Genomic DNA, 62,649 nt, shown 5'->3' with positions numbered 1-62,649 from the left:
TCAATGATTCTTGGCTAGTAGTTTATTTTTTCACATCGGAACGATAAGAATAAATTTCATTTGATCTTCTCCTCCCCAATCCATATGTCTCCTTACTCTTTCCATTCGGGCTCTTCTTATTCACAATTTCATATTTTTCAATTAATTATATTAGATTCATAGCATGTTACATATTAGAGAATAAATTCAACCACATATGTTGTTTATGTGTGTCTCTCTATAAGTTAAATAAGAATACTTTCCGTGATTCATTAGATGATGATCAATTAATCAGTAAATTATAATTCACTACCCTCAACTATAAATTAATCTGTAAATTATATTACAATCCATGAACCAAAGAGAGGAAGAACTAGAAGCAAGCTTGAACTTAAAGTCTGGTTTGATATAAGAATACTCTTCCAAACATATGAAGCATTAGGGCTAGGAGTAACTGACCCGAAGGAGTCTACTTCTACTTTCAGATACTTAGATTTTATAATTTGGACCTACAACTTTTGTTTATCCTTTACAAAGGTTTGAAATCAACTTTTTGAAGGGCATTATTCAATTACATATCTCAAATATCAAAGACGTCCAAGTTTTTAGGGGAGTCACCTTATTCCTGACAATAACATGAATTCCATCATAGTTATTCGATGATCAAATAAAATATCGAACAACTCTATTAACACTATGACAAATACTCGGCGGAATCGAATCAAATTTGCATGGGAAAACCGGAAAATTTGTTAGAAGTTTCCAAGATTGATTTCCATGAATCTTAGGATTGATGTGATCTACCACACTCAACAACAAATATATTCATTATATTTTATAGTGTTTAGAATAATTAATTACTTGTTCATGTGTCTAAACATGAACGATTAAGGATCTTGGAAATTACTTAGTGACAACTCAGCCGGGGTAAAAACAAAATAAAGAATATCCCCACCTGGCTTCTTTTATCCTATTAAAAGTTGCACTGGACAGAGTAATTCATATGAAATTTTTTAGTCTAGTTTTCGGTAAACAAATAAGAATCCATTAACAATCTTGAGATTGGTTTTAAATCCTCCTAAGACCTTTTTTTTATTGAAAACGTTCGAGAGTCAATCTATGTTTTAGGAGGAACGATATGAAGAAGTATTTAAAAAGTAACAACAAAGTGATCAAATAAAAAGAGGAATCAAATAAAAATTTGCAAACAATAATCACCTGCACATTCATAATTGTTCTGTTCTTTGTGAGATATTTTATGAACTAACATTAATCATTTAATTAGAATGTGTAATCTTTAAAGAGATTAATTTCTATGCACCGACGGTGTAAATAAGTTTTACACCATCATTCTCATCTTTAAATTATTAATAAGTTGTATTATTTATTTATGCTCAATGAGAAGTTTATGGTCTCATGTGATAAGTTATAAACTTGCATCATCATATGCAGTTAAGCTAGTCATTCTATCAAAAAACGAGTAGTTTTCTCACACGTTTGTTCAAGAAAACAAATGGATTTATTCTTTTTTAGTATCAGGTATTCAGGTATAAAATTATTATGATTCAATTATATGTGTAGAGATTATTAAACATGCTATAATTTTGTATTTATAGATCAGTTTTATTATAATTATATTCTATTTCCATCATCAAAATGCCTTCAACGACTTTGGTAGCTGATGGCCTGATGTATTTTTTTTTTCTGGGTTTGGTTTGTTCATGTTTCGTGGGATATGGTTGCAAGGAGGTTTGCACGGTGGAGTTCGGTGGTTGATGTAGATGATGTTGATGCTCAACGTACAAGAGTCTACAGTTTCGGTTTGGGGTTGAGAAGAGGGATATGGTATGATGAAGTTATTGTGCTAAGGGTTGCCAGAGGTGGTGTGATGGTGGCACCAGTGTCGGGTGGTGGTGGGGAAGTAGTTTGACAAAATGACTTCGTCGCAAATAACAAAGCATTTAAATATTGTAGGAAGAGACACTTTGCTAGGTGTGAGGTATGAACTATGAAGTAGGAAGATAAGTGCGAGTAGAGTTCGTGCATGAGGTTACCCATCCTACAATATTCACATTATGCTATCACCTTTTAATTTTTTTTATTACCTTAATTGCTTTTTTTTTTCAATTTAAAGTGAAGTGATTTATTTTTTTGTAAAGATTTTAACTTAAATTATTTATTTTCATTCATGCAGAAAAATGAGAATCTAAGGCTATCACAGATGACATGCCACGATAAAAATTAACATTATTTTAGTAAATTTAACATAATAAATATATTTAAAGTAGCTTATAACTTATGATTAAAGGATGACAATTTTCACTCGACAAAGAAAATCGCATGATGAAGAGGGATATGGTATGATGAAGTTATTGTGCTAATCGCATGATGAAGAGGGTTGAGAAGAGGGATATGGTATGATGAAGTTATTGTGCTAAGGGTTGCCAGAGGTGGTGTGATGGTGGCACCAGTGTCGGGTGGTGGTGGGGAAGTAGTTTGACAAAATGACTTCGTCGCAAATAACAAAGCATTTAAATATTGTAGGAAGAGACACTTTGCTAGGTGTGAGGTATGAACTATGAAGTAGGAAGATAAGTGCGAGTAGAGTTCGTGCATGAGGTTACCCATCCTACAATATTCACATTATGCTATCACCTTAAATTTTTTTATTTCCTTAATTGCTTTTTTTTTTTAATTTAAAGTGAAGTGATTTATTTTTTTGTAAAGATTTTAACTTAAATTATTTATTTTCATTCATGCAGAAAAATGAGAATCTAAGGCTATCACATATGACATGCCACGATAAAAATTAACACTATTTTAGTAAATTTAACGTAATAAATATATTTAAAGTAGCTTATAACTTATGATTAAAGGATGACAATTTTCACTTGACAAAGAAAATCGCAACGGGAGTTGCTCTATTTGAAGCTTCGATCTCAGGAAAATTTTCCAAGTAAAGATAGAGATGAATCAAGAAAAAAGGTCAACTCCAATGTCCACCTTCGGTAGAGCATCAGAGTTACATGTTCGTATCCACCTCCATTATCCACAAGATCGTCATATATGAGAAAAGAGAGACTATTTCACAGAGAAACAATTTAGTCGAGCAACCCTGCTACCTTGCCTTCTCAGGTTCGAATGTCTCTCAACGAACAATTTCATCTATAAACTTCTTTTCTTTGGTCAAAGGAACATAGATTGATATTCAAAGATTGCCCAACGACACTTACAACAGTGAAACTCACATCAATGAGACTAAAATCCCAAGCATTGATTTTGCAATGCATAACCAAATAAACAATTAAGGACAAAAGCATGCTCACTCATGCTGATACAATAATCAACCAACAAAGAAAAATCATACAAGCACCATGAATCTCAAAAACCAATGAAACAACTAGAATTTTCCAAGCAGTAGCGAATCTTTCCATTTTAAACAACCGCTTCATTTTGCAATCCATGCGACTCTACCGAAGTTGCAATCCAAAAGGCCTTCAAGGACTTAAACATGACATAGTCTCATACCTAACATATTGCATGCTTTCCCTCCTCTAGAACAAACCACCACCCCCCACCCTAATTTTTTTTTCCAATGAGCCTCACCCTGAATTTCTAGGCATTGAAAAAAACAATAATAGGATCCAAACGCATAAGAAAGCCCAAATATATATTTTTCTTACCATAAAAACATTTTCCTTTTCCAATTTCAGTCCCTTTTTCCCCTTTATTGCTCACCTCTGTGTGTTTGAGAGCTCGCTCGGTCACCGTCGTCTTCTTCATCCTTCTCGATTTTCCTCTTCCCTCCACCGAACCGTTTCAAGGGTTTCGCTTCCTCATCGCTATCCAAGGTACTCTCCTTTTCTTCTCTCAATCTCCTTCCCTGATCTCATACCTTTGTCTCCTCCAACCGCCGATGCCGCTGCGGTGTTGCTTTAGCAGTCAAAAATTAGGATCTTGTGAACTGGGTTGCTGCGTTTTTCTGGTTTCGTCGAATTGAATTGGGGCAAATCTGGGAATGTTTTATGTTTCGGGACACATTAGGTTTAGGTTTTTGGGAATTTTGTATTTGATTGCTGTTTACTGTGATTACGTTGGAATTGGTTTGTTGAAATTTGTTTAATTAGGGTTTATGATCATTTGATTGCAGATTTTGGGGTTGAAATTTAGTTTGCTGGAATGTCTATGAGTGAGCGCAAGACTATTGACCTAGAACAAGGATGGGACTTTATGCAAAAGGGAATTACAAAGCTGAAGAACATTCTAGAAGGGTTGCCCGAGCCGCAGTTCAGCTCCGAGGACTACATGATGCTCTATACGTATGTATCTAAGATATGTTTTGCTTTTCAGATAAAATTTATTTTTTCCTGATTTGATTGTGTTTCATTTTCGTAACTGTTTTTCCTAACGTTAATCGGATTGCTGCAGGACCATATATAATATGTGCACTCAAAAGCCTCCTCATGACTATTCGCAACAGCTGTATGACAATTATAGGGAATCATTTGAAAAGTACATCATTTCAACAGTGAGTAATGCTATTATTTGGATATGATATGAATGATTATCTGATTGAGTAAATTTGTTTTTTTTATGCCTCGTTTAGTGTATATTGGTTGGCTACTTTCCTACTAGTGTAAGACTTGATTAAACTCCTAGTAGCATACTTATTCTTGAGTCTATAGCATTGCTATTGACATAGGTCGAATAGGAACAATATTATCGGTTTATGATCACGTCCAATGCCATGATACCGGTGATGCATCTTTTCTTCCTTTTAGGAAAACGTTTATCGTCAATCATGTAACTTTTAGTAGGTAAAGTAGTTTTAAAAGATAAAAAACAGATGAAAACGAGGTAGCTTAATCAATGTTGTTTGGTTCTTGTAATTCCCCTCCCCCCTAAAATCATGTTTTGGAACATTCAATTCCCAACCTTACTAGGTTATATTTTTTCCCTATATATTTTTGAGTAACTAAAGACAAATAGTGAATGCTTTGGAAGTGAAGGATGCAGCACAGCTGCAGCCACAAAAGCAAGCTCATAACATAGTTAGGAAATCAAGTGATAGAAGGTATATGCTTAAGAACAGGTGGTTTGTAGCAGCAGTTGTGGGCTGGATCAGATCCACAGAAGAAAGGTATTAAACCGAGGGGCATAAGCATGAGCATTTTGAACTTGATGATGAAAATAGCTGAATTCAGGAGGATAAACGAACAATAAGAATAGTTTCTTGTACTGTTAGGCTCTATTTGGATGTTTCAGTGAGAATGGATAAAATGGAAAGGAGTTGTTTTCCTTGTGCTTGGAGATCATCAATGAGAGAAGAGAAGGGAAGATAAAGGATCATAGCTGTAAAATTTCAATATATCCAACTTCTTAGAATAACTCAATTAATGGGAAACTAGTAGATGCCATTTTTTTAAAAAATAATAGAAAGTTATTCCTTGTTTAATCCCAATTCGAAGGGGAATAGAAGGTTGAATTTGAAAGGGAACGTTTCTCTCACATTTCCAGTCCATCTTAAAAAATGGAAAAGAATTGAAAGAGAGAGGTTTGGGAAATTGTAATGAGATACTCTGCTAGGTGCAGTTTCCCAAATATATCTAGTACAAAGCATGAGATACAAGCAGAGACAGACCCATGTTCATGGAAAAGGGGGCAGTCACCCCCCTCCCCCCCAAGAGAAAAAAGTTTTTTGATATAATAGTATTCAAATGTTATGTCTGCCCCCCCTAAAAAGTTATATATTACCTTATCCTATTTGCCATTGCTCATTTTACTTAAATGTGTTAAGTTTTCCCCCCTTGCCTTTTTTCTGGTTCCGTCCTGGATGCAAATATATATAGGCCAGACCTGTACTTTCTCAATAATCTATGTCTAACTCATAACCCTAACTCTAAAGACACCCTTCAAGCTTGTGCGTGGATATCAATCATGGCCAATTTGTTACAAATGAAATCATTACGTGCCCAACTTTTGTAAACACATCCGCAAGTTTTCCTAACATAGGAAGTGGATATAAGGTTCTGTTGAATGTTCTCCTAGATGAAGTGACAATCCACCTCAATATGTTTAGTCCTTTCAATAAGTGATACATTACATTAGAGCATTCTTTGTTCACTATCTGGCTAAAGGGAAATACTTCTATCTTGTAAGTATTCCTATTCAGGATATTTTTAGCTTATCTTATGAGCACAATTTAATCAAACATCATACATCTTCAGAACTATAGTTCATAATTTTTTGGACAGAAATAAGCAAATCTAATAATAGTGATAACAAACACAAAATGAGACAGGCTCAGCCTAATAAACCCAAAATCCATAAACCCCTTCATTTTCTTTTCTTTCACACATAAAGAAAAAGAAATTTTAAAATGCTAGCAATCACAGTGGGCTGAGCCGGCAGTAGCTGTGGAAGGTCCCAACCACGTTGGCGTGGCGATATTTGGTTTGGAACTGAATCTTTCCTCTTGAAGGTACTGCTTAGTCACAATTTTCTAGTGGATATAAACAAGGTTAAACCTTCAAAATTGTGATTGATACTGGTCCAAAATGACAAGGTAAACACCTTCTTTATTGCTGCAACTTCCTCTACAGTTTTAGTGAGATACTGAGCAGAGGCCCCATAGGATATAATTTTCTCAATTACTCTTACCCCGTAAGTATTTGAAAGATCTGGACTCTCCTTCCCAGTTTCCATTCTATCTAAAAGTGTCCAGACTTCTGTCATCCCTTCTATTGTTCATATCCCTTTATTTCTCTCTCTCTCTCTCTCTCTCTCTCTCTCTCGAACTAACTGGCTAATTGTGGGATCTCCTAACAAATTGATACTGAATTCAATATGTTCCTGGAAAGGATTCTGCTCTGAAGAGTGGTTTTTATACTAACATTAAGGATTCTCCTAACAAATTATGCTGTGTCAGGTGACTATTTTAATTTCTAGTCATTTTAATCATAGAAATTTTTAAAGTTTGGTTTCAGTTATTTTGATGATCAATGATTATTTCTGTTACTAGTTTTTTTATTTTAACTTTGGTTTACTCAAATTATAATAACTTTTATGGTTCAGGTGTTACCTGCTTTGAGAGAGAAGCATGATGAATTTATGTTAAGAGAACTTGTGCAGAGGTGGGCAAACCATAAAGTTATGGTTAGGTGGCTTTCTCGTTTCTTTCACTATTTGGATCGCTACTTTATTGCCCGGAGATCACTTCCCCCGCTTAATGAAGTGGGGCTGACTTGCTTCCGTGAATTGGTAATCTTACAATGTACCTTCAAAGATGTTATATCATTAGTTTACTAGTGAACCATAGATGATGTTGTCAGTTCTTTTCATTGACTTTGCTTGTTCATGTCAGAAGTCATAAATACAGACTAGTGCTGTTGTGCTACTGCCTACTGTTAACTAGTCAACTTTCATTTATGGCCATTTCATTTTAATGCTGCTTCATGACAATGTACTATATGGGTTTTATCATTTCCAGGTTTACAAGGAACTAAATGGGAAAGTGAGAGATGCAGTAATTTCTCTTGTAAGTTTTTATCCCTTATTATACATGATTTCCAGTGTTTACAAATATAGATTAATTAACCATCCCTTTTGTTAAAATTTTAAAGATTGATCAAGAACGTGAAGGAGAGCAAATTGATCGAGCTCTATTGAAAAATGTATTAGATATTTTTGTTGAAATTGGAATGGGGCAAATGGATCACTATGAGAATGATTTTGAAGCTGCCCTGCTCAAGGACACTTCTGCCTATTATTCTCGAAAGGCTTCAAACTGGATCCTAGAAGATTCTTGTCCTGATTATATGCTCAAGGTATTATTTCTTTGTGGTGATTACTGTAGTTTGGTTTCGTCATTTTCAATATTTATGGTCTCCATGTGATATTGTATCCTTCATTACAGGCTGAGGAGTGCTTAAAACGGGAGAAAGATAGAGTTGGTCATTACTTGCACTCCAGCAGTGAGCCGAAGTTATTAGAGGTTTACTCTTTACTCTTGTTATTGTTCCAGCTAGTTGGTCTTCTGCTCTGTTGAATGGAGTACTTCCTGGAGAACAAAATTGTTATTAACTTTTCTGTTTGCTTTTTGAATTTTTTTCTTTTAGAAAGTTCAACATGAGCTTCTATCTGTGTATGCAAACCAACTCCTTGAAAAAGAGCATTCCGGATGTCATGCATTACTGAGAGATGATAAGGTACTAATTGAACTTGTCCTACTCATTCTGCCCACGTGTATTTAAACCTATACTTCAATTTAAACTTGTTTTCAATGCTTAGGTTGAAGACTTGTCAAGGATGTTCAGACTCTTTTCTAAAATACCTCGAGGCTTGGATCCTGTTTCCAGTATATTTAAGCAGGTTGAGACATCAAACCTTTATTTATGATTATTTCCCCGCTTATGCCAGTTAAAATTGGGGTCTTGTCCTTTTCTTCTTTCATTCTTGATGGCTTATTTATAAGATGTTTTCACTTCCACAACACAGCATGTTACCGATGAAGGTACAGCCTTGGTGAAGTTAGCTGAAGATGCAGCAAGTAACAAGAAGGTATTTTTCCTTTTCAGTTAATCTAAAAGTGACTGGAAAAACGTGTTTTGAGCTGTAGTTGTTTCTTTTGGGCCTTCTCTTTTTTATCTTGCGAATCTTGTATGATGTTTATGTTACCATCATTCGTTTTCTCTTTATCGTAGGGTTGTACATGATTTGAAGTTCCTTTTCCATACAAACTGAAATTTTATTTTATTTTACAAGCAATTTTCCTACTGTTCAAGTTGTAAATGTGCCATACCTTCATAGCAATTAAGATTGGCTAACTTTTCTGTTACCTTTAAATTAAATTGTCTACAGGCAGAGAAAAAGGACATTATTGGTTTGCAGGAGCAGGTATTTCAAAATTTTCCAATGTTGTACTTTAACCGCAACTCATTCATTTGTGAAATCTCAATTTAATCTCTTTCTTCAGGTTTTTGTTCGGAAGGTGATTGAGCTGCATGACAAGTACCTGGCATATGTGAACGATTGTTTCCAAAATCATACTCTTTTCCACAAGGTTATGATCATAAGATGATTTTGAAATTACTATTTTTAATTGATATGTTCTGATAGTCTTGATCCTACAGGCTCTCAAGGAAGCTTTTGAGATCTTTTGCAACAAGGGTGTTGCTGGAAGCTCAAGTGCAGAACTTCTTGCTACTTTCTGTGATAATATTCTTAAGAAAGGAGGAAGTGAAAAATTGAGTGATGAAGCAATTGAAGAAACTCTTGAAAAGGTCTGCAAAGCATCAGTCTAGATGTGCCATACATACTTCTATAACCTTGGTGCTTGTGGTTCTGAAATTTCCTTTGGTCCATTTGCAGGTTGTCAAGTTGCTTGCCTATATTAGCGACAAAGATTTGTTTGCTGAATTTTATAGGTAAACACCATAGAAAAGGAAATATCTTTGATGATTATTAGGTTAGAAATGCTTTCCAAATATGCGATTATGGTAATGCTTCTCAAGGGAGGTGCTTCTTCTTTTTGAAGCAGTTGTTTTAGGTTTTGTGCAATTTCATTGGCATCTGTTCAATAAAAATTGCTGCTATTGCTTCTAAATTAGTTCTAAAAATCAAAGTTGGTTATGTCTATAAAGCATTTTGGTGAGCGCTGATGCATGTACCTGACCCTGCCTAGTGGGAAAAGGGTTGAATGATAATGATGATGATGTCAATGGGCTAAATAGAATATTTAGTTAAAAGGGAATTAATAGAGATAGTGGTGTGGTAAAATGAATTGCAATTATTTTGAAATGTAACTTTGTCTTATAGTATTTGCTTTATCATGTTACTTTTTATCAGCTTATCTTACAAAAAAATCGATTATACAAGGATTATTTGAGATTTTCAGGGACAAAAAGTGGAGATAGACAATGTCTTCCCTATTATACTAATTGATACTAGGGATACCAAACACATCCTCTCTGGTTTTGGCCCTTCGATTTTATTTTCTTATCATGCCTTACTTTTTTTTTGTATTATGCATTTATGCTGCATAAAAACTTTGAATCAATATGCCATAATCAATGATACTGTTTTAGTTCATCAATGAAATGTAGCTTTCTTGTGCCGTGTTTTGAAAATCAAAGTTACCTTTTTACCTAATGTAAGGTTTCAAGTGAAAAGTTACATGTCCTTGCCTGATTCTCTGCAGGAAAAAGCTTGCTCGAAGGCTTCTTTTTGATAAGAGTGCCAACGATGACCATGAGAGAAGTATTTTGACAAAATTGAAGCAACAATGTGGTGGCCAATTTACGTCAAAGATGGAAGGAATGGTCAGTCTTTTGAAATCTTTGTAAATACTCTATTCACCTACTTTATAGAATGACGGAAAAAAATTAATTACTTGCGGCTTCCACCAGGTTACGGATTTGACACTTGCAAAGGAGAACCAAGCAAGCTTTGAGGAATATTTAAGTAATAATGCTCTTGCAGACCCTGGACTTGACTTGACAGTTACAGTTCTGACTACTGGTTTCTGGCCTAGTTACAAATCTTTTGACCTTAATCTTCCTGCAGAAATGGTATGTCTGGATTTTGTTGATATTACCTATCAGAACTTATTTGCAGAGTGTTTGGTAGTATATAAGCTAAATTTAGTTCAGTTTGGTTTATACATGAATCCTTTCTTTTACTTATTTCAGGTTAGATGTGTTGAAGTTTTCAAGGAGTTTTATCAAACAAAAACTAAGCACAGAAAGCTTACTTGGATCTATTCCTTGGGTACCTGCAATATAAGCGGAAAATTTGAACCAAAAACTATGGAGCTGATTGTGACGACTTACCAGGTTATATTCAGCATGCTTCTTAATGTGTAGAAGTGTACCTGTTATGTCTTCACTACCTCTTTTTTTTGTGATGTCCATAGATTTTTGTCTGGATTTTTCTCTACGTATCCAACGTTGTCTCTTCTTTCAACAGGCTTCAGCATTGCTTCTTTTTAATTCCTCAGATAGACTGAGTTATTCGGACATAATGACTCAGTTAAACTTATCTGATGAGGATGTTATTAGACTTCTCCATTCCTTGTCATGTGCCAAGTACAAGATCCTTAACAAGGAACCAAGCACAAAAACAATATCTCCTACTGATTATTTTGAATTTAATTCAAAATTCACAGACAAAATGAGGAGGATCAAGGTAAATTTGTCTTAAAAATCATTTTAAGCTGTTATCTATTTCTATTTGTGTTGGACTGTTGGTATCTTAATCTCTCAATTAAGTGTGCTGACTGATTAGTGGGATGCATAATTCGTCATGCAGATTCCTCTTCCTCCTGTGGATGAGAAGAAAAAAGTAATTGAGGATGTTGACAAAGACAGAAGATATGCTATTGATGCCTCAATTGTGCGTATAATGAAGAGTCGGAAAGTTTTAAGTTACCAACAGTTAGTTATGGAGTGTGTTGAACAGTTAGGTCGCATGTTTAAGGTCAGTACTTCATCCCTCTCTTACATAATTTGTTCCGCCTGCCATTTTTTCAAAGACACTTGACTTTTTCGATGTGGAATTATGTGTATGTACAGCCTGATGTCAAGGCAATTAAGAAGCGTATTGAAGATTTGATCTCTCGAGACTACTTGGAAAGAGACAAAGATAATGCAAATTTGTTCAAGTACTTAGCATGATGTGTGATCTTGATGACTTTGCAAATGAAGTGGTTACTACAGCTGCTGCAAATGGCAAAACCAGAGGATCATATTTGAACATACAAAATATTGGTTCCTCTTGATAATTTCCTTGAAGGGAGGAACTGCAGTGCTTGTAAATTTTGCCTCCTTATGCAGGTATGGGTTACTACTATAGATGTGTGCTCATGTTGGAAATGTAATCAATTCCGTAAGTAGGTCCAGCTCACTGGCAGTCTGGCACCTTCACTTCCTTTCTTTTTGATTGCTGCAGTTCCATCTGATGACTTAGGGTGATGTGATGTCTGTCTGTTAAATTATTTATCCCACCCCATAAAGGAAAATAGGAATTGTGTAACTCTCTAGTTTCAGTGAAATTGTATTTTGATTGTCATCTTATAAACCAAATGAATGGCTGTGTCATTTGAATCCCAGCTTACTTCTGTGGTGCTTTGCTCTCATCATCTTGCAAAGTCGCTACATGAGGAAGTCCTGATGCATATGCTTTTTAAAAAGTTTGGACGTCCGAAAAGGAATCATTATCTTTGTTCTATGATGCTTGAGATGTGTTGTGGGTAGGATTATTGGATTCGTCGCGATTTTGATTCTGTTTTTACCATTCTGTTAATGCTTTATGCAATGCCGAGGGAATGGATCCATGTTTGACATCTCGGGGCATTTGGTAAAGAAGCTGATGAATATGCACAAAAAGTATCCACATATAATAGGTTTATATTCATTAAATCAGTAAGACCAAAGGGTGGGTGTCTAAGTGATTACAGTAGGGGGCGTTTGGTAGAAGAGAACTTTAAACATTTCCGGGTATGTAAGATTGGGAATGTAACATTCTCATGTTTGTTACAAGTTTTAGAAAAATTATTCCTAGGCATCCAATTTACCTTGCTTTCTTCAAACTTTTTTCCCATGTCCAAGAATGGGTATCTTACATTCCCATGAGAATGGAAGTTATTTTCCACTAACTTTTCTTTTTTCCAAATGTTTTTATTTTTAAATATTTTAATTAAATAAAATTTAAAAACATACCCAGGAATTGAATTTGTTAACCTAACACATTTTTTTTATAATGCCCAGACATAGAATTCTTCTTGTAATATTCCTGGGAAACCTCATACCCGGGAATGATTTTTGATAACTTGTAACAAACGCCCCCTAGAAGAAATTATGGGATTTATTGTGTTAAACCGGTTTAGTATATGTAGGGTGTATATATGTATTTATCTCAGCGCAAGACAATTTGAATGTGCTTTATCTCAGCTGATGAATATGCACAAAAAGTATCCACAAGTAATAGGTTTATATTCATTAAATCAGTAAAGACCAAAGGGTAGGTGTCTAAGTGATTACTGTAAAAGAAATTATGGGATTTATTGTGTTAAACTGGTTTAGTATATGTAGGGTGTATATGTATATATCTCAGCGCAAGATAGTTTGAATGTACTTTATTGATCAATTCATATTACTTGTGTCATTGGAGTGAATTTGGCCATGTACATGTTTTCCAATTGAAACTACTTTGTTTTAATTGGAAACATGATACCGGGAATGTTAGTTTCAAATGTTTTTTTTGGGATGTTGTGTTTTTACCATGGTTATAAAAACCGGACCGGCTGGTTCAACCGGTTAGACCGGGAACCGGTAGGGTGTCCGGTCCAAAACATGGAAATAACCGGTGATGTAAAAAACCGGATGAAAACCGGTTAAAATCGGTGGTTTTCCTGTTTGAGCCGGTTCAGCGAAAATGGTGCGTCATTTTTTTTCCCAATCTTTAATCCCCTTGCAGCACATGAACTGCGTTTTGACTTTTTTTATGGGTGTGTTGAGGTAAAAATAAGAGATCTAAGTACACTGGTATGAACCGTGGCCACTGTGTACATATCTCATGGAAGCATGGACTTGATGTGTTTGAGGGGATGATTAAAGAGGAAGGAGAGAAAGAGAGAGAGAAGGAAGCGTGGGACAGGGTGAAGAAGGCTGCGTGGAGATAAGGATTGGAGGTAAGATAGAGAAAAAGAAAAAGTATGATAATATTAGACCATCTACAATGGTTTGTTTAGTTTACCCCCTCTCAAAACCACTTTTTCTCTTCCCAATACTCCACATCATCTTCTCTCTCCAATTCAACAAACTCTTAACAATTACCCACTCCAATGGTTTTCATTCAACACCCTACCCCACCACTTTTTTATTTCATATATTTATTTAATTTTATATTTTTTTATTTATATAAAATTAAAATTATTATTTTAAATTAAATTAAAGTAATAAACACTTAACAATTTATTTTTTTTAAATATAGACAATAATTTTTTTTATTTCCTTAACTTAAAAATGAAAGATAAATAAGATGGTGAGAGAGATAATAACATGGTGAAAAACTTGGTTTTTTTTTCTATGTCCAAATCAAACGAATCAAGTCTCTATTTATAGAAAAAAAAAATCATGAATTTTTGTATAAATTTTTTTTTTGATGAAATAATTGAGTTCAAAAGATAAGGTTAAAAGAAATCCGGCGACCCAATCAGATCATAACACATGGCAGTCCAAGGAAATCCGTCAGATTCTCTCTCCTTATCCCAGGCGCGTCACGCGCCTTGTCCCCGCGTGCAGGCCACGCGCCTGTTGGTGTCCAACCGGAGCGCGCCACGTGGCGTCCGGTAGGTCTCTCAACATTGTTGAGCTTACTCAACATTTCTCCCCTCCCTCTCTCCTCCACATCACCCTCAACATTCTTCAACAACCACTACAAGGTCTAAACAATCCTCAACACAAATTTTCAACAAACATTCAACAACCATTGTAAGTGGTCTTAGGGTTTAGTAGTGGGCTCAAGACTTGTAGCTGAGCCTTTTTTCATATAAGTGTTTTCATTGTTTTTTTTTTCAAGAAAACTAGTGTAACATATTTCGGTGCCCACTAGGGTGGGGAAGTTTCAAAATGGTCCACCGGTGGACCAATGGTCATATTAGTAATTTACAAAATAAGAATATAAAAAAAATTAAATTGTAAAAAAAAAAACCTCTCTCCTCAGTCCTCACCCACCTCAAACACCACCGCACCAACAGCTAACACCAAGCACAGAAACAATGGAACACCAACACAATACTGATTCATATTCCCCGTCATGGCACCAACACAAGTCAAAACCCAAATCCAAAATCCAAATTTCCATGGTTTGCTTGCAATTTCAAACACTTCTTGTACAAGGAAGAAACAATAATACAGTTTAAAACACCAAAGAACAAGAAACAGAGAAGAGAACGGAGCATGGTGGGGGAGGAAAACACGTAATACACAGAACATCAAAACCGACCACCGCGTGCCACCCACCCCTCAAGCCCGCGTCTGGTCCATCTGCGAGCCCACCCAGAACCCCCTCAGAGACCAAAGCGCAGGTCGACAAAACCGCTGCCCCAATCGCCGGCGAGCAAGCCACGCCTGGAACCTCCAAATCCATTGCTGATTCGCACTCCGTGTGAGCAGTATGCCAGCATGGTTGATTCCGTCAAGCTCGTCGCCAAGCGCGATGTCAGCAAGGCGAAGTTCAAGTTCCTCTGTTCTGCTCTTTGAGGTGGCTCGGTTGATCTGTTATGCTATTACCCAATCCCTCCCTCACCCAAAAACCTAACAAAAACACCCAGATTTAAAACTGCAACTGAGGGATATTGTTGAAGGCGTTGTTGTGGTAGGTGAGAAGGGAGAAGATCCGGTGGTGGCGGTGGTTGTGGCGCTGTGGGTCGAAACGACAGTGGCCACGACGTTGGAGATTGCACGGCGGTGGTGGTTCTGGCTTTCTGGGTCTATTGAGAGAGAGACATGGTTTTTTTTTGGTAAGAGAGAGAGACATGGTAGTATTACAATCATACCCCTCTAACACTAATTCAATCCTAGCCACTAAATTTAAGAATATTCCTAGATTCCTTCATCCAACGGTTCTAGGCAATGGTCCACCGGTGGACTATTTTGAAACTTCCTCACCCTAGTGGGCACCACATATTTCTATAACCTTAATATTTTTTGGGTAAGAAAAAATTACCAACTTACCATAATTACATATTCGTAGAAAATGATGAGTAGTTTTAAAGAATTGGGGGAAAGGAAGGGGATTGACCATTAAAAAGTAAAAACAGTGGGTGTTGACCAAAAAATAGAAAACAGTGGGTAAATTAAAGGCTGAAAGTAATGTGTGTGTGTGTGTTTTTTCTTATAAACGTTTTATGACTTTTGAGTATAAAGTTATGAGTATCCTCTTTTTTTATTAAATATTACCTTATACATTTTATATTTATTTTAAAATAATTTTATTTAAATTATAGCGGTAATACTAGTTGGACCACGGTTTGATAACGGTTGAACCAATTAATCATGAACCAGTACCCTCACCGGTTTGATCACCGGTCCGGTTTTAATAACCTTGGTTTTTACTGAGGAGAAAGGTTATGGAAGTGGGTTAGAAGTGCATTTTAATGCAATATTTATCACTTCCTGTACCTGTATTATTTTTTTTACTTTAAACATTAGCTTTCAATTAACTAGCAATGTTTTCTTGAAACTAAGACCTGCATTATGTGGCTATTTGTATCAATTAGAAGTTGGCTCCTCGCTATTATGGACCTTTCAAAATTTTGGAAAAATATGGCGAAGTATCTTACAAAAGAATTCAACTTCCTTTCCATTATTGATAATTGTATTTTTATTTTTTATTGTAAAAGGGCATGAAATATGAAAGACTAGTTCGAAAGCTTGAGATTATATACATGCACAAAACTACTTTATTATATTTGTAGGGTGCTAGACGCTTTATATGGTTGCAGGAGTCCACTTTAATTATAATATATTCATATAGATTTAACGTGTCGTGATTTTGTAAACCCTTACAAAGAAGTTTGACGATGAAAAATGAACTCTACACGAAATTTTATTTGCCCTCAAATTTATTGAGAAGACATACATGATACATAAGAAACACTAAAGAAACACAAAGAGGTGGGGAAGAGATTGAAAAGAACCACTCAATTTTTATAGTGCAAGTGAAAATGGCCAGAAAGCAGTTCAAATCCCATTAGTGTTTGAACTATAACAAATTGCCAAATGAGAATTTGGTGCCAAATTCTAGTGAATGAAGCAAAATATACGGTTGCTTTTGCTTTTGTGCCTGAATAAGAAAAAACTATCACCAAGTGTGTTTGAATATCAGCTGAATGTAACATAAATAAACTTTTATTATAATTCATAAGAAGAGTTTTGTTCACTTTTTATTTTAAAGTAAACGCTAACATTCCCTTACATTTTTTGTCCACAATCTGAATATAGCCTAAATTGATGAACTTGAATATTCCTTGTAGTGCATAACCAATTCACGTTCCAAACGGTTGTACTTTGTCTAAGGTTTCTCATGCTGCAAATCAATGAAATCATTCAATCATTGTTGGCTTATGTGACGCACAAATTTCCTCAATGTTGGACAATGGGACCCCTCCACTTGTATTTGCATAGCTCATCTTCCTCAAACTTGAGGACTCTATGAGACTATGACACTTGTTCAAAAGTAGCACTTTGGCAATCTAGAAGTAAAATACCTTGTGTAAACACTCAGTTATTTTTTAGTGAGGAATTTAACCAACGTGTGGTTAGTTCTAGACATACAATCATGATTTCCTGAGTAATCTTTCAGTTCAAGTTTTGTATATGAGAAAAACTATCATGTATAAAATTTGCCATATCATAATGTAGATGTTTATTGCTCGAACACTTGCATCTGGTGAATATGAATAATACATGTTGTTAGTAAAGAAAAAAAAAATAGTGGGGAACTTAATGTGTGCAGCCATAGGCCCCGCTATTATTTCCATGTTCCTCATACACGGGGAGATGGCTTCAAGTCAAATATGAATGATTTCCTCATGCCAATTAAAGAGGTCAAAAAATTAATAAAAAACTGTGTTGCTTCCACGTTTCAAAGAGTTATATGATCAACAAGTCACTAGGTGATTTCTCATAGTAACAAAGAAATGGGGTTAAATTTTTAGTTGGGAATTGCATGACTATGAACACAGCACTTGGTTTTTGGTTTCTAGGCCTGATTAACTAGGTGCACATTTCTGTTTCATTGTGGTGTTGAGTAAATCTGTCATATTCAAAGACTGTAACATTGAAAATGTTTTTTCTTTCCACTAAGTCAACTGAATTTCCATGTTTTACCCTTCAATGGGCAACGTTTGATGCCTCAAATCACTGATCTACAACACATATTAACTCACCACTCTAATCCTTGATTCATTCTTTGACTGAGCTAAGTTGCCGTCCATCTTTGGCAACTTGAATTACTTGATCTAATTTTTTCTATGTGCCACACCATAGTTGTATTATTAACATAACATGTAAGAAAAACCAAACCAGTTTTGCTTGAAAAAGCTTGTTAAATTATTAGTTAATTGTAGCGCTAAATGTCATTTCAGTTAAGAATCAATGTGAACCATCACAATTCACAACTTGTTCGGTTGGTGCTTCCCTCCTCCAATTAATTAAACATTCATGAATGAGTAATGACTAGTGGGCCACCATTCCCTGTTAAGAACAATAGGACAATCAATGATTTTGTCCCCTAGCCTTCCTCTTTGAATGTGGAGTAGTGACCAGGTAGTAATGTCATTTATTTGGTATACTTTATTCTTTTGTTTTTTTATGTGATCTAAATCATTAATCTCCGCCAATGAACACTACCTGCCACCACTGAGCACCCTCCTCTATCACCGCCTAAAGACATAGTTTACTCCAGACTAAGACTAATAAAGTTTTTTTTTATATGCAGTGTGAAATATATTGAAGAGAAGTACAAGGAGTACTTTAACCCAATACAAGGAGTACTTCAACCCAATACAAGTAGGATTTAGGAAAAGAGAAGGAAAAAGAGATCCAAAGGTAGCAACTATTACAAAGCAATAGCAATGATCCTCCTACTAGTAAAATAGCCCACCACCCACCACCTCCTTCGAGATAGATTAAAGAAATCATGTTTCAATAAAACCTTACCAGGAAAAATTCTATTGAGAAAACCTAGTGAAAGAAAAAGAGCGCATGATTTCAAACACACATTGAGGAACGTTTAACTAAATTATTTATTAAAAAATTATAGCTTTTAGAACTATAATACATTATAGTTTCAAGAGCGTAAATTATCATTTACTAAATTTAAATTTATTCAACTTTAGTCATAATTATTTTTCGTTGTTATGCTTCCACAAGTCATTTTTACTAATATATAGTAAATCAACACATATTTAAGAATATTTTTTTAAATAATGCACACACACATTATAGTTAATAGTAAATACCTTATAGTGACATTTTCTAATTTTGAAACTATTTTATCTAACTTATTTATTAATAAATATATTAATTTATTTTAATTCTTAATATTTGTCATTATTGCATAGTTTAAATTTTTTCAAATTGTACACACATACGTTATAGTCATTAGTAAATACCTTATAGCGACATTTTTTAATTTTAAAACTATTTTATCTAAATTAATTATTAAAAACAATTTTATTATTAATTAATTTTAATTCTTAATATTATCAATAATGAAAAACTCAAGTATATTTTTAAGTTTATAAATATTTTTATTTAATTTGGATAGTTGAATAATTAAGGAGGAGGAGGATGAAATTTGAGTAAGATGGTCTGCAAACTCGTGAGCTAGTTAACATGTGTGCAACGCAGTGCCTTCGTCTATTGACTTAAAATTTAAAATTGATTGAACCAATACTAATGTACATCGTGAGCTAGGTTGATTTTACTAATTTTATCTTTCTAATTCTCTCCTTTTATACCTTAACATTTGTTTAGCTAAGAGGTGATCGACAACCATTGTTCTAAACAAATCAAAATATGAAAAATACTATCAAAATATGAAATATAGGGAATATTCTCTGCAAAAAATATAAAACATTACATGTATCATATATATTAAGGAAGGGAGTTATTCTTAATTTATTTTATATATTTCACTTCAGAAGGTGAAAATTAACTTCAAGTTTTTGGGCAAGGCATTACCATGTATATCTTTTCTCCAATTTCACTTCGTACTCGTGGTAAAAATAGAGTCCATCTGGTCTAATATGTTGAAGGCACTTTCGTGCGCACAGGGGCTTATCATCTCTAGCCCGATAAATCGTTACGGTTTTTTCCATGTTATTCCATTTCAGAGTGCATACAAACTTAGTAGTCTCCCAAAAGTTAACTTTGAAGGACCAAGAAAAATTTTGTCCGTCGCCTAAGTTATGTTGGCCAACATCATCTTCTGATGACCAACAATGGACATTAACAGATTGACCAATATGATTTTCAACAGTCACGGTTGTTGGAATTAAAATTGGCTTGTCACCACCACCTTGTTGAGCCTGCACAGGAACTATAAGCATGTTTGCTGCTGCAATAATCACCAATATAGCAACGGTAACTAAGGCCTTCGACATGTTTGAGGTAAGAAACCAAGCTCTCATATCTCCTATTTTCACTCCCCACATTCTATAAAACCTTGCAATTTATATAAAAGCCACGGTCAAAAAAAGTTTACCATCATTCTTATCCTGAATTTAATTTTATGATATCACTTCCTAAAATCTTTACCCATATTTGGAAGCTTTACAACTTGCCAAAGGAATGGTCAAAAAGTTTCATATTGATTGTTGTTTTGTTTAATATTTTATTGTAAAATAAGGTAAAAGAATGTGACTTTGACTTTCTTTATTAATTTTTCGTATGTATGGTAAAAATGTATTAATAAAAAGATTAGGAGATATACACGATATTCACCATTTTTAAAGGGGATTCAAAAAACAAACAAAGCCAAATAAAAAAACTTGAGAGCCCAAGGCCACCCCACGTCCACCAAAGCTACAACCCGCCACTCCCACCAAAGCTACAAATAGACGGACAATAAAGCCTAGCAAAACTAGCAGAAGAAAGGCTAAGAAACCCACCCCATCTCTTTGAAGAGTAAGAACTCAAACAACATCTCTTTTTTAGTAATTATTCTTTGACCAAAAAAAAAGTAATTATTCTTTTGTTTCTCTTTTTCCCCTCATCTTCTTTCTTAGAATATGAAAAAGTAATTTATAATATATTTATCAAATTTTATCTTATTTTGTGTAATTTAATGTTAGAAATAATAATATAAAATTATTTATGTGACTCTTACTCAACTACTTACACTTTTACAATAATTAGTTGTCTTACTTTGTATTAGAACCTTTATGACCTAGTGCTTCATGCCTAAACAGACTATGGCATGAAGAGGCATATTAGAAATAATAATATAAAATTATTCATATGACTATTACCAAATTGTTAGAAGTCCTTCAAGAGTGAATAAGTAATAAAAATGAAAATAAAGAAGTCTCACATTGAATAAAAATGTGAGCGATGAATAATTTATAAGTGAAATGACTCATACACGCAACAATGTCTTACGGTTTTGAGTAAAAGATGTATCCTTAACTAAATGACTCTATTGCTTATCTTTTAACTCTCATTTCCCTACTATTTGTATTGAGTTAAAGTACCTCTTGTATTATTGTTCAATATATATTTCATGACTTATATAAAAAAAACTACTGTGGTTAATTCCACATCCAATGTGGTTATAAAAAAGGCTTAAATAAGTTTTTGGTCCCTAACCTTTACTAAATGTTTGGTTTTCGTCTCTCGTCGGAGCAAAGGTGGGCTTTAGTCCCTAACCTTTGCCAAAACGTTTGGTTTTGGTCCCTCCGGAGATTTGGGTCAACACCGGAGCTCCGGCGGCCCATGTGGCATGGCCACGTGGATTAATGAGGTCATGTGAAATTTATTTTTTCTTTTTCATTTAAATTTTAAAAAAACTCAGAAAAATCCTAAAAAACAAAAATCCATAAAATAATAAATTTATCCTCATCATCTTCATCCCAATTCTTTTATCTTCTTCACCAAATCAAAATCAAAACTTAAATCCAAAACCCACTCATCGTTAGATTTTTATAATCAAAACTTGGACCAAGAACGGGAACACAGAATCAAAGTGATATATATAATAAAGGCTTAAATAACCTTTTGGTCCTTGAAATTGTAAAGGGAATCAAATCTGGTCCTTGTAAAATTTTCGCATCAAATTGGGTCCCTAAAATTGTTTTTTTAATCTAATTAACTCCTTTTGCTCAATTTTGACCGGTCAACAGTCCAGTGGCAAGCCTAGTCAGCTAAGGACGACCACGTGGATTTTTTCACATCAATTTTAGTCCCTTAAAAAGTATTTTAATCAATTTTAGTTTCTGTTCTTCCACTTTCACCTTCTTCCTCTTCCTCCATAACTCAAATCACATAAATTCAAAAGGAAGAACAAGGTGAATGTGATAAACATATAGCTTTTTTTAGGGTTTTGAATTTCTAGGTTTAAGAATTTGAGTTATGGAGGAAGAGGAAGAAGGTGGAAGAGGAAGGTGGAAGAACAAGGACTAAAATTGATTAAAATATTTTTTAAGGGACTAAAATTGATGTGAAAAAAGTGCATGTGGCCATCCTTAGCTGACTAGGCTTTCCACAGAACTGTTGACTAGTCAAAAATGAGCAAAATGACTTAATTAGATTAAAAAAAAATTCAGGGACCCAATTTGATGCGAAAATTTTACAGGGATCAGATTTGATTCCCTTTACAATTTCAAGGACCAAAAGAGTATTTAAGCCTATAATAAAAGAAGAAAGGAAATAACCTTAATACAAGACTAGAACCAGTCCGTTCCCAGGCAAGAAACAGGAAAAGAAAAACAAAGGACCATCTAAACCAGTGGCATAAAACTAGAAGCAAAAAGTAACAGATAGCATAAACTAACAACTACATGCCTAACACCCCCATCAAGAAGGTAAGAAACGAGACACCATCAAAGCTCTTGGAACGAGCAACAGTCCATCAAACAGAACAACAACTTTCACCATCAAGAGATTGAAAATGCCATCATATTTATCAGGAGAAAACACAGGAAGGGATCAACTCAAAGTCTCTGAACACACCCATAGATTTGAAATTCGATTGCATCCCTCCTTAGCCAGCTTATCTGTTTCCCCATTAGCCTCTCTATAGATATGGAATACCCCTAAACAATTCACTTCCATCATAAGAAAATCAATGTGGTTCAAATCGTTGAGAAGCTTCCAAGGCCTGTTTATCACCGAAATTTATCACCGAAATCCCAGAAGTTCAAAATTAGAAACCCATTGCACCACCCCACCCCCACCCCCACCGCAACCCAGAAGCCACAACCCGGAAGGACCAAAACCAAACGTTTTGGCAAAGGTTAGGGGCTAAAGCCCACCTTTGCTCCGGCGAGGGACGAAAACCAAGCATTTAGTAAAGGTTAGGGACCAAAAACTTATTTAAGCCTAAAAATGTATCCATGCCTCCCTCTCATGCTATAAACGTGATATATGCCCCTCACATCAATAACACTAGCAGCTTAAGCTTGATTGTCTAACATTCTTTATAAATGCAGTATTTGGTAGAAAGATTAGAATGAATTGGAGCGAAACAGAGCATATCAGTTCTGTTCTACGTATGATGTAAAATAGCATATTTTGGTCTCATTTGAAAAGATTGAACTAAATAGAATAGAATAGAATACAATGTTCTGTTTCATTCTCTCCATATACTAAATTGACTTATCTCCACTTTGGGCCCCTGATCTTTTAAAAATGAGCGATCGGGGCCCCCGTGTTTAAACGTAGCGGTCAGACACCCCAACGTTTCAAAAACGTGCGTTCCAAGCCCTTCTGTTAAGTGTCGTTTGTTTGACCAAACGGAGCCAGTGACGTCTTAATTCCACTTTGGGCCTCTGATCTTTCAAAAATGAGCGATCGGGGCCCCCTGTGTTTAAACGTAGCGGTCAAGCACCCCAACGTTTCAAAAACGTGCGTTTCAAGCCCTTCTGTTAAGTGTCGTTTGTTTGACCAAACGGAACCAGTGACGTGGCTTTTCTTTTTCATTTTAACATTATCTTTTTTACCCAAAAATTACCCTCCAATTCACAAACACAATTGCCCCAATTTTTACCCTAATTTCATCCGAATTCAGCCGCACAAATTCTATCCTCTCAATCTCTCTTATCGTGCTAAATTAGGATGAAATTAGGGTGAAAATTGGGGACAATCGTGTTTGTGAATTGGGAGGGGAATTTTTGAGTAAAAAAGATAATGTTGAAATGAAAAAGAAAAGCCACTGGCTTCGTTTGGTCAAACAAACGACACTTAACAAAAGGGCTTGGAACGCACGTTTTTGAAACGTTGGGGTGCCTGACCGCTACGTTTAAACACGGGGGGCCCCGATCGCTCATTTTTTAAAGATCAGGGGCCCAAAGTGAAATTAAGAATGAAAAAGAAAAGCCACGTCACTGGCTCCGTTTGGTCAAACAAACGACACTTAACAGAAGGGCTTGGAACGCACGTTTTTGAAACGTTGGGGTGCCTGACCGCTACGTTTAAACACGAGGGGCCCCAATCGCTCATTTTTGAAAGATCAGGGACCCAAAATGGAATTAAGCCTACTAAATACTATCATAGTTCCCCACAAAAAATGTGTCGGATGCATATTCTATCACTTTCCACATATCATGTATGTGCCACTACTTTGCCATCTCCTCCTTGTAAGAAACATCAATGCAGGCCTGAGTTTTCTTTTACTTTCAATGAATACTTATTTCACTCATGTTAGACCAACCACTACTTTGGACAATATATAAAGGCTTCATTTTCTTTATATAAATGCAAGTGAGATTTAGTACTAATAATTAGATATAAAAATAGTACTAAAACCAATAATTCCTGAAAGCGAATGGTCCAATTTACATCAACAGAGTTACAAGTTAAATCTACATAACCCAATAATGACTACTTTTTCTATTCATCTTTGCTAAATCAAACACCATTAACATGAGATGACACAAATTTAATTTCCATTGAAAAAGCAAATACATGCATAGAATAAGAACAGTGAGCTGTCTTCTGTATGTGGCCCACAATCACACTCTTGTACATCACCCAACTAATATTTTTACCTACTTTTGAATAAAAAATAATTGAGAAGATTAACCTTGATACTTTTATCAGTTTATGTGGTTGATTCTTATATCTACTTATAGTTTAATCATAGTACTTCTAGCTAGTTGGGGAACTAAGTGAAGTGAAACTTCCTAGTTTGTATTTTCTACTTGGATCTTGGCAAAGTCCAGGGTCTTTTTTCCTTGTAACTTGTTTGTCACATAATGTTTACTGTACTCTCCATGGTTGTATCTTCTATACTTGCATGGGTGGTTTTCATCAAAAAATTCTTGCATTGGTCCAAGCTCCACTTCATAGCTAGGAGCATAAAATGTCACAATTGAAAGCCTATCTTGCTCCTCATGAGCCACAGCTCTGTGCTCCACACTCCTGTATTTTCCATTGGTAAGAACCTGCATAGTTCAAATTAGAATCAAATCCAGAATAAAAAACTGAAAACATGAAAAAGAAGAGAGAAATCAATGGAATTAGTTTGGATCATGGGAAAGAATCTTAGAATACCGATCAGGTCAAACTCTACCCCGAAAGCAAGCTCATATGAGATAATTTCTCTACCCTATGTAATGATTCATTAAATCATATCTGTAGTTAATGTGGGATCTCTCAACACACTCTATTCACGCCTAGATCTGGACATCTGGAGCGTGAATTTGCAGGACTTAAATTGTGCGGATGATCCATTTATGGATGACCCAATAATGATATCATCTTAGAATTCAGGTTTAGGCCTAATTCTACTCCCAAAAATTAGCTCAGGAGATATAATTGTAAGGATTTATTTAACCTATCTCTAGTTAATGTGGAACTTTCTGTAAAGAGTGAGCCACCTGTTACATAACTCAAATTCATGTTGACAAAAGAAAAATAATAAAGGAAATGGAAAAGAGAAAAGTGCAGTGGTCTTACTTCTAATGTGTCTCCAATGTTGATGACAAGAGCATTTGGAATTGGCTGAACAGGAACCCATGTGCTGTTCTTTAGTATTTGAAGCCCAACTGGGCTTCCCTTTGCTTGCTGCAGCACAGTGAGGGCACTTCCATCTGAATGGGGGCTCAGGCCCAAGACAAGGTCAGGCCTGGAACATGGTGGGTAGTAGTTCATCCTTATGGCTTGCACTGCTGCACCAAACACTTTCTCAAATGCGTCCCCTTTCAATCCCAGGCCTAAAGCTATGTATTCTAGCAGATACTGGCAAAGTTTCCTGATTCCTTCAGAGTACTCTTCAATTGTTTCACTGCATAAGTGTTTAAGCATTTTAACAACTAAATATTTCCCCATTGTGCATATTTGAATATACGGTAGAAAACTACGCTGAATACACTGTAGAAAACTACGTTAAAGCCAAAATCATGGTGGACAAAAGTAAAAGCTAAATGAAGTTGCTTCTGTCCACCATGATTTTAGTCACTGCGGTGTTCTAGCTGTATCCAACCATGCATTATATGGTTTCAGCTACATGGCTCACCATCTTTCAGCATTATAACTAAGGAAAAAAATGTAGTAAACAAATTTAATTATGTGGGAATATTATTATATATACATTACCTTAATCTTGCTGGCTTCTTTGGCCATAGATTTGGGTTCCTAACATAGTGAGGTTCAATTCCAAGAGCAAACATGTTGCACCAGTCCAGCTTCTGGTCCTCTGAGAAAACAAAAGCCTGTCCATACCCTTGGACTGTCCCTGGAGCCATTGGATATTTCTGTTTTTCTTCCAAAGGTTGCATGAAAAACTCCCTGCTCATATTCTCTATGCTCTCCAACAGATTGAGGTCAATCTCATGATTGATTACCTAATGACCACACAAACCATTAGTTTCCATGAAAGCTCATGTTTTATAAAAAAACAATGTAACTTTGTTAAGTTAATAAATATAAGCTATCGTCTCTTTAGAGGGTAAAGTAAGTTGATTTCTCAATAAACGATTATGATCGTCATAAGATACTCGCACGTGTATAACAAACTATGGTGTTCTTTAAATCTCATTGATTTTTCGATTAACGGTTCTAATAACTTACTTTACCCTTTGAAGTGACTCACTCACTTTAGAGGAGTGAAATCCAGGTAACAAATAGTAGAAAAAATGTGAGAGCCAAGTGGTGTTTACCTGAAAAAATCCCCACTCTTCACAAGCAATTGCAAGCTTGCAAAGTTCACTGAGGACTTCCTCTTTGTTCCCTTTGCTAAGCTTAGAGAAATCAATGACAGGCAGGTCACTCTGTGGTGAGGAAAGAGCAGTGTCATCAAGTGTTGGTCTTTCTGTCATGTCTCTTACAAATCTTTGAGGAATTGTCTTTGGCTTAGTTTTTCTCAGTTCTTGGACATCATCAATGTGTCCAACATTGAGGGTAGAAATAGGTACAGGAGCCATGGAAACAGAACAGAACTTGGAACTTAAAAATTTTCTACAAACTGATTACACTATATCTCCACCATCTCAACTAAGCCTGTATTTATAGTGGAATTTAGGCCACTGTGACATTTATATTTAAAATTAAATGTTCTGCCTACGCAATCTAAGTCATAACTCTGCATAATAGACACAGACACATATGAATCATGAGTCTGTGTGAAATAATGTTTTTACCTTTCATGTCATAGAAGTTAGATGAAGTCATGTGTGAATCATGCGCAGTAGTAATTGTAATGTGACATTGTGACGTACATAGCATTACTTTCAATTAAAATTTTGAAATATCTGTCAAAAGGGTCACTCATCAAGCACATTTTAATAGAATTAAAAGTTAGAGTTGAGAATCCCTTTTCCACACTTCTTTGGACGGTATTAAAGTATTAAGTAGGTCATTGAATAAAGAATATATGCTCATTCTGTCACATGAAAATGTGTTATGAACATATGATTTCTGACCAAACCTATGTATTTAGAGCATGGTAGTCTAAATCCTGATTTAATCCCTTAATCTTATGATTATGCGATTAAAATTCACCTGAGCTGAGCGATTAAAATCTATTGCATAATCCTTTTCTGGCTAAATCTGACCTTACATGCGATTAAATCGCATAACAGCACCTTAATCCTGATTATGCCCGGTCCATGTGACGTGGGTTTGACCGCTTTCTAAACGTGATCCGGTTTGCAAAACCCCTAATTTTTTTGGCAACCAGGCCCCTTCTCATCCTTACTGACGTTCACAAGCCCCCTTCTCTCCTCCACTGCATTGTTGACGATGCTCCTCCACCTCCCTGATTAAAGGCATAATCCCGATTTCGACTAATATGATAAATAGAGCTAAAATGAATATCTACTCTTGGTGTTTTGCATCAATTCAAATACCTTAATTGGTTTAGTTCATAAGGATTGAAGTAATTTGTTTTAAAAGCTTAGGTTTGGTATTTATTGCTATCAATCCTCTCTTTTGAGTGATCTACACATAATAATGCAAACTCTCAATAAAACTGGTGACATGCTTTAACTCTTCAACCTAGAATTGAAGTTTGCCTAAGTATACTTAATGCAGTTTGGCCAATGCTGTTGGAGAAGTGAGAAAAAGCTACCAAAAATCATACCCAACTTCCACATGACAATATGGATGACTAATTAGCTTTCAAATCATGGCCTACATATGCATTTGGTGCTTTTTTTGGTGACTCCATCAGTTGAGACACTAGTAAAATTATTTTCCAATCACTTCAGTTTATAGGAGGCAAAGCAAAACCTCTTAGACAAATTCATTTGGAGAATCTTCAGGGACTAGAATTCCATACTTCCATTATACCTTTTCTTGTACCAAAAGAAAGAAAAATATCTACTTAAGTGCACATGGTAAGTGGTATAGCAGATACCACGTCCTTTCCTTTTGAGTTTTGAGTGATGCTAGTGCAACAATTTTACAATTTTAAAAGCTGAACTCTGTTTCCATGCTTAATAATACCGAATATACTTGAGTGCTTAATTTACACTATGCTGTATGGCACATATATATATATATACACAATTATGATACAATATACAAAGAGAATAAATTCAGCAGATACAAATTCCTAGGGTAGTATAATTCCTTAATGTAGTTAACCTATATGATGAACTGAGCCATTTTTTTTTGTCTTTAACTTGGTTGTCCCACTCCCACAGTCCCACCCCTTTTTAGTGCAAGACTAATCTCGTTCGGAACTGTGGCAGTCCCTCCCAATAGATGATTTTCACGGGATTCGAACTTGTATCATCACCTTACATGGATCTAACTTGCCTACCTCTAGTAATGAACATATTGAGATAATTAATTAATCAAATGAATGAATTGCATGATATTTGTGTAATATAATAGCAACCACACTACACTGGTATGGCATCAGCATTTGCTCTCTTTTTTCCCCCAACTTGTGTTCTTTAGTGCCCTTTTCCTCCTTTCTGGTACTTTAACATGCATGATATCATCAACCACAACATGTTAAAAGAACCATGGTTTTTGTATTATAGTTTATTAAGAACAGTGGAAATAACTAACGGTACATGTTGAGACTTATGTGAGTGGTATTAGCCTACTAGTAGTAGGGCCATTCTCAATTGTCCAAAAAAACAATGCCCCCATTCTGCAGACCAAATCTAGTGTTATTTGTCATGATGCTGTTGTCCACCCTCCCATGCTTGCTTCAATCCTATAGGAGAAAGAGAAACTCATCTAAGTCACCCTATATTCCTAATTTGATAAATATAATCATAATTACAGAGATATAGTATCTAATCTGAGTAGAGGTATAGTTTTGCTTATACTCAGATTATGATCCTAATTACAGAGACATGGTATCCTAAGTGCCTTTTCTTCCCTTATACCCAGATTCTCCAATAAAATCCTCCTCTACTTTTTCTTCCAACATGTCTTAGCCATCACTGTTTGTAACCTGGAAAAGACATCCATAACTTGTAAATGTAGTCCCACAAGTTTTCTTGTCTTGGCAAATGATACAAATGAAAACAAACAAAGAATTTTCTGGACTCTGCCACTAAAGTCCAAATGATATGGTTACTCAGCACATGCTGCTGGCTACTGTCTATTGAAATGAAAATATTGCCATAGAAAATATAAGATCTTGGAATCTTTAGAAGATAATGGAACTGGTGAAAGAGGACCAAGCAGATGTCGACTTACTTTCTTACTGTCCTTAGACCAGTTTCCTACAATTGGATGGTGCAATGAATATGGCTTATTTATAAGTTCACCACTAGTGGACACAAAAGATCAGTAAAGGTCTTTCAGATTTCTCTTCCTCCTCCAAATGAACCATTTACTTTTTCTCCTATGTGAGCAAATGACTTATCAAAGCCTTCTATTTTTGTAACCAAAAAAAAAAGCCTTCTATTTTGTCCGGTTTCGCTCGTACGATTGGCTCAGGTTTTGATTGGGTTGATGGATTGGCTTCAAACTTTGGTTACCTGCGAAAGGGGATGCTATGACGCTCAAGTCAATGTATGATCGAGCATACATTTACTCCATGATAGAAAATGTGCATACCTTAATTGTCTAGTGACCTAATTTTTATAAGCAATGTTGCTTTAGTGCATTTATCTAGTCCGAGATATGGGAGAGTGACTTTGTCTTTAGGGGATAAGTCCTTTCTTTTTTCTTTTTTTTCGAAGACGGATAGAATAATAAACAATAAGAATTATTTCTTATCTCTTGATTTAGAGTGATCTCCATTGCATTTGGGTCGACTCTGCATACATTTCCCTTGACCGTGGGGCTGTCCGGTTGGGTTGCGCAGTAGGGACGAAACCAAAAAAATAATAATAAGGGAGGTGAAAATTAGCGCATATTCAACAAAACCAACAATAGGATTTTGCTAAATTTAACCCACAACACCTTTGCTTAGAAGGAACTCGCAACCTCCTCCCTAGTGAAAGTTGAGTGAATAATTGAGACTTGAGAGAACCTTTTCCCTTTTGCTAAAAACGTAATAATGAGATTTGAATCCACACTTTTGCTAATGTAGCCAAAACTTTTACCATTAATGCAAAGCCTACCTTGAATAATTGGGAGGATCTAACTAATACATGTGACCTATGAAATTCGCATGATAGCTCCTACATATTCAAATAAAAAAACAAGTGATTGTGTTTTATAGTATCAATACCTATATCCGTATCAACATTCAAGAAAATAATGTACTGTACATAAATGATTCTGAATCACAAGTGATAGTTGAGTACTCGAATCTTTTGACTTTAAAAAATCACTATAGGCTAGCTAGATCACATTCAAAAAGTGACTTTAATTGGAATTTGGGTATGAATTCATATATTCCAATATCCAATATCTGTTTTCTTTTTCCAAAACCTAAAACTAAAAAGTAGATGAGGTTAGATTCTTCATCCAAATTTTACATAAATCTTTTAGTTTTTCTCGAGCCGGGATCCTCTCAAGTGTAAAAAAACTTGAGTGTCAAGTTTTACCATCTCACCATTAACTTTTGTGTAGATAATAAATGAAAAATAAAATAAAATAAAATTAATGGTGAGATGATGAAACTTGACACTCTCAAGTTTTTTTACACATGAGAGGATCCAAACCCGTTTTTCTCTTACTCGTATTATATCAAATTTAGGTATATTTAGTATAAATCTGAACTTTTAATAAATTTAGATCCTTGTTTGCTTTTATCCCTATACAAATAAGTTATGCTATACTTTCTAAGAGATGCTACCTATGAGAGCTTATCTTGAGCATCCTATTGTGGCTTTACTTACTAATCCACAGGTTTTGTTCTCCAGACTAAATAGAAAAATCTTGCAAACCTTGATTAAGTACAAATATCTAAGTGCAGGCTATTAATATTCTACAAGCAGTTAACCAGATCCAAAATGTTAACAATATATGGTCATCATGACATAGATGGAGGAACCACCTTAACATAAAGCAAATATTTTGGAAAGAGAAGTTTAGCATCGATTTGCACTTGATAACACACACAAGGAAAATTTCAACTAGGATTTCTTTTCATTCAAAACTTTGATATGATAAACACAAAAGAAGAGTTTGTCATTAACAATATACCTATCATAACTAGATCAGTATTCATCATAGCCCTAAAAAATGGTTGCCTAACATTTCCATATTCTATATTCTCTTTTCTAGGGCTCCAACTCATTGGAGCAAAGAATGTAGCACTGAACTAACATAATATCCATCTGGTGTCTAACTTATAACCAGGAACCCTTTCCCTCTTTCTGACCCATAAAATTAAGGGTGAGTTGTGTACCCCTGCTAAGAAGAACCTTAATGATTAAAATAGGTTACAAAATTTTCTAACCAATCACATTTTGTACAAATGTACATAACAGATCGCGCAACCTGCCATCTTAGCAGATTATACTCTATCTCCTTCCTTTCACAAATCCATCTCAGAGAAGTAAAACCAAAAAAATACATTATATACAGGATGAAGTTAATCTCTAGCACCACCAAGGCCAGCATGACTTATGGCTTTTGCTGCATTCCAAACCAGACGTATAAGCTCATCTACATCCTGGAAGCTGAAATCAATAATCTTCCTAATACAAGTTATACAGTCCCTCTTCCGTGCCTCTTCCATTATCACATTACTAGCAGCTGCGAAGGTGCTTTCACATTTTCTAGAAGCCTCCATTGCAAAATGCATATACTGCGTCTGCAATATCACAAAAAAATTAACCCAACTTCCCATAAAGATTTTTGAACATATAATAAATTTGAAAGATTCGATATCTACATTTACATGAAACTCAGTAACTATATAAGCTAACTGCTTGTTATTAGGGTGAAAAAAGAAGAAGCAATACTACAGCTTGAAGTAACTAAGCAATACTAAAAAATTCTCAGTGAAATTTCCGGTATAACATACAATGCTACCAGCTATATAACAAAATAATTCCTATAGCTTTCTTCAGGCATAAGCCAAGATCTTGTATGGAATAGAAAATTGTCTAAGGATCAATCTGAACTTCTCTTGCATAGCAAAAACAGTTGGCTTTCATATTGATTTTCAAACATTCTATCTATGACAGGATCACTATTTCGACTATTATTTTCTATCAATAAACCCTTAGATCAACCCACCACCAAGAGTTCCGTGGGACTTCAGGACAAACGAGTTGAAAATAATGTAAATAGTTAGGCTGATCATATATTGTATATTATCATGTAATTACAGTAATTAGGGTAACTTCTGATCCCTGTATTTAAGACACCTATTATTTATAGTATATAATATTCCCCAGTGTTTAATTCAAAAACATGGATTTAATCATATGCTTTCTCGTTTATCTTTCTTAACATGGTATCTAGAGCCTGACAAGAGGCAAATCTAATTCGTGATTACATGATATGGACCCACTACCCATCAGTGTAAAATCTTTTCCAGAAATTGTCTCCCCATTCTGGTTTCCCATCCTCTGAACTGTGATGTTCACTCTGGCAGGTCCAGGCCCCTTCTTTTCACAGCCAGCATCTTCGTAATCTGACATTTTTTTCTGTCGGCAACCCCACCAACGATACCACCTCCATATCAGTTGTTTGTCTGCAGACCCATCATCACCGACCGCCCACGTCCTCATGCACGCTTGGCCCAGATCTGTAGCCAGTGGCGAAGCGCCATCGGCCTTCTTCAGCATCTCTTCATGTCACTTAACTAGTGACGTTCTTATCCCCATTTATTTCTCACTTCTTCCATTTTGGGTCTAGTGACCCTTGTTCAGTTGCTTGTAAGGCTGTTCAGCACTGTTTTAGCAAAACCCACTGCAACCCATGGCTTCCGGATACTCCCATGACCCTTCCACCAGTCCTGATGCCACGTCAATTAACATAAATGATTTTTGAAGTAGTTTACAGAACCCCAACCCTGAGTCACACTGCACCACTTGCGGTGTATGCTAATCTATTTTAGTGGTTTGAGCAGCGTCAAGCCTCGGGTTCCACTGCCTTTGTACATACTAATAATTCATTTGCTTGCATCTCTAAGTCTCCCTCGCATGGTCCCTTGATTCGGGATTTTGGTGCCACATATCACATCTCTAGCAACAATCCTTTATTCTCAAAACTTCCAACCTCTACTTATCTACTCACAGTTACCTTGGCAAATGGTTTCCATACACAGTCTGAGGGGTGGGTACTATCCATTATCCAACCTCTTCCTTCCTTGTTTTTCGACTTTGTAATATATGTTCTAGGTTCCCCATTTAATTTACCCTCTATTATATGTTTGACTTGCACTCTTGACCATTTATTTCCTTTCAGTAAAGATTTGTTTTTCTAAAGGACCAGAGTTAATGGCGGGTGATTGGCTTCATGTGCAGGTCCAACGACCTCTACCAACTCTCTAACCAATGTCGAATTAGCACTACCGTATATCCATGCTTAGTTCCATTCTGATGTTTTGGGTCCTAGTCCTATTAAGTCAACTCTGGGTCATTTTGACTATTTTTAATGAAAAATAAGTTAGAATTTTTCTTAATCTAGATAACCTTTCAAATAAAATACAAGGTTTATCCACAATAAAACTTACAAAATCAAGAAGCTTGACCAGGCTTGGACGAGTTTGAGCAGATATGACTTGGTTACCAACAACATGAGCATTAGTAACCCTGGGCAAAGCAGTCTTATCAACTGCCGCCTGAATGTTGAAGTTATCAACATCGGATGCTGAAGATGAAGGAGATTCACCTAAAAATAGAGTAAAAATACAGAGATATTATTAATTTGGATCACTTAACGAGGCATACATCTATCAAACAACTGCCATAAAAGCTTAAGCTATTAAATGAAAGATAGTGACTGGTCTGATATCTAACAAACCCCACTAAGTAAGACTTTTGGGCTTGAAACATGGACAAATGAAATGGCATTGGCCCGTTTTACTTTATGCTCATATTCCCATTTTTATCAGAAGAATGGAGGTAGCAAGGATCAAATTCTTGACCACTTTGTCATAAAGGCTCTAGCACCATGTCATGACTCAACGATCCCAAAAGTTTATGTTGTTAGGTAAAGAACCATATATGAACACACCATTACCTTACCCCATTAACTCCTAACCACTTGGTCATAGAGGCTCTAACACATAGTCATGATTCAACTATCCCAAAAGCTTATGTTGTTAGGTTAAGAACCATAGATGTTGTATCCAACACACTTCATTACCTTATCTCATTAAATCCCCAAACAGCAAAAACAGAAGATAACATGAGCACTACTTCATTGAAAACAAAAAATAACATCATTTTTTAATTATTTTGGATAAAATCGATATATAAGTCTTTTAGAAAATAAAAGAACCTAATTCATTAATAATTAGCTTTCCACTCTCTTCATTAGCATTTGTACATGTAGTGCACTAAATTTATTAATTGCTAGAAGAAATATGCAAGTATCAAGAAGGCAACTTGCATCAAAATTATGTTTCATTACCTTGAGAAATCATTTGAAGAGTTGTTTGCAACTCATGTCGATCTCTATTTATACTAGAATGTTTGCAATAAACCACTCTCATGTATGCCACCTCCATGCATTTATATGCCAAAGCAGCTGTTGCCATTTCTTGGCGACTTTCATATTCATGGGCACAAGATCTGAAAACATTTCAAGGGATTGTATGATTTAAGACTAGCTAACATGAATAGCTCAAGACAAATATAATAGTCCATCAAACTTCTAATGTAATTTAATGGCAAAGTTTTTATACAAAAATTGTCTAAACAAGCATAAAAATGGTAAGACCATTACAGCACAAAACAACCACACAAAAAAGCTTCAATTCATCAGGGCAGGAAATCCTTTGGGAAGTGTTGGTTGAAGATGGTGATTATCTTTTGCATTCCCTAATGATAAACAAGACCGCCTCCCCCCACACGGGGGAAAAGAAACAAGATAGAATCATGTTTATGGTACAGACAAGGACAAGCACACAATTTAGCTTTATGCTTTAGGTAATTGCAGAGCTATTGCAGCCCTATATTTTAAAAATCATACTGTGTACCAAAACAGAATCCTAAAACCTCCTTCAAAAGCAGCCTGCAGTGGGAAAAGTGAGACATTTCACTACAAACATTAAATAGGAAAAATATAAATCACAAAAAGGTTCAACTCTTGTTATCGTGTTCAATTTAACTGCTTCCATCCATAACTGAGTTAGGCCTCAATCAAGGTTGGCTCAATAAGAAATTGAGCCTATTTTCGCAGCTCAAACATGTCTCACCTTAAACTCGAGCTGCTCAAGCTTCACAAGCTAATATTGAACCTTATATTAATTGAATATTTTAGGCTAATGAGTTAGGCTCAAATTTATAACTTACAAAAATCTATGGTTTTTGACATAAATCAATTATTAAAAAAAAAATAGTAAATAAACTAAGATGCAATGAGGCTCATAAACTGGCTTGACTCACTTCCAGTCTTATTTTTCACAACCAAATTACTTGTCTCAAACTTCTCTTCTCTCAAAATGTATTTCGACCAATAGCTGAATAATGATCTAAGATCAGAAAAAATAATAACTTTACCTTCTAATGTTTTAACTTACTTTAAAAGTTTGGCTGCAGTAACATAAATTTGCATATGATTCATCTCCCCATGCTTGCTACTCTCACTGTGACAACTTTCTAATCGAGATGCTCCGTGCAGAAACTTCAAACCAGCTTGAAAATAAGTCTCATTGCTTTCAAAATTAAACCCAGAGTTCTACAAAATAAAAATAAACAGTATTACACCATCAGTTAGAAAAAGAGAGGTCCTAGATCCAAACAAAAGATGTTAAAGTAAAAAATTCTCAAATGATCAATTAACCTTGTAATGATCTGCTCTATCTTTTAGTTTTATGGCCTCATCCAGGGTGTCACCAGCAGTTTGGCTAGAATTTGCTCCCAGAGGACTTGATACAGTGAGTTGTTGTTCAGGTGCAAAATTTACGGAACTACAATTAACTAAAAGATTGCTGCTAACATCAGCAGAATTTCTCTTTAACCTGGTCACACCACCGTTGCCAGACACATCTGCATTGGCATTAGAGTTATCTCCCATTAGAGTTCTAGAACACACGTGAGTTTCCCTTTTGATTTGACCCGCAGCAGATGAGAGAACTATGGATTTCCCATCTCTAGATTCTGTGCATACATGAGCTTTGCTTTCTTCGTCACCATCCTGAGTCAGGTTCTGCTGGGAGATGGTCTTTTTATCAGTGCTACATTGAGTATCCATCTTCAGAACAGAATTCTCAAAGTCTCTTTGCTTCAGCACAGTTTGCTTTGAAGTTTCCGTTGACCCGTGTCTTAAAGAACTCTTCTTAAGAATATTGTCAGTCCCGCATCTAGACTTCAAAGAGCAGTATTTAGCATCATTTCTTGTCTCGGGACCAGATGCATGATAACTTGGGTCAACTGCTGAATCATACCTCCTGCCATTTTTGGAATGACAATTCTCCGAACCTGAAGCCTTCATCTTATCTGTAACAACCTGAGAAGCAGATCTTTCGTTCTTTTCCATGTTGTGCAATGAAGTATTCTTATCAGATTTCTGCCAAGAAAAATCATTTTCCTGGTTGTCCTCATTTACTTTCTCCTCGTGATGCATGTCATTGGCATCATCTCCATGTTGTTCAATTGGAACACCATCTTTAAGCAAATGATTATACTTAATTTCAGAAGAAGTTTTAGCTTGGACTGTGGCTTTGCCTTTAGCTTCCTCAACCTGGTACTCTATTGAAGATAATTTGTGAGATCCAGGATGTGAGTTATATGAAACTCGGTCCTTCTTCAATTTTATTGATAGCTTTCCCTCCCTACAATCCATGCTTCTCCTGGAACCTACTGAAGAGAAACCACCTTTTGTAGCATCATCCTTCACTGAAATGCCCCCTACTGCCAAAATACGCTTATTCAAGTTACAGGCCCTAGAAGGTGATGAGGAAACAGATTCCACAGGTGAACCTCTCACATCATCAAAGTTGGTTTTAGCTTTAAGAGACCCAGAAACCTTAGAAGAGCTTGAAGTCTCTGCCAATGAAAGCTGTCTAGAACCCAAATTCTTGCCCAGTGGATCCATACCATCCAAAGCTCGATGAGATGCAATATTTTTTCTATGCTTCCTTGGTTGGTGGCCTTTATCGACATATCTTACTTCTGTCCCAAATTGGTCCCTATTGTCTAATAGGCAAACTTGCCTCATCCCAACTTTTGTCAAATTATCATCACCTTCAATTACTGATCGTACCTCTTCATTCAAAATTTTATGCTTCTTTTCCTTCCTAAATTTACTTGCATTTCCCTCTTCACCACACTGCTTATCAGCATGCAAGGAGTGAGAGGTGTTATGCTTCTCATCATCCAACCAGTCCTGCACTTTCCTTTTCTTCATTAGACCATCATTTTTGCGGCTGTTCTTCACATCCAAGGACCCACCACCTGACGAAACCTGAGCTTGATCTCCCTCTTTCTTTACAGGGACTAGTAATCTGTCCTGTACATCCAGAGATGAACAGTACTCATCATATTTTCTCATATCCTTCCCACTAGCTTGTGCTGGTAAACCACCATTTCTTGCAGATAGACCCACTTTCTCAAGGCCAATGCTAGGATCCAATTTTTCATCAGCATAGCAAACATTTTCAGTTTTTGATTTCTTAGGAGTTCCCAATCCATAATGATCAGCATCCATCTTCCGTTTCAATTTAATGTGTTTTCTGTCACCTGCACATGTGAGCACAACCTTAACATGTTTAAATATGAATATCTATAATTGCTCATTCACAAATAAAAAATTACAATCTGAAACAAAAATCTCTAAAATGAATGAGGTACCTCCATTTACTTGCTTATCGTTCTGTTTAGGCACATGTTTCTCCTCTACAATATTGTTAAACCTGCTAGACTGTTTAGAACCCATCTTCTTCATTGGGTTTGAGTCTGCAGGTTGCTGATTCATGTCATTCAAACTTCTATTGTTTCCAGACACTTGAGCATTTATCTTGGCAGAGTTTGAGAACTGAAGCACGTCATTATTGATTCCTGACATTGTCTTTTCCTTAACGACGTGCTTCTTCTTTACTCCGTCAGGCAATACATCAGAGCTGGACTTCTTGTGATTCAGGCCAAATTGCAAAGAATCAGCAGAGCTCACTCCAATTGCAGTTCCAGTGGCATGGGTTTGCATGTTATTTTGACACTCAGAAATTGGCAATTGATAAAACGCTTGAACTGCCTTAGTTGTCTCATCCTCACTGATATCACAAGAATTCATCCCAGGCCTAAAAACAAATTCAGAATAACAATGAGGCGCCAGTAAAACATAGAGCGCAAATGTATGCATACATGGAGGGAAAAAAAAATGTAATATAATATGATTGATACACCATTCACGATAGTCCTAAAGTATTAGTTACAATACAGCATCATACTAAGTGTGTACCTAACATAATATGATCATGCATAATTCCAAAAAAATTAAATTGAGCAATCAACTTACAGCCAATTTAGCATACTACACAACCATTTCTCTGGAAGCTGCTCGGGCTTTAAACCAGTAGGTAGAAGCCTCCACTTCTCGCAATTGTCACAAGCAACCCAATCTTCTGCAATAACTAGGGGTGCAGCTACCGATGGAATCGTCTCAGGAGCAGGGTTATTTTCAACCATAGGAAATAAACCTGAAGCATCTTTTATGCATGGCCCAGTAAGCAACTGGTTGACCATTTTATTGCCATTTGGTCTTTCCTTTCCTTTAGACCTAAATGCACTCTGTTTTTCATTATTAATGTTAATATTTTTTATTGCATTATTACCATGAGGACCAACAACTTTCCTTTCTGATTTGTGTCCTTTCAATGAATCTTTGTTAATATCTCCGACCTTACTATCCTTCGGAGACTTTGTTTTATTCATTTTACTTCTACTAATAGTGTCCAAGCCAGCACTCCCTTTATCAGTTGTCAGTGCATTATTAGCACCACCAAGGCCATCTTTTCTTGCAACAGCCTCAGATTTTCTAGGACTCTGATAAACTTTTGATTTATTCTTCCCCTCAGATACAGCCTTTACCTTCTGATGAGTCTCATGCTTTTTATCTATCTTACAAATTACTGCATCACGCTCAACCTTTTTGGACACCATGTAAGGATTACCCTTGTCATTATTCTTAGGGTCAGCAGACATGTCCTTGTGGGAATTTTCCAGTTTCTCTTCTAAAACACTTTTCATAAAACCATTTCCTGCATTTTGCTTTTCAATCTTCTCAAAATCCTGACCAGATACAGATTCCAATGACGACTCCTTCAATGCTTCAACAGAAACTATTCTGCCTTGCACCCTGTTCTCATTAACCTCCTTGGAGACTGCAGAAGCTTTGGCTGTGACTTTAGCAGTTTCACCAGCATCACAAATTGAACTTGACAAAGGTGTCGATTTCAAATCATTAGAGAAAAAGTCCTTACAATCTGGTGTTCTATTTCCTAACCTTTTCCTCATATGCAATGTGATATCATTCTCAGAGAGAGTGTCATTCATATGCTTCAATTCCAACCGCTTTTCATGTTGTCTCACTGTCCTCTTCTTCAAATGCCCATTCCCAACAAGAGAATCCGATTCATCAGTAGACATGGAACAAGGTTCTTCATGACCATTAAGAGAGGACATACGTCTGATGTCTTCAATAACTTTTTCAGTTTTTATCAAGTTGAGCAAACTTTCATGTAGAGGTGATATTAGAACACCCCCAGGGACAGTTAAAGAAGTCATAACCTATATCATTAAAATAAAAAAGTAAGCAATTTAAACTTTCTAATTGAATTGAACAGTGTATGAATAGAAAAAGGTCACTTACCTGAATAATGCTGGTTGGAGAATCTTCAGCTTTCTGTTGAGATACAGGTAGAATGCCTTCACTTTCCGCAGGGCTATTCCCCATTGAGGAAGATGGAGAGTCATCAAGCCCAAGGCCACTATAAATTTCTGCATTTTTTTTCACTAATATATTGGAGTTCATTTTGATTCGGAACTTCAGTGTTCTTTGCTCAGCTGAGTTTCCGGTCTTTGCTCTAGAATCGTCTTTCAAAGTGAACCTTCCAGCTACATCATTGGAAGAAATTCCTCCGTTGCTCTTCACTGAGTCATCTACTGAAGGTGCTATTGCATCATGAAAGGAATGCGAATTATGGGAAGCATTTCCGAGCCTCGCAAAAGGAGGCACATCTGAAGGTTCTTTTCTGTTATGAGACGCAGCCTGTATAACAACATAACATACAGTTCTCAATTAAACTGCATTCCTTCTATGTTGACTAATGTTGGCCGCATTTTTTACCATCCAATCAAACAGTAAAATAAACAACTAAAAAAATAGTAATACCTCCTTGTGGAGTTTGATAGGAGGTTTTGGTGAGCGGTGGTTTCTTTGTGGAGTCTTTGGATGAGACGGTATACAAGGAGAGCGTTCATAGGTAGGTAGAAAGGAACCATAGTCACCAAACCTTGGACCTGAAAAATATCATTCATATCTGATAACATCACCTTGGGGATGCAAACACTGCTCTATCATTTCTCATGACAAGCTATAACACTTGTTATGCCACTTACCCAAATTCTGAGCAGACAGACCAGCTTCAAAGTCCTTCTTAAAATGGCCCAGCAAATGTTGAATCTTCTCGTCCTTCAGGAAAAAAGATTCAACTTATCAGTCCTAATATTTTCATGATAAGATTTAAACAAGGGAGTTTCCAAGAAACAATGGCATGATCAACAATAATCACTAGGAATTGAAGCGTAGTAATAGAATGCACCATGAAGATCAACAAATATTTAAGAATCATAATTAGTCCAATTATTTGATTTGTGGACACCAACCTACTCAGATGCCAAAATGCAAATGCACAAGAACATAGAATAAAAAATCTGAAAAGTATCTACAAGATCAACACGGGTCAAATCATTTTGCACAAGAAAAATGATGCAGCACATAAATTTATTTCCTAGTTAATGATGAAACGTGAGTAGATACAGTTATTTGGTAACTTGCAAACCACGCTTTTCATTCGTGATGAAACATAAGCATCTAAAGCATCATTAGCCAGACAAAATCCATTCATAACACGCATTGGCAGTTTCCAAGGGTTGATTCACTAGGCTAGTCAGTTCACGAGAAACTAGATACATCACTTCATTCAGGCTGAATTTCTTTGCCACTAACAAACAATGTATTAACAAATATGAAGCCCAATAGCTACCAGTTGTCTTCAGCTTGTATTATAATGATTTAGTCCCTCCTTAACAAGCTTAATTATGAGAAATTCTCTTACTTTTCCATTACCTATTATACCACATGAATCAACAACAATCATACATTGATAGGCCATGTTCAAATGACAATACACTGAACAAAATTATATTGATCATCCAATCCAAGCCATAAACCAAAGCAAATTCAAATGGGAAAATTCTGAATTGGTTAAAACTAGATTCAAGTAAGTCCTTACAAAGTAAGACAGAGAATCAAGGTAATTGATGCCTTTATCATCATCATCATCATGATAGCAAGCCTCTCCTTCCTCAAGCTCAGTATTCTCTTCCATCTCCACCACCCACCAAAACAACAAGCCCTAGGCTAAACCCCAGAGCCCAAACAGTAACCCCTTCACCTTTATACCTTCCCTGAAGTCCAGCATCACTCAATCAAAGCCCCCAAAAAAAAATTGGCCCAAAAAAACCCAGATAAAAAAAAAACAAAAACAATTGTAGGAAGGAAAAAAGAACACCGACCCAGAAAACCAAACAAGAAAACCTTAAAAACCCAGAAAGGAAATCCTCTGAAATGCAGTGTGATCATGCCATATGACAACAACAACCCTTCATTGATGTTGAAGCATACCAGAATGAAAATCATTACATTACTTGCATTAAAAAAAACAATTTGTGGGTTGAACCAACACAATTTGAGACGGTGGAGATCGGCGAAAGCGATCAGTGAGTGAGTGGAATGAGTTTGACGGCGAGTTCAAAACGGATTCCAAATGTTTTCACTTCGCTCTCTATATTTTGTTGTGCGCGCACAGCAAACAATAGCTGGGCTTTTGGTGTCTCAATTCTAATACAACACATTTTTTCCTTCAACTCCCTTCTTGTCTACCAAAATTTCCTATTAATTTTTTTTTAATAGGAAAAATAAACGACCGAACTACGGGGCTAACAAGTCCGTAACCAATAGGGGTAGAATTAAATTCGGAAGGAAACCAAATTTCGTTATAGGACATGAGACTCGGCGCCAATTCGCGCCACGCAATCCGCGCGTGCATTAGCTTCGCGTACATGATATAATTTCATTACATTTTTATATATTAATTATTTTTTTGTTGAATAGGAAAAATAAACAACCGAACTACCACGCTAACAAGTTCCTAGACAACCGGGAAAAACTAAATTCAGAAGGAAATCAATTCCGTTATAAGACACTAAGACTCGCGCGCCAATTCAGGCCAAGCAATTTGCAGGTGTATTGGCGTCTCAAACATAATGTAATTTCATTACATTTTTATATATTAATTTTAATTCTCATTGAAAAAAGTAAATACTGTATGTAGGTGTGTATCTTTATTATTAAAATTTTAGTTCAATTATGATATGACAATATTAACGGGGATTTGGCTTGTGGGATCTGTTGCGACGAGGGTAAAGAGAAGTCGTAGTGGTGGTTGTGCCCTCATGGGGAGAGAGAAGCGGTGATGGCGGCGCGTAGGAGACAATGAAGTGGTGACGCCGTGCAGAATAATAAAATGCTGGGATTTTTTCGAATCGGAAAAATAAACAACATAACTTCAATACTAATAGGGGAAAAACTAAATTCAAAAGAAAAGCAATTCTGTCACAGCACATTGAGACTCAGCGCCAATTCCCACCAAACAATCCGCACGTGCATTAGCTTTGCGAAAATAACATAATTTCATTACATTTTTATAAATTAATTTTAATTCCCATTAAAATTTAAATATTAAATGTAGGTATGTATCTTTATTATTTGTTTTTTTTTAGTTCATTTATGATAGAGTATGGCAATATTAATGGGAGATTGGCTTGTGGGATACGTTGCGACGAGGGAATAGAGAAGTCGTGGTGGTGGTTGTGCCTCATGGGAAGAGAGAAGTGGTGGTGGCGAAGCAGAGGAGACGACGAACACGTCATGGTTTTTTTGGTGGTGGTTGTGCCTCATTGGAAGAGAGAAGCGGTGGTGGCACCGTGCAAATAATATAGTGCTATGATTTTTTCGAATAGGGAAAATTAAGAACATAACTTCAACGCTAACAGGGGAAAAGCTAAATTTGGAAGCAAATCAATTCCGTCATAGCACACTGAGACTCGGCGCAAATTCCCGCCAAGCAATCCGCACGTGCATTAGCTTCGTAAACATAATATGATTTCATTACATTTTTATAAATTAATTTTAATTTCCATTGAAATTTAAATACCATATGTAGGCATGTATCTTTATTATTCGAATTTTAGTTCAGCTATGATTGAGTGTGACAATATCAATAAAGGTTGGTTCAAGTGTGTTTTATTACCATCGGGTTCGAGCTCTATAGATAAAAAAATATCGCTGAAAGAGTTGGTCTCACAGTGATGTAGATGGTTCCTCGCATATGATTGTCTATGGAGTATATTTCTAAGCACCAAAAGAGTAGGATAATGATATATAACTAGAATTTTGTGTAATGTAGTGTGTTTATGAGTGTTAGTATGAGTTAACAGGACTCGACTCGATTCATTAACTCGCTGTGACTCATGTACCATAAACCTGCATTTCATCGGATTTATTTGGATTTAGGGACAAGCACGAATTTAAAATTAGACCAAGACAATATTTAGGGCCGGATGAAAGTCAAGTCAAGTCTATCATACATATGTAATATATAGCATTAATTAAAAATTACATGTGTTTGTGCTGTAAAAGATTAACCAAACACATGACATGACAATTTGGTTGAAGCTCGTGAGATTAAAATTGAGCCATTTCTTAAAATGAATTGATGATTTCTTTTTTATAAACATCTGATATCCGACCACTCTTTAGATGCCGTCAGATTCATGATTTAGTCACAATTTAGGCTCATCATCTCTCTCCCAAAGTGTATAGTGTGATGATCGAACCGAAGAGTTATTCTCAGACGCTCAACCTGCGTTGTCAACTGAGCTGCGCCGACAATGTTCTAAAATCAAATATTCTAAAGGGCAAAATTATAGTTTGCATTTCAATAAATAAAGTTCCATCAAATCAAAATCAAAATGAAATTGCAGAAGCACACGTGCAGTTCCAATGTGATGATGCCTTTTACCGTTTAACCGCCGGTTTTTATTATTTTTGTGCTTTAGCAATTTCCACCTTCATCATCACAATAATAATTCATCAACCCTATTCAAAGTTCCAACCTTTTTCTATTTCTTCAATTTCCCCTTTTTGTTTCCCCCTTTCTGTGATAAATCTCTCGGTTTTCTCCTCTGAATTTTCTCATGTTTCCATAGGGTTTCGCTCTGAAACTCTCCCTGCTTTCGTTTTCCCAGATTCCATTTCCAAACTCGTGCCTCTTCCTGGTTGAATTTGGTAAGGTTTCTCTTAATTTTAGGGTTAGGGTTTTGTGTGTGCGAGTTTAATTGGGAGTGTTTTTTTCCATATTCGCTTCACTTTTTTGCTTATTCTGTTCCAGAGAGTAATGGGCACTTTCTGTTTTTGATTTTTCGGTTGAATAAAGCATAAAAATATGATTTTTGTTATTTTCGTTTCACAGAGCATTGAATTGTTGCGGCATTTACACGAATTTGCAACCCTGCCAACTGAGCTAGCTGACATGCTGGGATGAAGTGTGGTGCTTGGAAGGTGTTATCAGAGTAGCACTCTTAATTTGAGGTTGGATGTTCAGTCAGAGCATGGATCCTGCAAGGGGTGCTAGTGGTGTTGGAGGGACTGTGTTAATTCCCATGCGGTTCGTGTGGCCGTACGGTGGAAGGAGTGTATTTCTTACTGGTTCTTTCACAGGGTGTGTATTTTGTTGATTGCTATACATGGATATGTTAATTTTTGTTTGCTAAAATGCTCTAGTTTTAGGCTTGTTTATGTCTGTTTGTTTCCTTTTTTGCTCGTCTATTTGATGTAAAATTTTTCTTTAAGGTGGTCTGAACCTCTACCAATGTCGCCAGTCGAAGGTTGCCCAACTGTGTTTCAAGTTATTTATAGCTTGCCTCCTGGTTACCATCAGGTCAGTTTATGATTGTGTTATACTGTGTTTTATTGTTGGATGGTGATTGAGTAGACCTGTAGAAGTTTCATTGTGTTTCTACGTTTATATCTATGTTTGTTGGTTTGGGATAAGATAATTTCCATTGACAATTTTTGAGAGAGATATTTGAGTAGAAAGGCATTCATTAATTGTTTGGCTTCTGAGGGTAGTAGCCGACTAGCTCTATATTTCTGGTAAATAGTAACAAATATGGAATTCATGGTTTAATAGGAAAGTGTAATGGTTTGAGGTTATTTAATAGGTTTTAGCATTTTCTTAATTTTGAAGTGTTATTTTGTTTTCTCAATGGTGATTGTTATCTGAGCTTGAGCAGTAGTATACTGCGTATGTTTGAGGTTGCAAGTATCTGATTATGATGTGCTAAGGTGGAATCTAAAAAAATATGCTTTTGAGAAAATTTGGCCTTTATTCTTGTTGTCTGGGTACATAATTACTTACTTTGAAGTTGCTTGAATGCAGTACAAGTTTTTTGTTGATGGAGAGTGGCGGCATGATGAGCATCAACCTTGTGTACCTGGAGATTATGGGATAGTCAACACTGTCTTATTGGCTACTGATCCTAACTACATACCTGTTATAACTACAGATGCAGCGTCTGAAAATAACATGGATGTGGATAATGAGGCTTTTCGCCGTATGGTAAGATATGGCTGCTCTATGTGTGCTGCTCTTGCCTAGGTTGTACTTTTGAATGATATTTTCAATGAAAATGTTGATACAGGGATCTTCTCGAGTCTGGAGAATTTTTCTAGCTCATCTTAGAACTCCTAAACCCATCTATTTATTATGGCCTCTGAATCCTGCAATATTTATCCCAGTGTTATCAAATAGTTTGGCTAATCGCGATGCCGCTATTGCCCGCTATTCGCCGCTAAATAGCTGCCGAAATAGCGGATTTTTGGCTCACCGCGATCGCGATTTGACAACACTGATTTATCCATGTAGGTTTGTTGAGTCTTATATTTGGAATCAAAATAAATATAACCTTCCTGATTGTCTTATTTGTCATAAGTGATACCCTGGTGGCTTACAATGTCTTGTTTCACATGCTTGTTCTGTTGCACTTTTTAATATGATGTCTGCTCATGTATAAAATGGCATCTTGTATATTTGATCCTTAAATTTAATTGTTCCAACATTAAATATAATATGTTGCTTGCTTTATAGCAAATCCGGTTGACAGATGGTACATTGAGTGAGGTGCTGCCAAGAATATCAGATGCTGATGTACAGATCTCCCGTCAACGTATTTCTGCATTTCTATCGATGCACACAGCTTATGAATTACTTCCTGAGTCAGGCAAGGTACTAATGACCCTGACCCTTTATTTTGTTCTTTGTGAGTTTCTGTCATGAAATCGACAAAACATGAATTACAAAATTAATTTAGTGACTCCTGGGCACAGGTTGTTGCCTTGGACGTTGATTTGCCAGTGAAACAAGCATTTCATATACTGCATGAGCAGGTACGGTGTTTTTTTTTCTGGTAGACTAAACTTTGCACAACTTTTTTCTCTCCATATATTGAATAATGTTTCTAAAATATGTATGATTACTGTCACATCTATCGTGTTATAGTTTTAAGACTTTCTCTTCATTTATCGTATTATAGTTTTCTCAGTTTTAGTGTTGTTGCATCTTCATCCACTGCAGATTAAAGGTTTGCATATGCAGTTTTTCTGATCTGGATAATTTACAGGGAATTTACATAGCTCCTCTCTGGGACTTCAGCAAGGGGCAATTTGTTGGTGTTCTTAGTGCTGTGGATTTTGTCTTAATTTTAAGAGAGGTATGTGTCTTATATTAACAGTTTTGCTTCAATCTTATACAGAACTGCCTGTAAAGTTCAAGTGTTCACACACACACACACACACAGATATATATATATATATATATCTGTTATATATATATCTGTATGTATGTATTTATATATATATTACTTTGCCGTGCTTGTTGAAACTTATTATCGCCCTATTCTCAGCTGGGGAATCATGGATCCAATCTGACAGAAGAGGAACTTGAAACACATACCATATCAGCTTGGAAAGAAGGAAAGTCATATCTAAACAGACAGAACAACAGACATGGAATTGCATTATCAAGACTTTTTATCCATGTAAGTGTTTTGTATGTGACATACTAACAATGTTTATCCATTCATGTGGTTCTGTATGTCTTTAGAATGCGATAAGGCTTGTATTTTTCACTACTTGCAGATTACGGTGTGTAATATATGTGTGCATGCGCGAGAGTGTGTGTGCGTGTGTGTTTATAAAGATGCTTAATGAGCATGTTTAGTTAATTATAGATCCACAATTTTGTAAAATTCTCCCTCTCCCTGGGTACGTGTAGAATGGTGTTTGCAACAAGCGTAAATTCACTAAGCTGTTAGGGTGACTTAGGGAACACATGGCTTATGCAAAGGGGAGGAAATTTTGTTCTCTATAATTGTGATGATACCATGATCCTAACTGAGTATATATTAGCAACATATCAAGCATTGGCTTGTATAAATGTTTTATCAATCATTTTCAAGTATTACTATTATTATTTAATACCCATCCCATTTACCATGCTCTCATTTCAGGCCGAGAAGAAATTGTGATGTGTCCGAGTAATCTTCCTTAAAATCTATCTTGGTCTTGGCTTGTATAAATGTTTTATCAATCATTTCATGATTGAATGAGTTTAACCTAAGAATGCTTAAGTGAAACAATTTTGGGTCCTGCTTCTTTGTTTATGCCATAGTTATCGATAGTGCGCAACAGCGGCACTTTAGCGCTGTCTCGTAGTGTAGCTGACCCCTGCCGCGACGGGATTGCGGCTGTGAAATCCTGCTATTCGCAGTCAATAGCGGCCTTCCCTTTATGGGATTTCATTTTTGGGGGTCATCCGCGACAGGCTGCGATCCGCGATTGACTACTATTAATGCTTTAATATAAATGTGTCTCTCTATTGCACTAACTGCACTATTAGTTCACTTGCTATGTTTGACTTTTTGGATATTTGTTTATGATGCAGGCAGGGCCATATGATAACCTGAAAGATATTGCCATGAAGATCTTGCAAAAGGAGGTTTCAACAGTTCCTATTATGCATTCGTCTTCTGAAGATGGTTCATACCCACAGTTACTGCATCTTGCTTCACTTTCAGGAATACTTAAATGTAAGATTTTATGATATTTTCTTTATATTGTTATTAAATGTTCTTTAATCTTACCAAATTGATTTTTCAGGCATTTGTAGGTATTTTAGGCACTGCTCTAGTTCATTGCCTATACTTCAATTTCCAATCTGTGCAATACCTGTGGGAACGTGGGTACCTAAAATCGGGGAATCAAGTCGGCGGCCCTTAGCAATGTTGAGACCAAGCTCTTCTCTTGCTGCAGCCCTAAATTTATTAGTTCAAGGTGTGAACTTTTTGTCTGACCTTGAACATAGTGTATCAAAAAGAAAAGCAACAGAGAGAAAGAATGCAGAAATTGGTATCCTATTTTACTTCTGAGGTATTAGGCTGATGATAGAGGGCTCTGTCTCCGACTTTGAGAAGAATGTTGCTTTGTGATTAATTATTGAAAGAGAGCTTAAATTTATGGGGTGATTCGTTTTGTTTGTTTCAAGCATCAAAATATAAAATATGTTTTTGCTTTTAATATGACTATAATTATACTTAAATTAGTTCTTGCCCTTTGTTTTGCAGCCGAAGTTAGTTCAATACCAATAGTTGATGATAATGACTCATTACTGGATATATATTGTCGGAGGTATGTTATTTCCTACTATATCCTCAGTATTAGACTTCATAGTGCCTTGTTTGAAGTACTATAAAGCCAATCTATGGTTCAAGTATTTCATTCTTTGCAGTGGCTTCTAAAAGCTTCTAATTTTCCCTCCCCGCCCTTCTTTATTTGTAGTGACATAACGGCTTTGGCAAAGGACAGAGCATATTCTCACATCAATCTTGATGAGATGACTGTTCATGAGGTAAGTTTGTTTTTCATTTTTGCATACCAATTAACTTATGAAGAATTATATTTTGAAAATTAAAATACATGTGTTCTGATTTCATCTTTTGCTTATTAATCCAGATAAGCAATTTCCTTTGTTGTTGAAGTACCTCAGTCTTGTATGGCAAATGATATTTGCACAGCTGCACATAGCTTTTGTTGTTGTTGTTGTAGCATAGCTGCACAAGGGGTCAATATGTTTGTGTTTTGTGAACTTTTTGCATTTTTGTTGTCTTGATTGATCTTTATTATTATTATTTTTTTGGGGGGGGGGGGGTGAGGAAGGAAGATTTCAATTTAAATTGCAATGTTACTGTTAGTGCCATTTTCAGTCTGTAGTCTAAGGCAAGGTTACAGAAATATTCATGAGGTCCATTTTTTATTTGGTGATTTTCTTCTTGGGATCTCAGTATCTCCTTGCATGCTTTATTGTCCAGGCTTTGCAGTTGGGCCAGGACGCATATAGTCCGTATGAACTCAGAAGTCAAAGATGTCAGATGTGCTTACGCTCTGATTCGCTGCAAAAAGTCATGGAACGGTTGGCAAATCCAGGTGAGCTTGTTTTGTCCCCCTCCCTCCTCTTTTTCAGACGACGCATGCCATGCGGTTTCATAATTGTTTTAACTGTCTGATGGGGTGACATTCAAGGTTGCTTAATGTTAGTTTTCGTTCCGTGGGGTTGTCTTCCTGAGTTAGCCTTCAGTTCTTGTCAACATTCATTTGGATCTTTCTGTATTTTGTAGTTTGTACCCACAAGTTTTAATTGAATAGGGAGGGTGTATAATTATTTTCAGATATCCATTGACTTCATTTTGAAGATTGTGATGCTGGAATTTTTGTGATCTCTAATACAGTAATACTTGATTGACTCAGGTGTGAGGCGGCTTGTTATTGTGGAAGCTGGCAGCAAGCGTGTAGAAGGCATTGTTTCATTGAGTGACATATTCAAGTTCTTTCTTGGTTAGTTTGGATTGATGAATGAAGAAGTAAAATGGTATGTGCAGTAAAATAGTCATATATTCTGGCCACACCAGCTATTTAAATGGTGATTAATCTCATTTTATTGTAATACAATTGGATTGGCCTCTTTTGCCTCATTTTAAGATTTTAGGCTAGAGAGAGAGGCCTGTAAATTCAGACTATTTGATTTTATTCATCTCTCCCCATTCGTAGTATCATCTTCAAATGTATTGTGCTACTGATATAGATGCCAGCAAGGTGGGGAGTACATGATCTGTAACCATTCCATGCTGTTTGTTAAGATACAACAGAATTTGAGAAGAAAAAAATTACAGATAGGATGAAGATTGAGAAGCTTTGTTTATTAATAATCCTTGTTTAATTGTTGTCTTAGCCTAATGTTTGAAATAAAACCCACCTAGCTCATTGTGAGTGTGGTGAATTGCTGATAAAACAGTGTATGTTTAAAGAGTCAACTTTAAATAATGCAATAGAGAAAGTGGTGGAGAACTAGAAACAAAGTTAAAGTATCATATGTTGAGAAAATATGATAAATTATCACTAAGATGGTTTCATCAATGCATGAAAAACATCAAATGAGTTTTAGTAAGAAAATTTTAGTATATAGAATCAAAATAGAAGCCAATCAAACAAGTGAAAATTAGAAGATTAAAGAAGAGTTTGAGAGGGGCATTTGAAAATAGTTTAATCAAAATAATCGCTTATGAAGTTACAATTTTGTTTGAGGTCTATGAAATGAAATTATAATTTTTGACGGGATGTTAATTTGATCAATGCAATCCATTTGCGTAATAAAACAAACTTACTCGAATATCAAATATCAGGTAAATAAAAAAGTTGAGTATACATTAATAAGCCAATATATTTGCCTCATAACTTCCCAACAAAGCAAAGTTAAGATCACTTTAGAGCATCTTAAAAACTCATATTGAAGAGCAAAACTCAATACTCAAGAAATCGCATGAAATAGGGAATCAATTTTTTGTCGGTCGTTACTTGTTCTCGCTTACTTGATAGCTAGATCACCTTCTTTCATAATCAACGTGACATTTTTAGAGTAATGACATACGCAGATTCTAAGAATTTCATTCATACAATCGAAAAACGCCGTTAAATGTGAAGCGGAAAAATATTACATTTAGCGAAGGTTTTCACCCTTGGCTATTTTATAACGCAATTTTTTGAAAGTCCGAAACCTCTACTAAACGTGTGGTATGTTTTATATTTTACATTTCACGTTTAGCGGTGGTTAAAAATCACCGCTAGACTCATATATCGATTGTATGTCCAGATTTATGTATGTACACCAATACATTGAAAAGGGACGCAATAAGTTGGAAGTTAGGAGCACCCTATCCTTATCCAATCATTTATCATATGATGCTCTTTTCAAGTCCTGACCACCAAACGAGCGATAAATGTTTCAAGTAAATTTAAGCAAATAAGAAAGTTTATATTGTATCTAGTATTTGTGTTATATATAATTGCCATTTGAGTTAATCTGATGTAGCTCAAAAACTATATTTTAGGTAGTACTATAAATTAAATTGAATTTGAAAGTAAAAGGAGTTGTACTTGAACAGAAGAAGAAGAAGATTGACCTGAAAAGTGAAAAATGGCGAAAGAGATTGAAAGTTTGTCAGAAGATGAAAGACGCGCTCTTCGTGGAAGCAAATTCGCTCCTCTTCCACCTCGCGCTCCATCCCGCACCCAACCCAGGTTCTTCTATTAGAATTCTAGTATAAATAGGAAACCCATTGTAATATTTTACTATCAAATTTGATAATGAATGAATATTGGAATCAATTTCTCTATTCTCCCTTTCGCTATGTTTGGGATCCCATTGAAGAAATCCATGTGATTTCTAACATTTTCCCCTTCAATTTCACACCCATTTGAATGATGGTTACTAACTTCACCAATCACCATTGAAATTTTTGATTTTGAACTCACAGTTTGGTTTCTCACCCCTTCAATTTTAGTGGGTCTGATGCGAATTTTTTATTTATGGATTCGAAATTGCAGGTTGGCTCACCCTGGTGGACCATTGGCGACGAATAAAGCAGCGGCTTTGGCCAAGTTTCTTGAGCGGAAGCTGAAGGAACCCAATGGGATGGATCATATTAACCCTGATCTTCTTGAACTTGCTGTCAATAATGCCAAACAGACTGTTTATGCTAGTAACACTTTCAACTCTCTCTCTCTTTTGGAAAACCCTTTGTGTATTAGATAGATTATATATTTCAAGTTTCTTAATTGATTGATGATTTTATTACTGCAATTATTTGCTTCAAGTGTGTGTGTGTGTTTGTTTACTTTTTCCTTGATTACTGTGGGAATGCAGGGTTTGGCTTTGTTTGTGATAATTTGATGCATGTGTGTGCTTATCCTCTTGGCCATGTTTAATAAAAAAAAATTGTGATTTCACAGAAAAACCTAATAAAGTAGAATTTACTGTAGTATAACACAGGCTACATAGATGGACACTATCACTTGATGCCTCCTCCCAACAATATTTTTTCCATAAAGAAAGGGACTTGAATTTTCACTTATGGGGGTAATGTGAAGGTTGGCAATTGTGATTGGGTGATTGAGTGTATTGTTTTATTGGTTAGACTGAGATTTCTTTATGTCCATTATTATGTAGAGTTAGTTGAGAGGCTGAGAGTGTCGTACACAGTTGTTAATGTTATTTTTCCAGTTCCATGGTTCAGCTTGCCAGCTTTGGTTGTTACTTGTTAGTAGAATTAGTATCAGGATGACGGTAATGGAAGTCTTATCCCACTAAGTGAGGTCGCCTATATCCATATGATCCATATTAAAGATATGATTAGTTTTAAGTTGGTTGCTGCATGCCTAACACAACATTCCTCCTTTATCCGGGTTTAGGTCCGGCTATGCATCAGCACAGGCTGAGTTACATTAGTATCAAGACATTTTAATAAGTATATAACATCTTGTGACTTGTGTAATTTTAATAAGTTAGTATCAGGACATTCAAATCCAACACACACACACACACACACACACACTCTTAGAGCCAAATTAGAGCAGAAACTTACATGCATCCTCTCTTAAGTCTCCCCTTTTGCTTTTAAGAATTTTAGGCATAAGCTTTTCAGTTTCTTTACCCATATCTTCAATCGAATTTGTATGATAGTCATTGAATGTAATCTTTTGTGATTCTCTCCAATGGAATTTGTATGGTAATCATCAAATGCAATCTTTTATGCTCCTCTTTAATTTTAGGTAGTGCTTCTACTTCAAAAAGAACTGTTCGTCACGTAGAATTCTTTGGTGACTCTGATTCTAAGGTATTTGCATTTTTACTCTGCAGTCTGAAATGTAGTTATATCTTCATTTTCCACCTTTTTGAGATTTGTTTTTAATGTTTACAGGATTCTGCTGAAGAACAAAATGAACTATCGGAGGTAAAGAAACTCACAAATAAGAAGAAAAACAAGAAACAAAAGAAGAAAAACAAAAAGCGAAAGGTCATTACTAATTACTTGTTAATGTAATTGGGTATTTTCCTGGAGACTTTACAATGTAAATAAATAGGTTTGTTTTGTCGCAGGATGTTGAGGACCTTGGATGTGCTGTGGTGAAAAAGCCTAAACAGAAGTTTAAATCCTGAATTTTTTGTGCACACTTGAAGATTTTTTGAATTGAGGCCAAAGAAATTTACCATGGTTTCTTTCCTTATCCAAATCTCGCTGATGCAATTGATGTTTTGGACTAGGGATAACATGGAGTCACTGATGCAAATCTTGGTGCATTTGATGCAATTGATGTTTTGGACTAGGGGTCGCATGGAGTCACTGATGCAAATCTTGGTGCATTTGATTCAATTGATGTTTAGGACTAGGATAGCAGAGGGTTATGAACTTGTTTTTAACTTTTTCATTTAGTTTCTTTCAAGGAGTGTGTGTGATAGAATATCGTTGAAACAACTCTAATTTCCAAATTACTTAAAGGATTACAAAGATGTTGGTAGAATGATTTCATTGAAATTACTACTTATTCAAATTGTAAAATATGAATTTGAGAAATCATTAGGATAGTATAACTATACAATTGTGCTATTTAGGGTGTGTGTTCTTAGGTAGGTTTTGCATGCAGACAGAAAAGAATGAAAAAAACTATTTTGTTTTTGTAGAAGTTGGTGTAATCTTTGCTAAGATATGATAAGTTGGTATAATATGATGAAAAATGTGTATTTAGGTAGGGTTTTCCCATCTCTCCGTGTTGTGTTAAGATATCTGTTTTTTCTTATAATTAAAAAAAAACCGTTAATTATGTCCTACAACTATACAAGTATTATATATATTTTTTGTCATTGATGCTGTTTGTTCCAAAGCATCATAATTCCAGAGTCGTATTAAACCTGAAATGTGAAGCCTGTTATATGATATAGTTTATTTTCTATTGTAGTTCACTATTTAATAGTCCAATTCCATATGCTGTAACATAGGTTTGTGAAGTTTTTATACACAGAAGTACATTGAAGATCAGAGGCATCTTTGTTTGTATGAGTTTACTATCAAACTGCATTCTAAATTTGTGCCTATTTTTCCTTTTGAAATAATCTTTTAACTTAAGATTGCAATTCATGAATAAGGTCATCCTAAATTAGAGGATTAATGACATTTTATATGCTCTAGGAAGATTACTTAGAGGATGTATAATTAAGTTAAACTTTGATGCATATAGACCTATTTTCATTTCTATCTTAATTTCACTTCTTTTTTCCTTCCTATTATTTCTTATTTTCTCAACACATTAGAATGTCCAACCATCGGCGAACACATTAGAATGACCAGCCATCGGCGCAGTAAAAAAATACATGAACATAATAGTTCGAAAAGTAGTTATTGTAAAAGAATAATCATTCCTTCACACCTCATTTTTTAGGTGTAAAGAGGTGGAGGAAGATAGAGATAGAAAGAAAGGAGAGAGAAAGTAAAGATGTGATAGATGATTTGATTGATAGGGAAGAGTGAAATAAATAGAAATGGAGGTAGAAAAGAGGTGAAGAAGTGTGTATATATCATTACTCAGTTTTTTAAACATCTAGTCTAGAATTCGATCCCTAAGCGATGTGTACGGAGAAACACCTACTTAACAAAAAAAGTCACACCCTCTAGGGATCCCTGAACATTTCTCTTCTCAACTCATATCCTCCAACTCATATTTTAAAAAATGTCAAACGACTTTATATTTTAATTTAGATAATTTATTATTAGATCTAACAGTTGTGTTTATCAAAAAAAAAAAATCTAATGGTTGTGATTTATTCTCATGTTCTTACATGAAATCATTTTTCTCATGAAATGCATCCTCTAAGTTTTATTATCTTCATATTTCACACTTTTATGATAAAAATTCCTTATATTATTCATTAATGTTTTTTAACCATTTATTTTTTTTAAGAAAACTAGTTCGTAGGTAAAAAAAAAGTTTGTTTAGGTAAAAGAAATCTGACCTAGATTGATTTTTACCCAATTTCATCGTTTTTCAATAATTTAATTTTGTAAGTAAATATAATATAAATTAACCCCTAATATGCACCATTAAATTCAAAGGGGGCATGAGTCTGGTGCTCATACAAACCCTAAAACTTCCAATCGGCAAAATAATATTCTTCTTCTTCTTCTTCTTCTCTTCATTCTTAGATCTGATATCGTCTACATTCACCGTGCCGCCGTATTCGGAAGCTTCGGCCACCGTCTCAATTCACAGGTACCTTCTCAACTCGGAGATGAGTGTAATTTATTTTGTCACTTATTTTATTGGTGTTGACTAGTATTCAATACCTCTTAAGTCTTGCATCAGTGCATGATGCCTCCGAAGCCAAAAAATTGGAATATTCTGTTAAGATGCTTTATTGGTAACTTGTCACACTTGTAATTTTATATTTGTAATTTATTATAACTTTAATTTGTCTTTTACAATAAAGTCCTTTAATGATTTTGTCCCTAAACCTTCTCAGACCACCTCTTCACCAGCAAACTCCCACCTCCAGCACCTCACGCGTGACCTCTGTCTCCGGCCATCAGATCCGGTTCACTTTGACTCCAACCGACACCTCTGAATGATATCGTCGCCATGGAGGTCCAATCTCGGTTTCTCTCTCAACCACTTCACTGACGAACTGCCGCCATCTTCGGCAAACCTGTGAGGGAAGAGGGAGAGACGGAGGTCCACACAGCACGACCGACATGACCCATACCCAATAGATCTTGACTCCCAGACCTGTTGGAATATTTGATATTTCAGACCCAACAAATCTTATGTGTTTTGAGGGTGGCGGAATCCGTGAAATTTTATCAAATAAAGGTTGAGCCTCTGACTTGCAACAGAACATTTGGGAGCTGATCGGAGAGGGTGGTTCGAAGGTGCGTTGGGCTCCGGCGGCATGGTGGGGTGAGAGGGGTAGAGATTGGAAAGGGTTATTTTTGTAAACTTCTTTCTTATTTTATTTTTCAATTTTTTTACAGCAGGTATGCAAACCTATTATAGTAGGTAATTTCCCCTCTTTAATGGTGCAAGACCCACTCTGTACTTGCACCCCCTATTTTATTTTTATTTTATTTTATTATTGAAAAAGACAAAATCTGACTAGTGTAATTTTGAATAAAATAAAATAATTGTGTCGTGTGGCCCAGTGGGTTTATGTGGTTGAGGGTTTATAATTGTGTTTTTGTGGTTTCCAGAGGTTGTCTTCCATCCGCCGCCGTAACCGCAGTCTCCGTCGTTTTCTTCTCTTCCTCTTCGTCGGAGGTATGATATCTATCTTCCCCTGTTCTCATTGATTTGGTTTGCTTTATTGCTGCTTAGGGAGAGGGATTTTATTGTTTGAATTGCTGTTGCAAGTTGCTTTCTCATTTGTTTTTGTGTGGGAAAATCTCATTTGTAGTATTTCTCTTCATCAACCTTGTTCAAGTTTAATACAGTTCAGAACAACTATTTCTACAACTCATTTATTTTTGTACTTGAAATTTCAATTTCAATTTTAAACAATAAATATATTATACAGCTTTAATTTGATAGGAATTTCATTTTTAAACAAAGTTATATTACATAAATATTTATTTTTTGTTTAGATTAAAGCCCACCAATTAACCTAGCACAACTGAACCCTAAGACAAGACAACTATTGTGTTCAGTTGTGGTTGAGGGAAGCCATGACACGACCTTTTGGTATGAAGGGGCGGAAGAGAAAGGACAAGGAAGCTAAATATGATCGCGAAGAAGATGAAGACGAACAAGTGCAACCTAAGAGACCTATGCTCCAAAATGCTGAAGTAGCTGCAGCAAATGAGGAGGATGAACTTGTAGGTATCCCAATTATGCCTAGTGACCACAAGAGTGACAACCCTAATGTCATATTCATTCTTGAAAGGGCTTCTTTGGAAGTCGCCAAGGTTGGCAAGGTAATTTCCTCCTAATCTTCAATTTGGTGATTTCATTTGTGCTTCCTTCCTATTATATTACACAAAAAATGTTGAAGCTTTGTTATTATGAGTTATGGCTTTGTTCATTGCATTCTTAAGATTTTTTTTCTTTGCTGAGTGCTGGCTGACCGCCTTTGATTGCTGTTGAATTTGCAGACTTATCAGCTTTTGAACTCGGATGACCATGCCAATTTCCTCCGCAAAAATAACAAGAATCCTGGTGATTATAGGCCTGACATTACTCATCAGGTTGGTCCAACTTGCTAAAATGGACATGTTTTGGTCTTCATCATCATCCCTCTCAAATCTAATTTTCTTTTTAATAAAAAACTCATCATTCGTATTACTTCTTCTTTCCATTATTGAGTTTAAGGTTATGCTGCTTGGTTGGTGTTATAAAAGTTGGGCTCAAAAATACAATATACTCAAAATTTATTGTGTGCCCTAAATCTAAGTACATTGTCATGTACTCATGTTTATTGGAGTAGTTTATTTGGTTTAGCTCCACTGAGTGTGAACTAAGAGATTTACTTTGGAGAAGAAAAGGAGTTTAGCCATGAATTGAAGTTGGTTAATTTAGCTTTATAATTGTTTTGTGTGTACATGCATATGATTTTCCAATACATGGTTATAATTCTTCACTCTTCGTTCTAGAGTAAATCCCCAGAGGAGCTAAATTTGCTTTCCCCCCTTTCAACTACAGTAATAGTCTTGAATTCTTTTTTTTTTTGCAATTTAAAATCCCATTTTATAATTTTCACGAACCATTTTATATTATATTTCTCACGCACCCTCACACAAGAGCCATTTGGGCTTGAGCGTGGACATTGCACAACCACACTTCATGCTAAAATTGAACTTTTTATTAGAAGAATTGAGTCAACGAGGATCGAACTCGGTTACAGACATGTTAGGCGACAACTATCTTCGAAGCTTAAGTGGTGGGATTAAGACTTAAATGGTTTTATATTATGTTTTTAACAATATCCAATGATATTTTCAGGCCCTTCTATCTATTTTAGATAGCCCACTAAATAAAGCTGGGAGGTTGCAGGCAGTATACATAAAGACTGAAAAAGGTGTTCTTATAGAGGTTAAGCCCTATGTTCGTATTCCAAGAACATTCAAACGGTTCTCTGGTGTCATGTGTAAGTTTTAGTTAGCTGTTTGATTTCCTAGGCTTTAAGCACTATTACCTCATGTGCGCCTGCCTACTTCCTTCAACCTCTCATTTGTTGCTCCTAAACTTTACCCTGCAGTACAACTGCTTCAAAAATTGAGCATATCTGCTGCTGGCAAGCATGAGAAACTTCTCCGCACAATAAAAAACCCTGTGACTCAGTATCTGCCTGTCAACTCACGAAAAATAGGTGAGTTTTTTTTTTCTAATGTTTTGAAAATGATTTCATGGTTACATGATTCTTTTAAAGTTTGTTACAAGGATCTGTGAATCTTGATGGTCACTTATGTGTTTCAGTTCATGATAAATTCTTTTATAAAAATATTACTAAGAGAAGAAGTAATTGCTCTCCTTGGTTGTTAGGTCTTTCATTCAGTTCAGAAAAGCTCGTAAATATGAATGACTACGTATCAACTGTTCCAAGCGATATGAACCTTGTCTTTGTGGTATTCTCACAAGTTCCCAACTTTCAAATTATATTATTGTTATCTCGGTACATGTTTAACTTTTGGTAATCTAATTTAAGGTAGGAGCAATGGCCCATGGGAAGGTTGAGACGGATTACACAGAGGACTATATAGCAGGTAGAGTTTATCCATATACACTTTCGCCTTAAATTTTGTTGTGAATTCTAAATACATTTTACGTTAATGGTAAAACTACCTCAGATAATTACTTCAACCGTCAGTATATTTTAGTTTCTTACTTCGTTGTTTTTCCTGATGCAGTTTCTGGGTACCCTCTAAGTGCTGCTTACTGTATTACAAGGATTTGCAACGCCCTTGAGGCAAAGTGGAAGATATTGTGATTTAGATTCTTCAGTTCATGCCTGAGATACATTTTTCTAGTTTCAGCAGTATATTCATGTAATAACAGGGATAGGCAGGCGGCCTAGCAGTGATGTGGGAAATCAATTTCAAGATTAGTTAACTGTGAGGTTTTTTGAGGGCATGCTTGATATATTGGACCAGAATGGTGCTTTTAAAGTTTATTGATTGTCAATGCTGTATTTGAATTAATCATACCTTCCACCTTGATACATTACAAGGGGATATGCTGAACAGGGTTTAATCTGTATTATGTTCACTGAACTAATACACGGTTCTAGATATTTGATGGGATTGATGTTGAAATAATTTATTTTAAAATCATTTAGGTTGAAAAATTGATTTGTATTTTAAAATGTTATCTTAAATTTCAAAGTATTGGTCCAATGCAATATTTACTATTTTTGAATCATTAACCAAAGTTTTTAGTATTATTTATGTTATCTAAAGGATGACTTTTTTAGTCGATCCAACTAAAAATATCAAGACAGAAAGAATGTTTTAATTTATTTAAGACAATTACATTCATGTTCAAGCTACCAAGTCATCTAAGCAAAAGAAAAAATAAGCAAAAACTGGAATCACATGGGGAAAAATGTATTAATTATTAAGTTCTCAAACACCAGTAATTTGGAAGCGATCAATTGAAGCAACCCAAGTGAAATATGAGAATGGCCCAAAAGTAAGAAGTTGACGAGTAAAAACTGAAAATGAGATGTATTGTATGATAATTTCAGATAAGGGGAAATAAAAGGAATTACAGCTGCATCACGATCCATCTCAGTTATTCATAAGTTTACAATAAGATGCAATAACTTCCCACCACATAAATTGTATGATGTTATCCTTTGTTAATTGTTATGCTACTAGGTTCAGGCATCCAAATTAAAGCGGTAGTACATATGTTCAAAGATCAGCTGAATAAATATTCATCAAGTTTCCTCTTACTAAGGAACATATATTATATTAAGTAGCCCTCAATTGAAATTCGCAAATGTAACATTTCTCTATTAGTTGCAGAGAACATATAAACAAGAGTAAAATACACTCCCCTCCCTTGAGGTTTGCCAAAATGACACTCAGCCCCATTCTTAATCAAAATTTACACTCCACCCCACTTAATCTAACAAGTTAACTACATGTTAAAAGATGCTAACGGAATATTCTCTTTAATTCCAAACTAATAAATTTAAATAATAATAAAATTAAAAAATTCCCTTTATTACTTTTTATTTCAAGAAGTTTAAGATATTTACAATTAAATATTTTCACAATATTGTATAGGAATATCAATGACATTTAAGTTTACAAATATAAATTTAGACTAAACAAATACTTCTATTTTTCTTTTAACTTATTTTCATGATTAATTGTACTAACAAAATTTCATGATTAATTAGATGACATTTATTCCAATGAAAAGCCCAAAAATGGTCACCTTCTCAATTAGTTTATTATTAGCTTCATATATTGGTTGCACTTGCAACATGCAATATTATCTTAGCAAATAAAAATGGGAAATGCAACAAATAAGAGATGATTATTACATGAGGTGCTTGGTCTACTAGAATAACTGAATAAGGTATAGTTTCATATCTCAAAAAAAATGGATTTAAATTCTTAGTAATATAATCTCAATCACATGATGTTGTATGTCCTCGAATGATAGCTCAAGTGGTAAGACCTTGGGGATATATGAGAGTTGGGTATGAGAAGTCTTAGATGATGCAATTTATCTTCTCAATGTACCAATAAAAAATTAAAATATAATTCATATATCTTGAAATTATATAATTCAACATGAATTTTATGAAGAAAAAAAGCCATCTAATATTATAAGTTATATTTGTGAGAATATTTATAGCTTTTGTCAACATATAATACAGTAAATAGTTTCAAATAGTTTATTATAAAATTATTAATCGTAAATTTCTTAAACTTTTTTCAATAAAAATAAAAATAATTTTTTTTATTATTTGAAAATTTAAATCTATTAGTTTGGAATTAAGAGAATATTATGTGAGCATCTTTTAAGATGTAGTTAACTTGGTAGAGTAGGTGGGGCGGAGTGTAGATTTTAACTAAGAATGGGGTTGAGTGTCATATTGGCAAACCTCAAGGGAGGGAAGTGCATTTTACTCTATAAACAAAATAAACAAGCCATTAACTACACATTTTACAATATCCAA

The 62,649-nt window shown here is 35.4% G+C and overlaps 7 protein-coding genes across 13 annotated transcripts; 4 read left to right on the top strand and 3 right to left on the bottom strand.

Moving 5' to 3' along the window:
- Nucleotides 1-3,652: 3,652 nt before the first annotated feature.
- On the top strand, nucleotides 3,653-12,204 carry LOC130722612 (cullin-1). The gene is made up of 20 exons (XM_057573405.1): nucleotides 3,653-3,830; nucleotides 4,130-4,298; nucleotides 4,408-4,507; nucleotides 7,054-7,239; nucleotides 7,469-7,516; nucleotides 7,602-7,805; nucleotides 7,895-7,972; nucleotides 8,097-8,186; nucleotides 8,269-8,349; nucleotides 8,476-8,538; nucleotides 8,839-8,874; nucleotides 8,954-9,040; nucleotides 9,111-9,260; nucleotides 9,349-9,404; nucleotides 10,178-10,298; nucleotides 10,386-10,547; nucleotides 10,668-10,811; nucleotides 10,945-11,163; nucleotides 11,287-11,454; nucleotides 11,550-12,204. The coding sequence occupies exons 2-20, from the start codon at nucleotides 4,159-4,161 to the stop codon at nucleotides 11,649-11,651; spliced, it is 2,235 nt and encodes a 744-aa protein (XP_057429388.1). The 5' UTR covers nucleotides 3,653-3,830; nucleotides 4,130-4,158; the 3' UTR covers nucleotides 11,652-12,204.
- A 7,519-nt stretch (nucleotides 12,205-19,723) lies between these two features.
- Nucleotides 19,724-20,149, bottom strand: LOC130725606 (S-protein homolog 5-like). The gene has a single exon (XM_057576821.1). The coding sequence runs from the start codon at nucleotides 20,147-20,149 to the stop codon at nucleotides 19,724-19,726; it is 426 nt and encodes a 141-aa protein (XP_057432804.1).
- Nucleotides 20,150-24,632: 4,483 nt separating this feature from the next.
- On the bottom strand, nucleotides 24,633-28,058 carry LOC130724304 (protein SRG1). Its single transcript, XM_057575501.1, has 5 exons — nucleotides 27,705-28,058; nucleotides 26,864-27,203; nucleotides 26,301-26,548; nucleotides 25,662-25,989; nucleotides 24,633-25,147 (listed from the first exon to the last, which is right to left on the bottom strand). Exons 2-5 carry the CDS (start codon nucleotides 27,125-27,127, stop codon nucleotides 24,887-24,889), a joined length of 1,101 nt encoding a protein of 366 aa, XP_057431484.1. The 5' UTR covers nucleotides 27,128-27,203; nucleotides 27,705-28,058; the 3' UTR covers nucleotides 24,633-24,886.
- Nucleotides 28,059-31,747: 3,689 nt separating this feature from the next.
- Nucleotides 31,748-42,816, bottom strand: LOC130722183 (cysteine-tryptophan domain-containing zinc finger protein 3-like). Of its 2 annotated transcripts, XM_057572832.1 has the most exons (11): nucleotides 42,199-42,813; nucleotides 41,303-41,375; nucleotides 41,076-41,203; nucleotides 40,554-40,952; nucleotides 39,201-40,471; nucleotides 38,537-38,982; nucleotides 36,528-38,425; nucleotides 36,265-36,422; nucleotides 35,154-35,314; nucleotides 34,252-34,409; nucleotides 31,748-32,379 (listed from the first exon to the last, which is right to left on the bottom strand). In XM_057572832.1, exons 1-11 carry the CDS (start codon nucleotides 42,292-42,294, stop codon nucleotides 32,158-32,160), a joined length of 5,010 nt encoding a protein of 1,669 aa, XP_057428815.1. In that variant the 5' UTR covers nucleotides 42,295-42,813; the 3' UTR covers nucleotides 31,748-32,157. The 2 variants fall into 2 exon arrangements, with proteins under 2 accessions (XP_057428815.1, XP_057428816.1); XM_057572833.1 differs by lacking the exons at nucleotides 31,748-32,379; nucleotides 34,252-34,409 and having other exon boundaries at nucleotides 35,177-35,314; nucleotides 36,245-36,422; nucleotides 42,199-42,816.
- Nucleotides 42,817-45,086: 2,270 nt separating this feature from the next.
- On the top strand, nucleotides 45,087-51,357 carry LOC130723784 (sucrose nonfermenting 4-like protein). 2 transcript variants are annotated; one of them, XM_057574913.1, is made up of 14 exons: nucleotides 45,094-45,314; nucleotides 45,499-45,747; nucleotides 45,879-45,966; nucleotides 46,468-46,647; nucleotides 47,176-47,313; nucleotides 47,415-47,474; nucleotides 47,708-47,797; nucleotides 47,990-48,124; nucleotides 49,030-49,174; nucleotides 49,245-49,418; nucleotides 49,709-49,772; nucleotides 49,923-49,992; nucleotides 50,453-50,567; nucleotides 50,889-51,357. In XM_057574913.1, the coding sequence occupies exons 2-14, from the start codon at nucleotides 45,623-45,625 to the stop codon at nucleotides 50,978-50,980; spliced, it is 1,476 nt and encodes a 491-aa protein (XP_057430896.1). In that variant the 5' UTR covers nucleotides 45,094-45,314; nucleotides 45,499-45,622; the 3' UTR covers nucleotides 50,981-51,357. The 2 variants fall into 2 exon arrangements, 1 of the variants encoding a protein (XP_057430896.1); XR_009014349.1 differs by lacking the exons at nucleotides 50,453-50,567; nucleotides 50,889-51,357 and having other exon boundaries at nucleotides 45,087-45,314; nucleotides 49,245-49,514; nucleotides 49,923-49,993.
- A 1,198-nt stretch (nucleotides 51,358-52,555) lies between these two features.
- LOC130726526 (uncharacterized) lies at nucleotides 52,556-55,048 on the top strand. Its single transcript, XM_057577805.1, has 5 exons — nucleotides 52,556-52,715; nucleotides 53,022-53,176; nucleotides 54,246-54,310; nucleotides 54,395-54,490; nucleotides 54,574-55,048. The coding sequence occupies exons 1-5, from the start codon at nucleotides 52,612-52,614 to the stop codon at nucleotides 54,631-54,633; spliced, it is 480 nt and encodes a 159-aa protein (XP_057433788.1). The 5' UTR covers nucleotides 52,556-52,611; the 3' UTR covers nucleotides 54,634-55,048.
- Nucleotides 55,049-56,991: 1,943 nt separating this feature from the next.
- Nucleotides 56,992-60,744, top strand: LOC130723676 (uncharacterized). Of its 5 annotated transcripts, none has more exons than XM_057574786.1 (9): nucleotides 56,992-57,521; nucleotides 57,713-57,779; nucleotides 58,166-58,432; nucleotides 58,610-58,702; nucleotides 59,457-59,601; nucleotides 59,713-59,823; nucleotides 59,997-60,079; nucleotides 60,160-60,217; nucleotides 60,362-60,744. In XM_057574786.1, exons 1-9 carry the CDS (start codon nucleotides 57,502-57,504, stop codon nucleotides 60,439-60,441), a joined length of 924 nt encoding a protein of 307 aa, XP_057430769.1. In that variant the 5' UTR covers nucleotides 56,992-57,501; the 3' UTR covers nucleotides 60,442-60,744. The 5 variants fall into 5 exon arrangements, with proteins under 5 accessions (XP_057430769.1, XP_057430770.1, XP_057430771.1 ...); XM_057574787.1 differs by having other exon boundaries at nucleotides 56,993-57,422; XM_057574788.1 differs by having other exon boundaries at nucleotides 57,503-57,521; nucleotides 58,103-58,432.
- Nucleotides 60,745-62,649: the final 1,905 nt, after the last annotated feature.

The sequence above is a fragment of the Lotus japonicus genome, chromosome 6, assembly GCF_012489685.1.
Source record: "Lotus japonicus ecotype B-129 chromosome 6, LjGifu_v1.2".
NCBI lineage: Eukaryota > Viridiplantae > Streptophyta > Magnoliopsida > Fabales > Fabaceae > Lotus > Lotus japonicus.
Note: the sequence above shows the minus strand (reverse complement) of the source record. Positions and strands in the feature narration are given on the sequence as shown.

Bases quoted from the DNA above. Each gene is read 5' to 3' on its own strand.
- LOC130722612 (XM_057573405.1), top strand. From the start codon at position 4,159: ATGTCTATGAGTGAGCGCAAGACTATTGACCTAGAACAAGGATGGGAC. The intron at 7,240-7,468 runs GTAATCTTACAA...TATCATTTCCAG, and splicing joins TGACTTGCTTCCGTGAATTG to GTTTACAAGGAACTAAATGG. The intron at 8,187-8,268 runs GTACTAATTGAA...TTCAATGCTTAG, and splicing joins CATTACTGAGAGATGATAAG to GTTGAAGACTTGTCAAGGAT.
- LOC130725606 (XM_057576821.1), bottom strand. From the start codon at position 20,149: ATGTCGAAGGCCTTAGTTACCGTTGCTATATTGGTGATTATTGCAGCA.
- LOC130724304 (XM_057575501.1), bottom strand. From the start codon at position 27,127: ATGGCTCCTGTACCTATTTCTACCCTCAATGTTGGACACATTGATGAT. The intron at 26,549-26,863 runs GTAAACACCACT...TGTGGTCATTAG, and splicing joins AAGAGTGGGGATTTTTTCAG to GTAATCAATCATGAGATTGA. The intron at 25,990-26,300 runs GTAATGTATATA...ACACTTATGCAG, and splicing joins AAGAAGCCAGCAAGATTAAG to TGAAACAATTGAAGAGTACT.
- LOC130722183 (XM_057572832.1), bottom strand. From the start codon at position 42,294: ATGGAAGAGAATACTGAGCTTGAGGAAGGAGAGGCTTGCTATCATGAT. The intron at 40,472-40,553 runs GTAAGTGACCTT...TTAATGATATAG, and splicing joins CTCCAACCAGCATTATTCAG to GTTATGACTTCTTTAACTGT. The intron at 32,380-34,251 runs GTAAGTTTTATT...GTGATATTGCAG, and splicing joins TGGTCAAGCTTCTTGATTTT to ACGCAGTATATGCATTTTGC.
- LOC130723784 (XM_057574913.1), top strand. From the start codon at position 45,623: ATGTTCAGTCAGAGCATGGATCCTGCAAGGGGTGCTAGTGGTGTTGGA. The intron at 45,748-45,878 runs GTGTGTATTTTG...TTTTTCTTTAAG, and splicing joins CTTACTGGTTCTTTCACAGG to GTGGTCTGAACCTCTACCAA. The intron at 49,993-50,452 runs GTAAGTTTGTTT...TTTATTGTCCAG, and splicing joins ATGAGATGACTGTTCATGAG to GCTTTGCAGTTGGGCCAGGA.
- LOC130726526 (XM_057577805.1), top strand. From the start codon at position 52,612: ATGGCGAAAGAGATTGAAAGTTTGTCAGAAGATGAAAGACGCGCTCTT. The intron at 52,716-53,021 runs GTTCTTCTATTA...TCGAAATTGCAG, and splicing joins CCATCCCGCACCCAACCCAG to GTTGGCTCACCCTGGTGGAC. The intron at 54,311-54,394 runs GTATTTGCATTT...TAATGTTTACAG, and splicing joins TTGGTGACTCTGATTCTAAG to GATTCTGCTGAAGAACAAAA.
- LOC130723676 (XM_057574785.1), top strand. From the start codon at position 57,672: ATGTGGTTGAGGGTTTATAATTGTGTTTTTGTGGTTTCCAGAGGTTGT. The intron at 59,824-59,996 runs GTGAGTTTTTTT...CTTGGTTGTTAG, and splicing joins TGTCAACTCACGAAAAATAG to GTCTTTCATTCAGTTCAGAA. The intron at 60,080-60,159 runs GTATTCTCACAA...ATCTAATTTAAG, and splicing joins ATATGAACCTTGTCTTTGTG to GTAGGAGCAATGGCCCATGG.